General features: G+C 41.1%; 1 protein-coding gene across 1 annotated transcript; it reads left to right on the forward strand.

Moving 5' to 3' along the window:
* Positions 1–27,884: 27,884 nt before the first annotated feature.
* FOXB1 (forkhead box B1) lies at positions 27,885–31,086 on the forward strand. Its single transcript, XM_043920738.1, has 2 exons — positions 27,885–28,299; positions 28,579–31,086. Exon 2 carries the CDS (start codon positions 28,629–28,631, stop codon positions 29,604–29,606), a length of 978 nt encoding a protein of 325 aa, XP_043776673.1. The 5' UTR covers positions 27,885–28,299; positions 28,579–28,628; the 3' UTR covers positions 29,607–31,086.
* The last annotated feature ends 41,003 nt before the right edge of the window (positions 31,087–72,089 follow it).

The raw sequence follows: 72,089 nt of genomic DNA on the forward strand, positions 1-72,089 counted from the left end.
TATTAAGTAATTTTTTCACAGGTACCCCTGCTGTGATACCAGCTGATCAGGTTTAATAACAACCAGCATTTCTACTAATTTTGCAAGAAAGATATGCTGGGGATAATTTCCTCTTCTAGAGTGAGTGTAAATAATCTATTTTGCAGCAAGCTTACAATGACACCATGTAGCATAACCACCAGGAATCAACTCAGAAATATAATTTTTAGAACTGTAGTATTTGCAGATTAAAGGACCAATGTTAACTTCAGTCAATAAAGAAAATAAACTTGATTAGCAGAATGCATTAATACCAATCAGCTTTGCAGATATTAATATGTTCCCTGCTATATCCCAAGGTGTCTGTCTGTCTCTCTCTCTTTCTCAAGAGAACCCCAAAGGAAAACACTTTTCATTCTAATTGTATTATTTTAATATTCATCTTGTAAACAATGCAATGTTTTTGCATGAAGGTAAAAATTCAGGTTGCTTTTTAAATAAGTCCCCAAGGAACTGGGGAATTAGAAAATCTAGTTTATTTTCTAATTGATAATGGAGAACACCAAAGGAATCACAGGCATTATGACATTTTATTGTTAAATATACAGTTATATAAAAGGGGCAGACTCTGCGGTTATTCCTGTAAGTAATGTACAAACACTGAAATGCACTTATAACATGGCATAAACTAAATACACTGTAAATAAAATGAAACTAAAAATATACAATTTTTCAAAGTTCAGCCCTTAGTATAGATATTTAATTATATTATTTTGACAGTTTAGAAGCAAAAATCAGGCCAGGAAGGCATAGGTAGTTCAACAGCCCAAAACATGGTAGCGACCAGCAAAATTCAAAAAAGAATAAAGACCCAACACAGTATTATAAGGAATCTAACCAGCCCTTCCTAAAACTGCTTGGAATTTCATAATCATGGTCATTGTCTCTGCTGATGATGCCATGCTTAATTATCAGGTTATAAAAAAATACAACATAATAGAGGAATACATAATACAATAGAATTACCAAGTTATGATGTCAACAAATGTATAAGTTATATAAGATATAATAGCTATTTTAGGAAAACTTACTCTTATTTACTGCTAATGAAATATATATGGAAAAGTTTTTCTCTCTGGTAAATGAGAATGAAAGTAATTATTTCCACCAAGTACTTAACACATAAGAGGAAGGAAATATTTGAACACATTTAATTTAATATCTTTCTCATTCCTCAAACTCTTGACTCTTAAGTTAGTCTTCAAAAGCTCTGCAAAACATAAAACCTCAATGTATTACAAAGGATTAGGCTAATTCAAGAAAAGAAAATCACAAATGTTTACAGCCTATTTAGAGAGTTTACAAGAATAGAATTTTACCCCTAAGAGGTATTGAATGTTCTCTACTGAAGTGGGAAGAATACATTCTGATACTAGTCACATACAGATATTCATATTCTCATTGTATGCTAAATTTTGATATTGATAAAAGACTAATCAATATTTTATATGAAATCACTGACGGTTTATCATTTAAAAATTTTTAAGTGATCAAATACTATCAATGGCCTTATAAATGGTCACTTGTACAATTCTTAAACTCCAACTGATAACTAAAGAGAAAAATGTAATAAAAGTTTAAGTGAGCAGGAAGACAGGACATTTTCTTCAAGCATCTCAATACTATGTATTTCCTTACAATAACTTTATAAATCTTGATTTTTAAAACATGATTTTGTATTGCAAGAAATGAGATTCTATAAGAAAAATAAAAGACTGATATTCTTCTTGCTCCAAGAATATTGAAAATTGGAGACTCTCAGTTGATCTTCAACTTAAGGAGACTTTGTAACTTTTCAAAATGGAAAAACAAAACCTTTTAATTACCTCCCTAGAAAAGGGGATATTCTACTCAACGAAACTCTTTCTTTCACAATAAATTTTATTCTAAGGACAGACTTCAATTTTCCCCATGAAAAAATTACTGCTGTGAGAACTGTCTTCCCACTCTAAACAACTAGATATCCTTGCAAAAAATCATTGTTTCAGGAAGAAGAAGACTATGGTCTTTGAGCAACAGAAAACAAATGAGGAGTATTCTTCCAGCATACTGTCTAAAAGCAGTTTCTAGGCCACAACACAAGGAGAAAGAATCTAAACAACGTCCAGCAGCATTCTTGCACTAAGGTAACACAAACTGGAGTTTGGGAAAACATCTAGGTTATTTTAGATATCTAGATTTCACAGGCTAGATCACTGGAAATCTGCAAAGGAGTTTGTCTCCTGGAGACTTTAGCTGAGTAAAGGTATATTCAGGAAGACAGGAGAAGAATTACTGGGAATCAGTAAGCAGAACAATTACTGGGGCTCACTCAGAGTTAGGAATTATTTCCTTTCTCACTAAGAAAGTGGAGGAACCCTGTAATACATAGAGCATCAAGTTGAGCTCTCTGAAGTGTCACACCTTAGTAGTGGGACTAAAAGAGCCCTACAGTAAATAAAAGTTGCTCTGAACCAGTCATAATAAGGCTTAAAATCAAGACTGAGAAGGACCAAACTGATTCAAATAACTTCATTCTGTCCAATACTCTTTCAAATGTCTTTCAGCACTCAACAACTTAAAATTTGCAATGACTGGCATCCTATCAAAAATTACCTGACATTAAAAAAAGAACCATAATCAGAATAAAAATTATTCAATAAAAACAGATCCAGGGAGGATAGAAATGATTAATTACAATATAAAAGCTAAAAACAACACCTCAAATGAAACTTCTAAACATGAGAAACATAACATCAGAAATGAAAAGGTACTAATATATTATTAATGGTACACTAGACACTACAGAAAAAATAATCAGGAACTTAAATGTATTAATCCAAAATGAGGTTAAGGGGAAAAAAATGACTGATAAAAATCAGTGATCTGTGAGACAATATCATATAAATATAAAACTAGAGTTTCAGAAGGAAGCAGGGTCAGGAATTAAAAAAAATATTTGCTGAATAATGGTGAAAATTTTTCCACATGTGACTAAAATATAAACTCATAAATCCAAAGAACTCAATGAAGTCCAATCAGAATAAACACACACATATAAAAGCATAACATAGCACACAAAATTCCAATTACTGAAACCAGTGATGAAATCTTAAAAGCAACCAGAGAGAAAATAAAAGAACCCATAGAGGAGCAAAAATGAGAACTATCATAGACTTATAAGAAATCATGCAAATTAGAAGACAATGGAACAAAAATTTTAATACACTGAAAGAAAAAAAAACTTGATACTCTAGAATTCTATACCTACTGAAAACATCACTCAAAATTTAAGTTAAAATAAGTATTTTCTTGGACAAAAATGAATTGAGAGAATTTGCCACCAGCAGACCTGCACTATAACAAATGCTAAAGGAAGTTCTTCAAGAAGGAGGAAAATTATTCCAGATAGACACAAAGTAATGAAGAGTAATGAGGTATACATTCAGGTAAGCATAAGATGTTTGTTCTCATTTTTCAATCTCCTTGACAATAATTGCCTGTTTTAAGCAAAAACAATAACAATGCAGGATTCAGGGCACATATAGAAATAAAATGTATTATAACATTAGTACAAAATACAAGAGGAAGAAAATAGAAGTATATTGTTCGTTTTACATGTGAAATAATACAATGCTTGCCAGTATACTTTGATAAATTGAAATCCTATATTTCACAAGCAAGCACACACAAAAAAGATGTAAATAAAGAAATAGTATAGACAGTAAGCTAATAGTAGAGATAAGATGGAATCATAAAAACATTAAAAAAGAAAAAAATAAAAGGGCTTCCCTGATAGCTCAGTTGGTAAAGAATCTGCATGCAATGCAGGAGACCCCGGTTCGATTCCTGGGTCGGGAAGATCTGCTGGTGAAGGAAAAGGCTACCCACTCCAGTATTCTTGGGCTTCCCTTGTGGCTCAGATGGTTAAGAATCCACCTGCAATCTGGGAAACCTGGGTTCAAGCCCTAGTTTGGGAAGATCCCCTGGAGAAGGGAATGGCATAAAAACATTAAAAAAGAAGGCAATAAAGAGGGAGAAAAGGAATAATGAGCACATGGAACAAAGAAAAACAAAACACAACCAAAAAAGCAAAGAGCAAGACAGTAACTTTCTGCCCAGCCATATAAATATAAATGTAAATGGCCTAAACACTCCAATTAAAAGGCAGCAATTGTGAAATTAGATTAAAATGCAAGACAATTATATACTGTCTACAAGAAATCCACTTTAAATATAATGATGCAAATAGCTTAAAAAGCAAAAGGTTGGGAAAAGGTACCGCACTAATTCTAATCGGAATAAAGCTAATGTGGCTATATTAACATCAAATAACATAGATTTCAAACAAGGAATAAGCAAGGGATAAAAATGGACATTTCATAGATGAAAAGATTAACTAATCAAGAATGTACAATACTAATATATCAACATATGCAAGTAAAACAGAAATCCAAAATACATGAAACCAAAGACTAAAAATACTAAAAGTAAAAATAGACAAATCCACAATTTTAGTTAGAGACTTCAATACTCCTCTCTCAATAGCCCATAGAATGAGTAAACAGAAAACCACAGTAAGAATACAAAAGACTTGAAGCACACTCTCTGTCAGCTTGACCTAATGGACACTAATGGAACACTCCATTCAATAACAGAATTTCAAGTATACTTGGAACATTCACCAGAATAAATCATATACCATGCTATTAAAAAGTCTCAGTAAATGTGGGGAATTCCAGGGGCACTCCAGTGGTTAGGACTTGGTGCTTCCTCAGCTGAGAGCTCAGATTCAATCCCTAAAAAAGGAACTAAGATCTCACAAGCAGTGTGGCATGGACCAAAAAAAAAAAAAGTCTCAGACATGTAATAGTATTAAAAGCATATAAAGTATTGTTTCTGACAACTAAACTAGAAATCAGTTTTTGAATCTTGAAATACCCAAATAATTAAAAATTAAATAACACCCTTCTAAATAACACATGAATCAAAGAAGAAATCATAAGGAAAGTGAAAATATTTTGAACTGAATGAAAATGAAAATATATCAAGGTTACAGATGAAGCTAAAGCAATCTTCAAAGTATACTGATAGCATTAAATACCTATATTAGGGGAAAAGAGGGCCTTAGTTTAATAATATAAGTTTCCACCTTCAATTAAAAAAAGAAAATATTTTTAAATGAATTAAATATACTAGAAGCTGGAGGAAGGAAATAATGAAATCAGAACAGAAATCAGTTAAATAGAAAACAGAGAAACAACAGAGATCAATGAAACCAGAAGCTGATTCTTTGAAACTATCAATAAAATTGATAAACCTCTAACCAGACTGATCAAGAAAAAAAGTGAGAGACGACTAAAATAATAAGGAAATATTGTTGCTGTTGTTCAGTCGCTCAGTTGTGTCCAACTCTTTGAGACCACATAGACTGCAGCATGCCAGACTTCCCTGTCCTTCACCATCTCCTGGAGTTTGCTCAAAGAATATTATGACTAGCTTTATAGTAACAAATTAATCAATTCAGGTGAAATGGCAAATTTCTTTAAAGACACAAACTATCAAAGCCCCCTTATAGATTAACCTCAATAGTATGGTATCCAATAAAGACACTTTAATTTTAGATAGCAACTGTTCCACACACACACAAAACCCTCCAGACCCAGATGGCTTCTCTGGTGAATTCTACCAAGCATTTAAGGAAGAAATAATATTAATTCTATGCAGACTCATCCATAAAATATAAGAGAAGGGACTGTATCCCAGATCATTTTAGGAGACCATCATTACTCTGATCCTCAAGCCAGAAAAAAAAAGGTAAGAAAGCTACAAATTCCTTCATCAAATTGAATCTAGTGAGTATATTCACCATACTGACAGGAAAATTGTATGATCATCTCATAGATGCAAAGAATTTGATACAGTTTGCTATTTACTCAAATTATTTTTAAAAATAATTTTTATTTATTTATTTAATTTTGCTGCAATGGCTCTCTGTTACCACACACGGACTTTATCTAATTACAGCAACTGGAGGCTACTCTCTAGTTGCAGTGTGCAGGCTTCTCATTGTAGTGGCTTCTCTTGTTGCAGAGCACAAGCTCTAGGGCACATGGGCTCAGTAGTTGCAGCTCCCAGGTTCCAGAGCACAGGCTCGATAGTTGTGCCACACAGGCTTACTTGCTCTGAGGCACATGGAATCCTCCTGGATAAGGGATCAAACCCATGTTGCCTTCATTGGCAGGCTGATTTTTTTTTACCACTGAGCTACTGGGGAAGCCCTCCACTCATGATTTTTTTTAAAGTCTCAGAAGACTAGAAATAGAAGGGAACTTCTTTAATGTCATAAAAAGCATCAATGAAAAACCTACAACAAGTATCATACCTAATGGTGAAAAGCTGAGTCTTTTCCTCATAAGATTAGGAACAAAATGAGGATGTTCACTCTCACATTTCAACATTTTACTGGGGGTCCTAGATGGTGCAATAAGGAAAGAAAATGAAATAAAAATCATAGTGATTGGAAAGGAGGAAATAAAACTGCCTTAATTCATAGATGACATGATGGTAGACATAGAAAAATCTAAGAAATCTATATAAAAGCAACCAGAAATAATGTATGAGTTTAGCAAGACTGAAGATTACATGGTAAATATAGATCTGTTATTGTCTATCTATACACTATCAACAAACAATTGGAAATTTAAGTATCACTTAGAATAAAAAAGAAAAATTTCTTAGCAATAAATTTATTAAAATATGCAAGACACTGTTCACTGAAAGCTACCAAATGTTGTCAAGTAAAGTTAAAGAAGATGTAAAAAATACAGTGAGACACCACATTTCTAGATTGGAAAATTTAATACTGTTAAGATGTTAAGTCTCCCTCAAACTGTTATTTCAATAAAATCTCATTTAAAGTCCTAGCAGATCATTGTAGATTTTGACAGACTGATTCTAAAAATTTATTTGGAAACATAAAGGATCTAGGAAAGCCAAAACAATTTTGAAAAAGAAAAATGATATTTGAAGGCCTGACACCTCAAGATTATTGTAAAACTATAGTAATCAAAACAATGTGGGAGTTCTGTGATCTAGATATGTGGAAAGGAAAAGGAAGCCCAGAAATAAACACTGACAAGGGAGCCTTCTCCAAAGTCAATTTAATGGAGACAGGATAGTCTTTTCAATACATGATGCCAGAACAACTGGATATCCATGTGCAAAAAAAAAAAAATGAAATAAAATAAAATCAGTCTAGATACAGACACTAAATCTTTCACTAAATTCATTTCACAAAATGAATCATGAACCTATGTAAAATGAAAAGCTACAAAACTTATAGAAGATAACACAGGAAAAGATCTAGGTGACCTTAGGTTTAGCAGATTACATTTTTAGATACAACACCAAAAGTATGATCCATGAAAGAAAAATTGGTAAGATGGATTTTAAAATTAAAAACTTCTACTCTAGACAACATGATCCTCTACATAGAAAACCCTAAAGACGCTACCAGAAAATTACTAGAGCTAATCAATGAATATAGTAAAGTTGCAGGATATAAAATTAACACACAGAAATCCCTTGCATTCCTATTTACTAACAATGAGAAAACAGAAAGAGAAATTAAGGAAACAATACCATTTACCATTGCAACAAAAAGAATAAAATACTTAGGAGTATATCTACCTAAAGAAACGAAAGACCTATATATAGAAAACTATAAAACACTGATGAAAGAAACCAAAGAGGACACAAACAGATGGAGAAACATACCGTGTTCATGGATTGGAAGAATCAATATTGTGAAAATGAGTATACTATCCAAAGCAATCTATAGATTCAATGCAATCCCTATCAATCTACACATGGTATTTTTCACAGAACTAGAACAAATAATTTCACAATTTGTATGGCAATACAAAAAACCTCAAATAGCCAAAGCAATCTTGAGAAAGAATAATAGAACTGGAGGAATCAACCTGCCTGACTTCAGACTCTGCTACAAAGCCACAGTCATCAAGACAGCGTGGTACTGGCACAAAGACAGAAATATCGATCAATGGAACACAATAGAAAGCCTAAAGATAAATCCATGTACCTATGGACACCTTATCTTCAACAAAGGCAGCAAGGATATACAATGGAAAAAAGACAACCTGTTTAACAAGTAGTGCTGGGAAAACTGGTCAACCACTTGTAAAAGAATGCAACTAGAACACTTTCTAATACCATACACAAAAATAAACTCAAAATGGATTAAAGATCTAAATGTAAGACCAGAAACTATAAAACACTCTCTGACATAAGTCACAGCAGGATCCTCTATGACCCACCTCTCAGAATATTGGAAATAAAAGCAAAAATAAACAAATGGGACCTAATGAAACTTAAAAGCTTTTGCACAACAAAGGAAACTATAAGCAAGGTGAAAAGACAGCCTTCAGAATGGGAGAGAATAATAGCAAACAAAGCAACAAAGGATTAATCTCAAAAATATACAAGAAACTCCTGCAGCTCCATTCCAGAAAAATAAATGACCCAATCAAAAAATGGGCCAAAGAACTAAACAGACATTTCTCCAAAGAAGACATACAGATGGCTAACAAACACATGAAAAGATGCTCAACATCACTCATTATCAGAGAAATGCAAATCAAAACCACAACAAGCTACTATTACACGCCAGTCAGTATGGCTGCTATTCAAATGTCTACAAGCAATAAATGCTGGAGAGGGTGTGGAGAAACGGGAACCCTCTTACACTGTTGGTGGGAATGCAAACTAGTACAGCCACTATGGAGAACAGTGTGGAGATTCCTTAAAAAACTGGAAATAGAATTGCCATATGACCCAGCAATCCCACTCCTGGGCATACACACCAAGGAAACCAGGTCTGAAAAAAGACACATATACACCAATGTTCATCGCAGTACTGTTTATAATAGCCAGGACATGGAAGCAACCTAGATGCCCATCAGCAGACGAATGGATAAGGAAGCTATGATACACATACACCATGGACTATTACTCAGCCATTAAAAAGAATTCATTTGAATCAGTTCTAATGAGATGGATGAAACTGGAGCCCATTATACAGAGTGAAGTAAGCCAGAAAGATAAACACCAATACAGTATACTAACACATATATATGGAATTTAAAAAGATGGTAACAATAACCCTATATGCAAAACAGAAAAAGAGACACAGATGTACAGAACAGACTTTTGGACTCTGTGGGAGAAGGTGAGGGTGGGATGTTCTGAGAGAATAGCATTGAAACAAGTATACTATCAAGGATGAAACAGATTGCCAGCCCAGGTTGGATGCATGAGACAAGTGCTCAAGGCTGGTGCACTGGGAAGACCCAGAGGGATGGGATGGGATGGGGAGGGAGGCAGGAGGGGGGATCGGGATGTGGAACACTTGTAAATCCATGGCTGATTCATGTCAATGTATGGCAAAAACCACTACAATATTGTAAAGTAATTAGCCTCCAACTAATAAAAATAAATGAAAAAAAAAAAAAAAAAAACTTCTGCACTGTGAAAGATCCTGTTAAAATAAAGGCAAAAAACTGGAACCAACTCAAATATTCACTTACAGAAGAATGGATAACAAAATTGTAGTATATCTGTACAATGAAATATGACTCAGCAATAAGAACGAATAAACTCCATATACATGCAATAACACAGATGATCCCTAACCATTAAATGAAACAAATGAAGCCAGACACAAGAGACCCCACATTTCCTGATATTATTTATATGAAATTCTAAAAAGGCAAAGCTGGGTGGCTCCCCTGTTGGCTCAGTGGTGAAGAATCCGCCTGTCAAAGCAGGAGACATGGGTTGGATCCCTGGTCCGGGAAGATCTCACATGCCTTGGGGCAACTATGCCTGGCACCACAGCTACTGAGACAATGCTCTAGAGCCTGGGAGCCACAAACACTGAGGCTGAGTGTTACAACCACTGAAGCCCAGGCACCACAGAGCCTGTGCTCGCAACAAGAGAAAACACTGCAAGGAAAAGCCCATGCAAACATGCAATGCAATTCGAGAGTCGCCCCTGCTCTCCATAACCAGAGAAAGACTGTGCGCAGCAGTGAGGACCCAGCACAGCCAAAAATAAATAAAAATTTTAAAAAGGCAAAGCTATAGTAACGGAAAGCAAATCAATGGTTGCCAAGGCTTGGGAGAGAGAATTGGCTGCAAAGAAGCACAAGGAAATTCTGGAGGTGTTGGAAATACTTTATATGTTGATTGACTCATATTTGTCAAAGTTCACTGAACTATACACTTTTAAATGGGTGAATTTTATGATAATTACGTCATATAGAAGCTGACTATTATTGCATACTTCTGCAAATGATATTCCCCCCAAATACCACCACCATCAACAGATAATGCTGTGTTGCAATTACTTACAAAGTCCAGGATTTCATTTGAAGTTTTGATGTCACTTGGAGAAGCCAGTTGTCATTCAACTGCCCAAAACAGACAGTCGATCATATGTCAGGTACAATTTTAGGTTTGGGAAAATGAGAATATGAATAAAATGCAGTTTTATCTTTAGCAATCTTGCAGGCTAAAAATAAAACTATCATTTTTAACATTTATGATGTACATATTTTACACTAAATGCTATTTGTATATATTAACTTATTTAATTCTTTCACAATCCTATGGTGTAGGTTGCATTATTAATTCCTTTTCACATAAAGGAAACTGAGGAACAGAGAGGTCAAGTAAATTGCTCAGCTAGTAAACACAAAACTGGAATTTGAACCCAAAGAGACTAACACTAAGGTGTGTTGTCCAATACAGTAGCCACTAGCCACAAGTGGTTCCTGAGCACTAGGAATGTGGTTAGTCTGAACTGAGATACTTTGTTAAGCATAAAATAAAACCTGGATTCCAAAGACTTAGTATAAAAAAAGTAGAATATTATGTTAATAATTTTTATATAAGATTAATCTCACACAAATTATATTTGCTATAATAGGTTAAAATAAAATACATTAGTGAATTAAGTTTACCTGTCTCTTTTTGCTTTTTAAAATGTGGCTACTAGAACATTCAAACTTACATATGTGGTTTACATTATATTTCTATTGACCAGCACTGCTCTAGATTCTGAGAATGTAACTATTCTACTCTTTTGGTGACAGGCAGACTTAAAAGTAATTATAAGCTGATATATGGGTGACAAAACAGAGGTGTGGACAAAGTATTATAGGAGCACAAGATGAAAACCATCAATTGTGATCAGGGATAAAGAACCTGGTGATGAAGTCCCAGAGGAAGAATACAAACCGGGCACAGATAACAAGGGACAGGTCAACTCAGTCACCATGTCTTACACTTCTATAACATTTTACATTTCACAAAGTGATTTCATATAAATGAATGCATTTCTTGTACAAGACACATGGATGCATGCACATGCACTCACTCACACAGACACACACAGTGAAATAGGCAGGGCCAATACTATTGTCCCTGTTTTACAAGCAGAAACTGAGTCTGAGAGATGAAGTCACTTGCCAAAGCTTACTCTGCTGGTAAGTATCAGAATTGGGATTTTAAGCCAAGTCTTTTGAGCCCAAGATCAGGGAATTACTTACCACACCATCGTTGCCACCAGGTAGCCTGGAAATACTTTCAAAGAAAAAGGGCAAAATGATATGGGAGATAGGATGGAGGTGGTGGTATACCTGAGCCAGCTTTTACCAGTTCACCAAAGCTGGGTATGCTCATCTCCTCCCAACTATTATCAAGTCATGGCTTGATATCAGTCATGGTGGGAGTCTTTGCACTATAGAAATTGGCAAATACTACAAATGAAGATTTTTCCCCACCAAGACTCAGCTTCTTAGCACATCAATGAATGGACCATAAAAGGTATACTGAATGGCTACAGTGACAAGAATCTGTTAAAGCTCTAGCTCTGTCTCTGACTGGGTGAGCTTAGGCAAATCATATAACTTCTCTGGGTCCTACCATTTTCAACAATGAACAGGAACACTCCAACTTCAATTATAAAGTAGAAGTCAGATCTCAAACTCTGGAAGCAGAGAGTTTCCCATCGCACCTAACATTGGGGAACCTCTTGGTTTCCTAAGCTCTCTCCCAACAGGTGAAAGGAGAATCTACCCCTGAGGCATTTGTCTGTCAGAGCTTATCTACAGATATTGACTTTATAAAATTAGAAAATGCTTGCTCCTTGGAAGAAGAGCTGTGATAAAACTATACAGCACATTAAAAAGCAGAGACATCACTTTGCGGACAAAGGTCCATCTAGTCACAGTTATGGGTTTTCTGGTAGTCATGTACGTATGTGAGAGTTGGACCATAAAGAAGACTGAGCACTGAAGAATTGATGCTTTTGAATTGTGGTGTTGGATAAGACTCTTGAGAGTCCCTCAGACAGCAAGGAGATCAAACCAGTCAATTTTATAGGAAATCAACCCTGAATATTCATCAGAAGGACTGAGGCTGAAGCTGAAATTCCAATACTTTGGCCATTTAAAGCAAACAGCCGACTCATTGGAAAAGATCCTGATGCTAGGAGAGACTGAGGGCAGAAAAGGGCGATGGGGGATGAAACGGTTAGATAGCATCACTGACTCAATGGACATGAGTTTGAACAAAGTCTGGGAGATAGTGAGGGATAGGGAACCCTGGAGTGCAGCAGTCCATGGGGTTGCAAAGAGTCAGACATGACTTACCAACTGAACAACAACAACAACATTGACTTCATTCAAAATTAAAAGGGCTTTCCTAGTAGCTCAGTAGTAAAGAATCTGCCTGCCAATGCCGGAGACGTGGGTTCAATCCCTTATCAGGCAAGATCCCACATGCCACAAAGCAACTAAGCCCCGTGCCATAACTATTGAGCCTGTGCTCTAGAGCCAGGGAGCTACAACTAGGAGAGCCCACATGCCACAACTACTTAGGCCCGTGTGCCTAGAGTCCATGCTCCGTAAGAGAAGTCACTGCAGTGAGACGCCCTCACAATGCAATAGAGTAGCCCCTGCTCTCCACAACTAGAGAAAAGCCCACACAGCAATGAAAACCCAGCACAGCCAAAAATTAAAAAAAATAAAAAATAAAATTATCTTTAAAGAAAACACACAAAATTAAAACTAGGGAAGCCAGCACAATATTATAAAACATTTATCCTCCAATTATTAGTAAAAGTAAATTTTAAAAAATGTTAGCAAAACCTAAAAAAATTAAAACTGGCAATAATTTTATATTATTTATTAACTCACTTAATAATAATAAAGTCATTACATGATAGCATAAATAACACATTTTATTTTAAAAACAGCCATTCTTTCTAAACCGCCCCCCACAAAAATGAGAAGACTGCTAGTGTTTTACATGTTTTGCAAATGTGCTTAATGTCTAGCTTAAAAGAAGACAACAGGATTCTCATGTCTGTTTCTATATTTAATCCATTTCAAAAATCATGTTATGGTGCTTCTGAAAAACTCCACTGTACACGAGTGAAAAGACAAGAGTAGAAAAGGTAAATAACATCTTGCTTTCCTGTGAAGATTGTCTGAACCTCATTGAAACCCATATACAGCTCTCAGAGAACTCTAGGGCCTCAGAACTACACTTTCAGAACTGATGGCCTAATACAAAGCACTCAGTGGCTATCAGCCACTTTCACTCACAGTTTTCATTCCTCTACAGGTTATTGTGAGGGACAAATGAAAGGATCTATTTTTTAAAAGACTTCAAAATCATGAAGAATTTACAACATGAAAAATATTCCAATCTCAGAAGTTGGTGCCTAATCTTAAGTATGTATCTTCTTTCATCAATTTAAGTTCCCAGTGAAGGGACTACCCTGGTAGTTCAGTGGCTAAGACTCCACACTCCCAATGCAGGGGGCCCATGTTTGATCCCTGGTCAGGGAACTAGGTCCCACATGCCTCAACTGAAGACCCTCTATGGCCCTGAAGAAGGCTGAAGATCTCATGTGCCACAGCTAAGACCCACTATAGCCAAATAAATAAAAATTTAAAAAAGAAAGAAATATTTATAGTGAAATAAATTTATCAGAGCTGACCTACAATGGAATTAGTCCTCAGAAATGCTTATGGAAGGAAGGATGAATGGATGAATGGATGGAAAGATGGAAAGAAGGAAGGAAGGAAGGAAGGAAAGAAGGACCTCTAATATGTCTTAAAAGCTTAGGGATATGCTGATAGAAACATTACTTTAGGTTCTCATCCTAAGACTGGTAGGCTCTAGAAGCCCTGAAAAGTATTCCAAGTGTGTAATTACCAAAGCTATAGTGTCCACCAAGGAAAGAACTGAAATTCCTTGGGACCCAAAGCCCAAGAGCTACCCAAGTGGCCCTTCATGAGTAAAGGACCAATGTGAGTTGCTCCTCTTAGGAGAAATAGAAGGAATAAGCAAGACTTTCACCATGAAAGCTACTGTGGGTCTCATGACAAGAGGAAATGTATATTCAGATTCTTTTCCATTATAGGTTATTGCAAGATATTGAACATACTTCAGTTTAAAAATCAAATTATTATGACTTTTTAAAAAAAAAGTATACTGGTCAATCTGCCTGCAATGCAAGAGACCTGAGTTCAATCCCTAGGTTCGGAAGATCTCTGGAGAAGGGGATCTTCCCTGGAGAATCCCAGTATTCTTGCCTGGCAAATTCCATGAACAGAGGAGCCTAGCAGGCTATATTCCATGGGGTTCCAAAGAGTCCAACACAAATGAGCGACTAACAGATACGCACACATTGGTCATGACCCCTTCACAACTTAACTCAAACAGGCCTAAGACAAAAGAAAAAGTATTGATTCACAAAAAGTTGAAGGCTCACTTGAAGACAGAGGATTTCATCTCTTTTTTCTTTTCCTCTTCCTCTAGCCCTTCCTCCTTCTTGTCTTCTCTTTCCCTCTCCACTCCCACTCTATCTCTCTCTTGTCTATCCTTTCATTCCACAAATTCTGCTTCTGTTTTTGTCTCAGAAGTTCCTACAGTTTCTAACTGCAAGAAGTCCCAAGAGAAAGTTCTCTCCCAGCAGTCCAAACAGAGTCTCAGTTTGCACCTTATTTGCCCGCCTTGTGTTTCTATATCCATCCTTACAGTAGGACAGAGCACTGAATTTAATTGACTTGTCAGTAATCTAAGACAATTTCTAACTGCCTTAGGCTTATTGTTTTGAACTTCACTGGGCATTTTATTACAATGTATAGAATGTCTGCATATAGATTATTATATATCAATCCATCCAAGGTATCTATCCAAGGTCAATGACAGGTATGTAGGCAGCACTAATCTGCACAAACATGATTAGGAAAGTTTGTTAGAAGGGTGTTGACCTGGTCACCCTGTGGTCTAGCAGGATAGAGGCCAACAAAATACTTTGTGTACACAAGTCATATTGTGCCTTGGAAAAAGACCTATTTCCTGTTTCATTAAATTTATTATGTTGGACAATCCTAAGATGTTTACTAAAGCCTGGCCTCTGCAATTTATTAGAACCATGGGGAATAGAAACACTCTCTTGCAAACTGAAGTATCACAATGGCATTTAACAGCCTTGTTTGACAGCATCAGAGTTTATCATGTCTGGCTCATTTTGAAAATTATTTCACATTAAATGCATTACCTTTTAAAGCGAGAATGGAGAGGGGAAGAATAATCTTCTAATAAGAGAAAATTAAAACTCAGCTAATCAGGGAGAAAATATTTCTAATCCAGCTCTATAAATTTGGCAAAAAAGATTAAAAAAAAAAAAAAAGCAAACAGACCAGCTGGAAGGCAATAAAGCATACATCTATGTCTGATCCACAGCACTGCCAGCTGCTGCTTCAAGGGTCTGGCAAAACTAGCTCTTGTACAATAAGTCTACTTCTTTTATTCCTAGAGACATACAGCTTTTTTTGAACTTGGATAGTGATTTTATAGAGTGCTGTTTTATTTACTCTCAATTAATCATGCTCAACTGTAAACAAAGTGTCTGTTTTAGTTCTGCTGACAATTATCCACTTGTCAACATCTCCCTCAAGTACCTTCAGCATCTGGCTACCTCAGGAAACCTCTACATTAAGATGAATGTTTGTCTCTGTAAACTCAGGAATTCATTGGTTTCTTTAGCCCGTCAGCAGTCAGGATTATATTCTAACAAATGTCACACAGGCAGCTTGATGAAGATATATATAATCAGCCAATAAAGGGTTTCTCAGGATTTCCTTTCATTCACTGTGTTTGCTTTGGCAAAAAGAAGAAAATGATTACAGCTTGGGGATCTCGGGGGGCGGGGGTAGAGCTGGGTCTGTGACTTTGGATACTGTTGTAAACCACCAGGCACAAGATGACAGCTCAGAAGTTGCTGAAAAATCTGTCCCTCCATTAGTAATATTCCATTAGATCAACAGAATCAAACTGTGTTATAATTGCGTGTAATTTATGTAAGGGGGGCATATGAGCTTTGCTGCAGTTTCACTGGGGTTTGGAAGGGGCATGACTTGATCCTCTTCGCAAATAACCCTTTTACCTTAGGACACCTTTTTTTTTTTTTTTGGTTTACTTAAAATGTGTAGGAAACATAGGGGAAAGTTACTGCCAAAAGCATTAGTATTTTCCCAACAATAACCTGTTTTAAAGGCAAATATTCTATTTGGTGGATTTTGTGGGATAATTAATAGTGTGTCCCCTGGAGCACCCCTTGGAGAAAGGAGCCCCAGGAAAATTAAACTCAACATTCATGCTGTATCCATTCTGTTCTTTCACCCATGAGAGAGGAGAGAAGTCACAGACACCCCTGGGGTGGGGGGCCAGCAGAGAGAGGGAGGAAGCTAAGGACTCCCACAGACCAGTCCTCTGGGAGAACCAGTGGGTTATTTACCTACATTTTACAACTGGGAGATTAATTTGCACTCACCTCCAAACGGAAGAGATTCAAATCACTTAGCATCTTTCCTTGAAGTTGTATTCCTGGGTGAGGAGTGGTGGTGAGCCTGTAAGAATGTGGCCCACCAAGAGAAACCTGGCGTCCAGTTCAGCCCAGCCAGAGAACAGATCGATAGAAAGTGGCCGAGAGCCGACGTTAAGTCCAGAAAAATTGACCTCCTTGGCGAGGCCAACAGTTCCAGGATGGCGGGACTCACTCGGCGAGGGCCTGAGATTGCTATGGAACCAGCTAAGGTAGATGGGGGAGAAACGGGTGGCAGGATGGGGACCTGCTGGGGAGGGGAAGTTAGTAAAAGGGTTTGCCTCGCTCCTTTCTGACAAAAGCTGATCAATCTAACTGCATGTAATTGATTTTAATGAGTGGGGGAGTTTCCTTCACATTAACGATTGCCCGGAGTCATCACCCTGCGCGGGCTGCGACTCCCGGCGCAGACTCGGTCTCTCCTCCACCGCCAGCCAGTCTCGACCTGGGCGCCTGCCACGCCGCCTAGCTTTGGGACCCTAAATAGTAGAGAGGTCGGGAACCCGGATCCTGGCCGGACCCCCGCCCGGTTTCACCTGGTAATTTATGCACAATTAATTGAGATATCTTTTATACTCGATGTGTTGCAAAATTAATGCCTAATTTATGTAATTAGTCAATTAACTCTAATTCCAGCATATGTTCCCAATGCCCAGAAGGTGTTCTGTTTCCCAGGTACTTATTTTGATGTCATAAAATGCAACTAATTAATTTTACATGCATATTAATTTGGGATCTCTTTAGCAGTTCCCTTTGTGCAAGTAATTTTAATATTTGTCTTTCTAACCTTTGGGGGCAGGATGGGTGGGGAGGTGCAGGTGAGCATAAACGGCACATGGGTGCGAACCCAGACGATGCCTAGCCTGAGGGGTGGCCCGGGTTGAGGGCAGGGTGCTCAAGAAGAGGCCTCAGGCAGCCACGGGTGTGGGTGCTGTGCTTTGCAGGCCTGTAGGGGGCGTCGCGGGAGTTGCCATCACAAAGTGCATTTTGCTCAAGCCTTTGGGAAACAGCGCGCCTTAGGGGCCGGAGGCTGAGAAGCCTGGGAGCGCTGACCGTGGTCACCAGGACACTTCCTGTGTCCCTGGAAAATTGGCTCCGTGGCCAGTCCACCCGCACTCTCCGGAGCCGGTGAAAGGCTTTTTTCTTTTGCTTGAGTAAGAAGACTCCTATTTCTAAGGCAGTCCCGGAGGCAAAAAGCGAATAAGTTGCTCTGCGGTGGCGGCCCTTCCCTCCCAGACATCCAGGCTGCTGTCCGAGTGTGGGGAGCCGGAGAACCTGCTCTCCCCGAAGCTGCCAGATGCAGGGAGAGAGGAACCGCGCCTCCATCCCGGACTGTGCAAGCAGCCATCTGTCCTCTTCTGACCCGGAGCGAAGATCAAGCGGGGCGAAAGTTTACTGTCCAAGTTATTGGGTGGCACAGTAAGACTTTTATCCTTTTTGGACAAATTAACGAGCAATTTAATTAATAAAATCAGAGAGTAGTGTAAGTGCTATGATAATGAAGTTAAATGAGTGCACAATAAAATATTCACTAATCCAGCGCATTGCCAAATACCCCCTTAATTCTGCTTAACACTAAAAGGGTTTTGAGCACCATAATGAGATTCCTCTGTCTGCTAATTAATTGACACGCTCCTGAATATTCATATGAGCCAGCACCAATACGTTCCTAATTGCACCGTGGAATAGATCTCAGAGGAAAGTAAATCGCCATAGACTTAATTAAAATAATGTATTCCAGATCTAGGACGGGAAAAGATGAGACATTTGCCTTCGAGCGCGCTAAGAAAGTGGCACCTGGTTGGTGGAGGGGAGAGATATCAAACGTAGGCGCCCGGCCTGAAATAAGCGGCGTGGGACGCGCTGGGAGGGAGTTCGACTTCTGAAAACAGCAGCTATACTGCGTCCAAACCCGGCGGCTCGGAGGCGCTGGCTCCCAGGAGCGTCCGTGTTCCTGCCCTGCCAGAGGAAGAGGCTGATGAAGTAGAGTCTAGTACCCCGACCCGGATCAGCGCCCTTTCTTTTCTCCCTGCTGTCTGTCCCTTAGGCTTGTCCGCAAAGTGGTCTACAAAGGCGCGTCGGGGAAGGTTGTCTGTAGCGAAATTGGCGGAAACTTTTCCTTGAGGTTGTCGAAGCCACAGCAGACCCAGCTCTCCCAACCTAAATAGCGATCTAAGAGAAGTCCTTGGCACTTATCTTTGGGGGAGGGCGATAGCTCGGGGGAGGATACCGAATCTTGTGGACGCTGTCCTTTCTCCCGGCTCCTATTCCCACAGAAAGCGCCGCCGTCCCCAAACCGCGTGGCTGAGTTCCTGGGCACATTGTCCCTTCCTTGTCGAGTCCAGTGCGAGGGCCCAACCCAGCCGAGATTTCCTCGGCAGGTAGGAGGGACTCTACTCTCAGCTGGACGGCAGAGCCATTTTTAACCAGAGCCACACAAGTGAAATTCCTTGGAAAGAGGAGATTCCCTCCACCCTCCGTCTTCTTGGGGAGAAAAAAAAAAAAATCACCACAGGTTAGAAACTAAAAAGAGTTTATTTGAAGACATACAAATGCATATTTATTATACACATGTAGGCATTAACAATGTAAATTACACCGCCAGCAGTTGCTGGTTGTTTATTCATTAGATCTTTAGAAAATCTACATTGCCTCCAGACAGTGCGATGATAATGTGAAATACACAAGCAGTTTACATAACCAACTTTGACGCGGAGCTCTGTGCTCCGCGACTCACTCATCAACAGGTCGCGGGGATCCGGACGCGAAGGAAAACCTAAGTGCTAATCGTTATCAAAGATGTGGGGAACCTAGGAAGCCCGCGGCTCCCTCTGTCCTTTTGGAAAGGGTAACAAATGTGGAGAAAAAAGAAAGATCTGATCCACTCTCTACGGTTCTCTATTTTACCCTATTTATGTACAGTTTTTGTTTTTGTTTTTGTTTTTTGCAATTAAAGAAAAATAAATGAAGAATGGACAGAACTGAAGACCGACTTCCCCCAAACTTTGGGTATTCGGGAGAACCAGCTAAAGACTTTGAACCCCAAATGCTGGGGGCGGCGGTGAAGTGAGAGGTTTTCTTAACTGTCTGCACGGGAAGAAAAGGCAGCCTACTTTAGTTAAAGGAAGCCATCCACTCCACCAATCAAATCACTATGGCCACCATAAACAAATGGTTGTCACTCCGAAGAAAATCACCTGCATATCAGCCTTTTGGAATTAAATCCTTCCAATTCAGGATTCACCCAAAAGATGGAGAGGGGGAGGTACTTTAAGAGATAAATAGCAATGCAGATTTACTGCTTATTTTAAATATATTTTTCTTAGTAAAAATATTAAATATGGGGGAGTGAGGGGTTGTTTACTAGGGTGGCTGGGGGGATGGGTTGGGGGGGCGTGAATGATGTCAACCACAGCTGTAAGAGCGGAAGTTTCCTAAAAGCCACTCGAATGCTATGATCGGTCAAGTTAATGATTTACCCCCCTCTCCGCAGTCCATCACTTATGGTGGCCCACCACTCACCGCTGAGGTGTTTGGGTCATGCGTGAGGGTGAGGGTGTTTGAATGCTTTGTTACCCTTATCCCTTCTTTCCTTTCTTTTGGTTGTGCCGGCAGGGTACATGAGGAAATGCCCTGCGGATCCCAGACACTGTGCAGTGCTGGGAAGGCAGCTAGTTTGTTTGCAGACCTAAAATCTGATATTCCTACTGCTGTGGAAATTGAAACCTGAGTTTGATAAAGAAGGGATGAGGGTAGAAAGGGAGAGGAAAGAGGGAAGGAAAGAGATGAAGAGATAGAGGAACGCTGAGGGCGGTGCATCCATTTCTGCGGCGTTGGTAAACTCAGGGCAACCGGGTATCCCCTACAGCTAGTCTGTTCACAGCGACCCACCAGGAGTAAGCAAAGTGAGAGCCCAGAGCAGAGTCGGTGCTGATGAGAAGGGCATACGGCAGAGGGTGGGCACCCAGCGCTGGGACTCGAGAAGCAAAGTCCTGGTCCCAGGTGAGACCCGCCTAAGCGGAAGGACCCCGCCGCCCAGGGACCCCGCCGCCCAGGGGAGGCGAGCTCCTGGCCGCCGCTGCTGGCCCCGCCAGGGCCCGCCTCCCAGCCATTCTTAGTTGGGGGAGGCCAGTAAGGATCAGCCGCTTTCTTTCTTTGGTGTCTTTCTTTTTCAAACCCGCTTTGTGGGTGGCAGCTCAGCGGGGGACGAATGGAGACCAAAGGGAAAAAAAGCCCAAACGAGGTGTGTGCGTTGGGGGGGTGGTGAGTTGGGGGGGGGAAGGGGGTGGGGAAAGAGAGAAAGAAATCGAATAGTTTTAACCATCCCAGGAACACAGTGAGTTATTATACATAAAGGCTGTTGTGGACTTCAGCGAGACCTGCTTCTGCCATTAAGAAAACACATACTGCACATGTCTACCGGGTTAAGCTCTCCTCCTCCTCTCTGAACAAACAAAGCAGAAGCCCAGGGTTTTAAGCCTGGAGACCTACAGGTTATCCGGTTTCAAAACAAATTAAAACGGGCGAATGCACCAACAACTATTATGGATGCAAGATATTTTTCATTTCAGAGCTCTGCAGTTCCCCCTCTCCACAGAATTGATTTTATTCAAATTTCTGAGCAAAGGACATTTAACCTACTGTACAGGATTTAACTTAATATTCTCTTGCAATCACTATCTTAATTTTTCCAGAAAATGCAGTCAAAGGAAACGAAACACTCTTCCCACTTATTGGAAGCTTTGAAACACCTCATAAAGCTAAAAACCTTTCCAATTCGCATTCCCTAAATCCTTCTCCCAAAATAACATTTAAAAAGTGGCTGCCTAACCAGAGATACTGTCCTCCCCCCACCCCTGCCCAAATCTGAGCAAACAAGTAATTCTTGACAAAGAAAATTAATATGAAAAGTATAGGGTGATTTTCTCCCCCTCCCCCCTTAAAAAAAAAAAGACCCTTTGCTCCACCCCGCTATTAAACAAAACACAATACCTTTTTCTGGGTGGTACTGCACAGAAGTTGATTCAGTTTTGACAATGTTGTTTAGCTATCATTTGCTATTTTGAATGAATGGGAGCAATCCCCCCTTTTACAACATTTGTTTCCTATTATGGAGAGGTGCAGCAGTTGAGGGCAGACATGTGAAAGTGGCTGTTTGATTCTCTTTTTCATCCCCCTGACCCTGCTTTTGTCCCTCCTCACCCTGGGAATGTCACGCCTCGCTACTTCACTTTGAGATGCTCGAGAAAGTGGCTTTGTTATTCCCTTTTAGACATACACGAAATTGTTCTCATTCCCCCCGCTGTAAAAGATACTTCACATCGGGCCTCGGTTCACAAGTGCAATGCAATTTGGCTTAGTCCAACCTTTGTTCTGCTTGTACAAATGAGCGAACAGTGCACACATTATACAGTTGATCTACTGCTGTCTTAACCCCAGAGTTAGGGGCTGGGAGAAAAGCAAGTTAATCCCTTCAATACCAAGGTGGTTTTAGCAATATTTCCTCCAATAATAATAATAATAGATTTGAATTGCTGCTTCTACTTCACACAGTGCAGGGCAAAACTTCTGGGGAGTGTTTAGTAACAACAAAAATCCTTCCACCAACTGTTGGCAAATAACTTTGGGACAAGCACATATGTAGGTTTGGTAATGCCCAATTTAAAGCGATGCAATTATTAGTACAAAGAAAGGACTGGATTTGGAAAGTTGGGCTTTAAAGCCTTGAAATCTCAGAGCAAACCACTTCCAGCAAAGACCAAATGGTATTTAGCAAACAGAATCCAGAGAGGGCATTATGGGGAGCCGGCAAGAGTTGTTTTCAGGGGCATTGAAACTGCCTATTTACTATGGGTGGGGTTGGCACTTCTTGGGGATGGATGCCAAGCAGACCAGCCTCTATCTCTGGCTACTGTTTTTTCCTGCTTGAGATGGAGGGAAAACTGAGCCTTCCACACTCTCCAAGCTGGAGCAGCTCCTGGGGAAATAATTCTATAATGTGTGAGGTGTTGCCTTTCCCTTTCTCACAACCCCAAGGAAAAGAGATTTTAACTTCAGGTGCCCCAGACATAGCCAGAGGCCATATCCACAGCCAAGCAGCAGAGACTGGGGAGGAGACACCTCTGAATATCACCACCCCCCGCACCCACCCACACCCTCCTGGTTTGGATGGGAGTAAAGAGTGATCAGGAGGTGGAGGCTCTTGCCTCCCTCAGAATCCAGCAAGATTGGGGGGGGGGGTGTAATTGATTTTAGGCAGTATGCTCCTCATCAAAAGTTTCTCCTCAATCTCTCTGATGTGAATTAAGGTCCAAACCCTGTGTAGGCCAGTCACCAACCAATGAAATGCATGGATCCAAAGTTCCCTGTGAGAGGTTCCTTCCTTCTGGTTTGAAAAATACTGTGCTACTCGGGCTGCCTGGTGCTTGGGGTGGCATTGGGGAGCACTGGTGAAGAGGGTGCCAAGTCCTGCTGCTGCCGGTTGGCCCTTGGCACCAGAGTGCCATGTGTCCCCTCCTCCACCTCTCTTCCTCGAATACTCTGATTTCCCACCAGACTTCATCAAGCTGGCCTGGCAGGATGAGCCCAGGCTCCTGGAAGCATGGGACAGCCACGGCCAATAGGTTTCCCTGATGCAGCGCTCAACTGGGTGTGGGTCTCTGGTGGGGCCCAAGGACCTGCAAGACCCTGCTGTCCAGTGCTGCCAGGCTGAGAGAACTTCCTGAGCAGGGTCCCTCTGGTCCCCAGATCCCCAAGGTTAGAGCCAGGCTGTGCCATGCCGGGCTGCTGGAGCTACAGGTGCACCTATTCTGAGGACAGTCTCCGGGGCACTCAGGAGGACGATTTTTTAAATTTTTTTTTTTTACAAAAATTGACCAATGACAGGCTGAGGGAGTTTGTGTTAGTGCTGAATACCCCAGGAACAAAATCCTTTTTAAAGGAAAGCTAAGTCATTTCATGCCATCAAAGTACAGATTTGGTGAAGACTGGCAAAGCAGCACAGTGCCTTAGCGTGGGTTCTCAGAGAGCCCAGAGGACTTGGGCACCTGCGGGAGGCAGCCTGAAAAGTTGGGGCGGGTCAGAGGAAGCACAAGCCCTCGACCTTCACCCCCACTTCTTAGCACTTTTACTGCCCATTTTACAGAGATGCTGGAAAAAGTGGAGAGAGGGAGAAAAAGTAAAGTGAAGAGAACTGAGGGACAAGAGTGCGTTAGAAAGAGGAAAGGAGGGGGGATAGGGGAGAGGGAGGGGAGGACTCCCAGAGTGAAAGGAGGAGGAGAAGAAGGGGGAAGGCTTAGCCAAAGCGCTCCAGGCAGCACAGAGTTCACTTTCCAAGTCGGGAAGGCGGGTATTGTTTTTGGCGCCTAGGAAACCCTCGGAAGCTGCCGGGTACTCTCCTCCACCTCCCGTTGGTGTTTGGTAAATATTAACAAACCAGGGCGCGTTACTTTCTGGAGTGTGGATGGAGCCGCTGGCATGGGCTCTGTATAGTTTTCCTCTCCTCAAACCCCCGCCCCCAAACCCCAGCCCCACCGTTCACGCACACACACCTGCTTGACAACAGAAGGAATCAAAATCAATATTGTATTTGTCACCCCTCTGTCTCCTTTTTACTCCCTCAGTAGCCCGGGTGCCACTGAAGCGAATTGTGGATTTATGGAGGGAAATTAGCATAAATTATTACGAAATCTGTAGCCGTGTGTGGTCCAGCTTGTGAGAAAAGAGGCTATTGCGAACTCTCCAAGCAGAAAGGTGGTCGGTGGTGGGCTCCGGAGGTGATGAATGGCTATTGCACGAAAGAGATTTCCAGTTGGTTTGCACATGGGTATAATTGACTTATGTGTATTTTATACAGTTTTCCCAACAACTCCCTAAGCCTCCAGGTCGGATGTGCTCCCTCCCCAAAGCTTCTGTTTGCTTTGGGTTCTATACAATAGACTGATGCACTTTTCAAGATTTCTGGAAAGTGCTCCTTCCCTCTCTTCTTCATAATACCAGTCTTAAAACACTCTTTAAAGAGCATGCAAATCTGTCCCTTCCCCTGGGCTTCAGGAGGAAATTAAGGTTCAATTTTACAGCAAAGTACACTTTTTAAATGTGCTTCTCACAACTCCTCACTCCTCACAGAAGACAAACTTGTGCCATTAGGTGCAATTTCTTTAATTAGCCCCGAGCATGGGTAATGTGCCTCACTTCCCATTTTCACTGGAGCCAAACTTTGAGGATCCCTACTTATATCCTCCCATGTCCCCAACTTGGTGGTTACAACTTTCCCAGGGAGACAGACAGAGATTTATTCCAACTTGGATTTTTTTTTTTCACCCAAACGTTTTTACTCTTAGAATTTAGTTAATCTTCTGTTTACTCGGAGCAATGATTTCAACAGCCAAACAAAGACCCTTTGCAAGGCAACAAAATGCCAATTGTTAAAACAAAAACATTCCCTTTCCCCATCCCCCACCCTTAATACGCGGGAACTACTGGGGAGGGGGTGTGTGTGTGTGTGTATGCGCGCGCGCGTGCGCGCATACACACACACACACACACACACACACACACACACACACAGTAGAAAAGAATCGAAAAGAATTTTCCTGGCTGTCGCAGGGTGAACAGAGATCTTTCACATCCCAAATCCAACCCTTCTTAAAACACTATCAGCGTGTGTGTGTATGTGTGTGTGTGTGTGTGTGTGTACATATTTTCTTAGAGGATCCTAAAAATTCTTAGGCGCTTCGATGCTAGTACCTCTCCCTCCCAGAAGGGCTTCTGCCTTGCCCTCCTTGTACCTCGGATTCCAGTTGCCTTCTGAAGCAGGAAAACTGGATCAAAGCCTTTCAGTCTGGAAAATACAAGCCCTCACTACTAGTTATCAGTGGGTCCCTCAAGCTCCTAAGCTTCCTAGGCTCCTATCTCAGGACCCTGTAGCCTACCCTGGCCTCGTCAAGAAACCCCCCAAATGCTGCACCTCCTTAGAAGCTGAAGCGTGCTGCAATTCCGGCAAGTACCACTGCCTCCAGCCCAACCTCCGCAGAGGCTCCTTTGGGTCCAACTGGTTTATCTGTAGAGGGTTTGTCAGCCTTTCTCCAGTAATGCCCCAGAGACAGGTCAGCATCCCTCCCCCACCCCTGAGCACCCACCTTCTCCTCTTGGTTATTTTTTCTGAATTAAGAAGGTGACATTATTCTTTTCTTCAAGCACTTCTGTTAATATTGAAAAACGTGTGCTTGCATCTCAAGCAAGGCAGCCTAGACGCGAGGGCCATTTCAATATTAATGAAATTGTTTAATCTCCTAAATTCACCGTGTTTAAGTTACGTTTTGGTGAGTTATTGACCACCTCCGAAACTATGGTTAATGGAGGGTGTGTGTGTGTGTATGCGTGTCCTCATGTACAGTGCACACACGTGCATGCATGTTTAAAGATCTTTTTTATGTTAACCCCAAACAGCTACACTAATAATGCTCTAGTATCATTAAGTGTCAAAATGTCACACCCAGAAATCTCCTACCACCACCTCATCCTCCTCCTGCCAAAAGAAAAGTTCTTACATTTCCAGACTGAAGATGATTTATTGTGGGCTACAGGTACTGAGTTTTTAAAAACGAGATAGTAGAAATTTCTTTTGAAAACCATAAAGGTTAGAGAATGTGCAGAAACCAGTGGGAATGCCTACCATCTACATTTGTAGACAGCGTGCAAGTGGGTAGGGTTAACTCACTATTTCATAGCAGTTTGTTGATGATGGTGACAACGATGATAATGATAATAATAATTCATTGAATCTCCAGAGATGAATCCAAACTGAAGGAAACCAGTTACCCACACTAGGCAGGGTGATCCTAGGCACATCCCCATCCCCTCTTCTCTCCAAAAAAGGAAAATCCTTTGGTTCTTTGCAAATCTAGAAGGTACTGCAGTTTTAGTGGGGCCGCAGGCAGCTTTTGCAGTGCCCTCTAAACCCTATATAACTTTTTTCTATGTAAAAAAGGGGGGGTGGGGAGAAAGTTTTGGCTGTAAAATGCAAACTTTCAGCCCACCCCTTCCTCCCGTTTTAAACCACCTGCTGAAAGCGAGAGACAACTGTGTCAACCAAACTCAGGCTCTCCCCAGGTGCCCACACCGTCTTCCCCAACAGCCCCAGAGCCTCCATCCTGTGTCTAACCAGATTCCTGGAGGGCTTACAAAGTGAAGACCTTGCTTATTTGCCCAGATACACTATTTTAATTTTTTTAATTTGGCCAATACACTTAGATTCAAAATGGGCTCTTACACGTGGCTGTCCCATAGTAGTTTTTGGTGTTGTTGTATTTTAAAACCCTCGCTTAAAGCTACACACCCACTGTGCCGCGTCAAGGAAGCAGCCTTGGAAGGCCAAATCAAACTTTGACCTGCCTCTCGGAGGACTAGGGGAAGGTGTAATTTCATTACAATAACGCGCGTAACCATTCCCGGGTAATGCCAAGCGCAGGGAAAGGGTCTCCTTCAGGGGAAAGCCGTGCCTGAAGTTAGCCAACAATACAAACCCGATACACTGCAAAGGAAACAAAATACCCCAATAGCCAAGCAATTTCCATGTCAAATACCATCTGCGCAGCAGCTAGGTCTGTGAATGTGAGTGGTCGCCTGTAGCCTGTATCCCTGCTCCCGCCGCTACCACCCCATACCTTCACACCGCGCACCCTGGCCGGCGCGTCCTGCTCCCACCGGTGGCAGAGGCTCTTCCCCCTCGCCCAGTCTTGAGCTGGAAGTGATTCCTATTGGCCAAGGTGTCCATGTAAATAGGTGTGAAAGAAACCAGAGCTGGCCAGGCTCTCTCCCTCTCGCTCAGTCCCCTCCCTCTGCATCCCCCGCTCCCCCTCCTCTTCCTCCTCCTCCCAAGGCGATTGTCATATGATAGCTAAGAAGTGGCACATTAATGAAGCACCGCTACAGGGGTCTTTTCTGCTCCTGTCACCGCTTAAAACTATCAGATGGTTCGAGGGAGGACATGGAGGCAGCCACCTAGCTCAGCGGAGCTGCGGAGCCCAGAGCAGCGCCCTCCGGAGCCCCGAGGCCGCTGCTGCCAGCGTCCGCGCCGGAACTCCGCAGCCGAGCTCGGCCGCCCGCGGAGCGCACGGCCAGAAGCGCCAGGGACCAGGCGGCGCGGGGCGCTGCGGGGCTGAGCTGCTGAGCTCAGAGACGTACGGAGCCCAGCCGAACCCGGACACTGCGCCCTGGCTGCGCGCCGGGAGGGACAAGGCGAGCAGCAGCCCCATCCCGGATGCGGACGCGCAACTTGAGGCAACTTTAAGGTGAGCGGCTCACGGTTGCATCTCTACCCCCAGTTCCCGCTCCAGGTCCGGGCTTACTTCCAGGCTCCCCTCACGCCGCTCGCCGGCTTCCCTTCCCGCGCCCCCTGGCTGCGTCCCACTCGACACATAAAGTTGCTGGCTAAAGAGCTTAGGCGCTGGCTGATCTAGCGCCAAAGCCCCCTACTTGCGCCACCCCCGAAGCCTGTTCTTGGCCTGGTTGACCTCGTCTGTGCATCCACGTCCTCCTCCCTCCCCCGCTTATCTTTCCCCCCTTCCCAGATCCGAGCAGGCCCGCGCGGACCCAGAGCTAGGAGGGGGCAAAGAAGAAGATGCCTCGGCCGGGCCGCAACACGTATAGCGACCAGAAGCCGCCCTACTCATACATATCGCTAACCGCCATGGCCATCCAGAGCTCGCCAGAGAAGATGCTGCCGTTGAGCGAAATCTACAAGTTCATCATGGACCGCTTCCCCTACTACCGGGAGAACACGCAGCGCTGGCAGAACAGCCTGCGCCACAACCTCTCCTTCAACGACTGCTTCATTAAGATCCCGCGGCGGCCAGACCAGCCTGGCAAGGGCAGCTTCTGGGCGCTGCACCCCAGCTGCGGGGACATGTTCGAGAACGGCAGCTTCCTGAGGCGCCGCAAGCGCTTCAAGGTGCTCAAGTCGGACCACCTGGCGCCCAGCAAGCCCGCTGACGCCGCGCAGTACCTGCAGCAGCAGGCCAAGCTGCGCCTGAGCGCGCTGGCCGCCTCGGGCACGCACCTGCCGCAGATGCCCACGGCCGCCTACAACCTGGGCGGCGTAGCGCAGCCCTCAGGCTTCAAGCATCCCTTCGCCATCGAGAATATCATCGCACGCGAGTACAAGATGCCTGGGGGGCTGGCCTTCTCCGCCATGCAGCCGGTGCCCGCCGCCTACCCGCTCCCCAATCAGTTGACTACCATGGGCAGCTCGCTGGGCACCGGCTGGCCACACGTGTACGGTTCCGCGGGCATGATCGATTCAGCCACCCCCATCTCCATGGCAAGTGGCGATTACAGCGCCTACGGCGTGCCACTGAAGCCTCTGTGCCACGCAGCGGGCCAGACACTGCCCGCCATCCCCGTGCCCATCAAGCCCACACCGGCCGCAGTGCCTGCCCTGCCCGCGCTGCCTGCGCCCATCCCCACCTTGCTCTCGAACTCGCCGCCCTCGCTGAGCCCCACGTCCTCTCAAACAGCCACCAGCCAAAGCAGCCCCGCTACTCCCAGCGAAACGCTCACCAGCCCGGCCTCCGCCTTGCACTCAGTGGCGGTGCACTGACCCGCAGAGGCCGGCGCCCCCTCTTCTTCCCCTCCCCGCCAGCTCACTCGCCTCCCCCGGCTCCCAGTCCTGCCCGCCTCGACCTGGGACACCCTAATTTGTCCATTTCACCTTCGGCCAACCCTCTCTTCCCCGTGAGAACTTTTGTTTTGGACCCAGGAAACGAAACACAAACTTGCAGTTGGGCCAGGAGGCGCGCGTGGGAGTTGTCCTCGCCCCCAGGAGGGAAAGGCAGGGAACGCCTGAGCCAAGTCGTCCCATGCCCGGGGCCCCGAAACCCTCTCCCACAGAAGAGGCAGGGGAGTTCCTGCCTCCTGCCGCCTCGGAGAGGAGCGCGTCTTCGCTCTGCCCGGATCCGCGAGGCTCTGGACACGGCACCGTTAGCTCCAAGCCCAGAGAAACCGTCTCCGGGGTTTCCTGGAACATATCTCCCCTGATGGCTGCAACCACCCAGCGGAGAGCCAGATCTCTATTTACCGTCTTGGAAATCTGCCGCGAAAAGGGACCACTAACTTCCTACCCTACTCGCCTCCGCCCATCCGGCAGGGGCTGGGCGGACCACAGCTTCCCTGAGAAGCGGCCCTGCCTCCACGGCTTCTGCGGGGTTTTTTTTGTTTTGGATTTTGTTTTCTGCTAGAGGCTCCTGGTGCTGGGAGTTTAGGGGAGAGGCTACCAAGCTGAGAAGGAGACGTTTGTCCTCAACACAAACAAAATAAAAGTAAAAGTAACCTTGTATGTTTACAAAGCGCCCGGTAAAACGTAAACAGTGAACTTGAATCCGTATTGCTTTGGCGGGCGAGCGGGCAAAGCCCACTTTACAAGTACCTGTTGTAATGTGAATGTTTACTCTGCATTTCTGGCCAGGTTTAGGGGAGGGAAGGGGTGGGTATGGGAAAGTTAATTAGGATGTTAACTTTCCGATTACTTAGAGACCTTTTTAACTATTTATTTTATTGCTGGAAGGAAAAAAGAAAGAAAATGAAATAAGTCCAAACTAAGAAACCATCAAGGGCAACCCTAGAAGAACTTAGATAAGCTGACTGGTAACATGAAGGAGGTGTCACCGGATAGGTCTCCCAAGGACAAGTCTTTCTGTTTGCTACAGGAACTTTTCCAAGAAGCTCAAGGGCTGCAAAGAGATGTAAATGATTGTGAATAGGAATGATTATACACTGTGTAAAATGCACTTTTGTTTGCTATATTCCTTTAGAATCTTAGGTAATTTGCTGGAAAACAAACTGTTGTTCTGGTGTGACCTGCTTAAGTTAAAAAAAAAAAAAGTTGTAGTGTCATCAGAACTGTACCATTTTTACCTTTCATTTTTTCTCCCTCCCTGTACAGAATTAGCATGGCGTTTTAAATATTGATGTTCTTGTTCCCAGCATGCCTGTTTTAAGACAAAGAATTTTAAAAAGGTGTCTACATTAAATTATGAACCTAGTCCAAATAATATTTTCTCATTAAAATATGTAAATTCAAATTTTACTTGTGTGTGTTTTTGAAGAGTTGCTACAAACAATAACTCTACCCAAGATAGATGTAGTGCTTCTCTAAGCATGCTTTCTGCAATTCATTGTCTGAGTAGTTTGTCTTTTTCATAACTTACTTTTAAAACAAACCTCCTCTTATGCACTTGCAGACTAGGGGAGAAATTATTCAGAGGGACTCTTGAAGACATTTGCCCAGAGAGAGAGATGAAATAATCTATTCCCTAGTATAGATCAGGTGCACATGTGCAGTGCTGAAGGAGAAACTGTTAGTGAAAAAAAAAATAGTACTTTATATTTGTCTATCTTAAAACATGCATTTTACAAAATAGACAGTAGTTGTATGAATATAAGGCTTCTATAGAAACCAGGTAGAGGTGATATGGAGATACAGAACTTGAAAGCAAACTTGCTTACTCAATATTTATATTCTGATACACCTATTTGCAGTGACCCTTCATTTCCTTGGTCCTTTAAATTATTGTAGTCGTTGAAATTTTCTTTTTCAGAAGTTACTTAAAAGTCCACCTAGCTTGTCAAGAAACCTGTTCACTTTTAACTGAGTAGATTTCTCTTTAATCCTTCATCTGGGAAAATAATGCTTGCTGCATTTATTTTAAAGAAATGAAGGAAGTTAAATGCCTGCCTGTAAGTATTTGCTTTTCTTCAGATTTTTGCAGAGAATTAAAGTTTGCCAAGAATGTATGGCTCGAGGCCAATTAAAACTTTATTGAAGGGGTCACCATATTTCCAGAGTGAGGTGTGTATTCAACTAATGAAGTTACAAGACAAAGACAAACTTAAATGGTGATTAACACTTTACTGTGTAAAATGATTAAACAAGAGACCTTGTGCAACACAGAGAAACCTCAGAAATCATCATGACTATACTCCACTAGGAGAACCCTTAGCACCTGCGACCTTTATATATTCAGAGGGTTATCTGAAAAAAAAAATTAGGATTAATGCAAAGGATAATTAATCCTGTTGTGACTTTTTTTTTTTTTAAAGGAAGGATCCCACACACAGCCAAAAAAAAAAAAAAAAGGTGGAAAATAAATGAATCATTGGACTGATTAAAATGCATGAAGCCACTAAAGCTCGTCAGACAGGGGACAACTAAACTCATTCATCAAGCCCAATTCACAATTATATCAACACGATCAGCTAAAGAAAGCCTGGAAAACTTATCCACCCTGGGCCAGGAAACTCTTGAAACTTTGTTCCCAAGCAGAAATCATCTACAGTTAAAAAAAAATGAAATACCATTTTCACTATTTCCTGCAAAATAAAATTAAAGGCCATCTCTGGAATATTCTAATCTCCTGGAATTCACTAACACTGCATTTGAACTGAGAATGAAGGGAGCATAAAGGGCTAACATGGGCCTCAAACGTTTTATAAATTTTCAGCTTACATAGATAAAATGCTCTTCCTAGTAGCAGCAATAGAATTTAGAGGCAAGTGATGTGTACATACACACATTTAATAAATAGAGGCAAATAAGATGCAGGTCCTATTTCTGATTTTTAGCAAAGGACTGATTTCAAGTCAGCATTTGAAAATGTGCTTTTCAGCTGTTAAGTTCGTCATGGTGTATTGCAAAGAATGAAATAACTTCGGCATTGTGAGTCCTCCTTTCACCACTGCAGGCATCTTTTCTCAGACGAAGTTGAATGAGTAAAGTAAAAAATCCATTGATGATATTTTGACCATCAGGAATCCAAAGGCAGCCCAAACACACACGCCTCCACCCCACTTCAACTCCAGCTTTGAGACTTGCACCCAGTTCAGCTGAAGTACCCCACAAATAAGGAAGTTTATAACTTCCATACCTTCAATGGCTCTCTTTGTCATGTTAAATCTTTTCACCTGGCTCAAGTCCAAAGTCAATACACGCAGCTTTAAAATAAAACTGGAAGAGACAACCCCGTACAGTAAGGCGTATATGTTAGGGATCTCACCCTGAGAATGGAGTTAAGCTATATTATTTCCTAGTTTGTAAATTTGGACAATATTGATTTTTTTTAATTTAGGTTTTTGATTTGAAAACTGGACTCTTCTGTTACTTTTGGTGTTTAACATGCTTCTGTGCTCAACTGTGTTTTTAAGTGGCTTTCTCTGTGATTTGGGGAAATGCTTACACAATGGATGAGTTTTGTGTGTGTGTAAGAGAGAGAGAGAGAGAGAGAAGCTGTTGAAGTTCTCACTGTTCCTATTGCCTGGGCTGGGGGTTTTGAGAAGCCTGAAGACTAGCGGGAGTGGTGCTAGTAAATGATCCTTGGAATGGCTTAAATATTACAGCAGCGAGCTTAATTCCTTTAAAATAGATGAGAACATTGAGTGTCTTGGAAGCATAAATCTGGCCAGGTGCTCAAGTGGTAGGTGGGAAGGAGAAAGAATCCAAGGGAAGTGCTTCTAACAGAAGGTTTTACATTAGTTTATGCCAGATTGGGGGGTGGTTCAGGGAGGGTTTATACTTTTGCAGATGGAAACTCCCTTTGTAAAAAGATATCCATTTAAGTAACAACAGGATCAGAATCTGTTCTCCAATTCTTAATATAAATGTCAATTAATTTTTTTCTCCTAAAGCCACATATACACAGAGACACCCAAACAAAAACAAAACAAAAACAATCCAACCCACCAGCTGTGAAGCCTCAAAAGGGATGCATTTGTTTCGTTTAAACTAACAACAAATTATCTAATTAATATGTTTCAATTACAGCATGAAAGGCACAGCCCTTGGACCCCCCGCCGTGGGGGCACAATAGCCCCAGAGCCCACTCTAGGAATTTACAATAACTTCACATCTGTTTCTTTATTTCCCACTTTTTGAATCTAAAACTCCTCTCAAGATCACTTCAAACCACGGCCTGAGTTATGAAATATGTCCCGGTGTTAAAGGGGGATGAAACTTTGCTTCATTTGCAAGCAAAAAAGTGAAAGCCCATTGAAGAGCATTAAACAAATATATTAGAATTCTGTCACTTTATGCAATTGAGTAGATCAAATGAAGGGTCCCGGCCACTTCATTCACTCTCATTCACTCGAATAGAAAATGCAAAGAATAGCAACCCGAGACTGGGCCACCGATGTAGATTTAGCTCCTTTTTACTGGGAGACAAAAAGGCTGAATTTTCACAAACACATTGCTGACTCGGGGACTAGGAAACCGGCACTGGAACCCCTTTGGAATTTAAATTCATTTTATCTTCCTCTCTCTTTGCGGGGATCTGTTTGCACTACAGTGCAAGATGCAGCAGGCATCCTCTGGCTTCTGAAAAATGGGGGAGGGGAAGACCATGAGTGGGGGGTCATTATGTGGGCCTCAGGAGTCTCAAGGAGCTCCTGGTGGTCAACTGACACTCGGGTCTAAGATAATAACTTTGATTTAAACAAATCTTTATCTACACCATTATAAACATCAGTATATCTATCACACACATCTCCTAGCCTCTTAGCTCCCTGCTTGGCACGGATTATATAAATAGCTTGTTTTCAAAGTGCAGAATCACATCTGGGTCATCCAGTTTTCTTCTTTCAACTAATATCTGGTCAGTGGTGTCACAACAGACTTGAAAGCTCAGCTTTCAACCTCACCTGCTCAGTACTGTTCTTTCTCTGTCTCTCCCACATATGTACGTGCATACATACACGCTTTCTGATAGCTACCCTATCTGAGCACGGTGACTGTAAATTTGTTAAGTAAAAATCAAGAGATGAGATATTCTTTGGTTAGATTTTTCAAGTTAGATCTTCTTACATTTTCATATCCCATTCCTGGGTGGGGTGAGGTGGGGAAAAGCCACATGTGTCTCTGTTAACTGAGATAATCTTGTGGAGATACTTCTGTCCTGAATCTTCAATGGCTGATATTTTTGTTTTGATGAACTTTATAGATTATGTTGTCAACACCTTAGAAAGCTTACAGTGGCTGTTTGAGCTGCTTCCAGAGACAGAGCAGGGAAAAATAAAGCAGCAGATTTCTCAGCTTTTGAGATGTGACTACAGAGGAATGAACCAGTTTTCCTAAAACTTGTAGTCTAAATAAGTTCTGATCTGAAGGAGGAAGTATAGGGAGGGCTTTTTATTGGATTTTTTTAATGTGTCTGGCACTTTTTCCTGATACATCCAAACCTTGAACGCTTTTCATTTTAGCTTAGAGATTTGTTAGGTCATATTCGACACTATTTTTCATTTAATTTGTGGGACTGCTGTCTGGAGCAGGGGACAGGAGGTAGCCCAGACCTACAGCTACATAAAAGATACTGAAGAAGTAGCTGGCTGTTTCATAACCATAAGCTATCAAACTCACCATAAGTGATAATAAGCAATAAACTGATCAGAATGGTAAAATAAGAAAGGTATCAGGAAACATCCATGAAAAAATTATAATTGGCTAAATAAAACCTTCCTTAGAAGACTTTCCTCCCAGAAATTTTCAAGAATATACGGACAAAAGGTTCTTTGGAGGCAGCCTCCTTTTGCCTGTGTCTGCAAATAACCAACGTCATATCAGTTGCAAGCTTTTGAAGGAACAAACTCAGAGCATTAATTAGAGCAGGTGAAGCTCACAGATAAAAAGCATTCTTTAAATATCTGTTGTTTGGATACACTGTGATTCTGATTCATGTTTTGCAGCCTGTATATTTTTATTTACTCAAATAATTTCTTCCCCAGAGTGTTCTCTGTTGACTGGGCTTACTAAAGTACACTATAAGTGCAGAAAGAACTGTTGGTTTGCAGAAATGAGTGTTTCCAAACTGCTTTTACTACTGATTTCTCTCCCCTCCTTTCTGAAATACAATGCATTGGTCCATGATTCCAGCACACAGGAGCATATAGAGAAACTGTTCAATAGAGGATCTTAATTTTGTGCCACTTAGAGGAAGCTTAGTATTTATGAAGTAGTATCTAGAGTGTTTTACATTAATTAGAGCAGCTCCTTGGAGAGACATTACAGCCAAGAATGGTTTCACACAACAGGAAAACACCGAGCGTCCAACTCCCCCGCTAGATTTGCCATAGCAAAAGACAGAGCTGCAAGGATCTGCTCACTCGGAAATGTCAACATATACATTATTTATTTACATATGTTTGACAGACAGACTGGAGGTCTATCTATAACTGTTTCAATAAATCGATCATTGAAAAGTTCCCTATCACCCTGGTTGCTGTGATATTTTATGTCAGCTACAAAACAGCCACAACAATAAGCTGAAATAATGGTCTGTCTCAAGATTCCTGATGTGATTTCATATTGGATGAAAAAAACTGACAAATGACTATCCAACACTCCATGTTCAATGGATGAGTCAGTCTGCATCTTATATTTCTGTGACTTCCTGGAAGATGTTAAGAGTTCTCATCCTCGTGTGTGTGTGTGTGTGTGTGTGTGTGTGTGTGTGTGTGTGTGTGTGTGTGTGTGTGTGTGTTGGTGGGGAGGGAGACAGCAGGGTAGAGTAAGGAACAACAGACAAGGATGAAATCTGATGACTATCTGATTAGTCCAGACGTTATATATGCCATGATTCCTGTCCCTAACACAGAGGAAATAACCGGCTGCATGAATGGGAGTTATGAGTGCAGTCTCCTTAGTTTAAGTCAAAATGCTTTGCCTTTGTTCCAGGTGTCAGTAAGTGAGAGCACTGACTGTACATTTCAGCTGTGATACTAAGTTTGTACAATTTAAACCTTTGAAATGCATTTGCAATACTTTGGATGCTATTAGCTTTAATAAAAGGCAAACTCCTCCCACAAAATAAGAAAATGAAAATGATTAACTTTGACGTAGAAATATAAACACCAATTTGATTAATTATATTGCTAATTATTCTTTGCTTTGGAGCCAAACATTATCCAATTCTTAAAATGACAGATGCTGAATAAATCACATAAAATAATCACTTGGAATCTAACTGCACCGAGAAATGGTGGTACTTATGAAGAGATTTATATTGATTTCTCAGTGTATATTTGCTTTTGTTCTATTTCATTTAGAAATTTAGACTTTACTGTAAAAATATTACAACTCTGCAATACAAGTGTTTTTTCTATATGTTCCTATTCATATATTAAAATAACCAGTTTCTCTTCTCAATATTTTCCATAATGATAACCAGTATATATAGCTCTGTATATCTCACTTTTCCTCGTGTTTTCATAACATGAGAATATATAATATTCATAATCATCAGTTTTAATGGTTGTATAGCCTGCCAACTAAATGAATTCTCCTGATCGGGGCATTTTGAATGTTTTTAGTTTGCTTTTTTGTTTGTCTGTCTGTTTGATTTGCTAGTTTTACAAAGACCGTTGCAGTGAGTCTTTTATACCTAACTATGATGTAAAATATATTAACATTGACATGTGGAATTTCCTAACAGCTCCTTGCAAATTCAATAATGTGATTTAATTTAGGATTCTGCTTCAGTTCTTACATTTCCATTGCTCTCTGCCCTCGACCCAGAGCAATACTGCTGGACTTAGAATCACGAAGACACTGAAAGAATCATGAAGACACTGAATGTTAGAGTTGGAAAGTCCAGAGAGATTCCCAGGTAAGTCGGTTATTTTATTCGTTTGATGATTCCCACTGATACATTCTTTTATCTACATCCAAATAATTTTACAATATCAAAACCAAGTTCTGAAAGTAAAAAAAAAAAATTCAGTCCTACCACCAATGCCAGATCAACTCAACAAAAAATTAGAAATCACAGAAGTACTGACATTATCAAAATGAAGGTTTTATCTGATAACGTAAGCTCACCTCATTGTAAGGCAGTTTAGAAAGCATGACAAGCTGTAGCTCTTGAAGCGGGGCTGAGGGATACTTTGAGTAACTAAAAGGAATGGTCACTGTTTAGTCCCAGGTCTGAGGAGAAAGGGATCCACCCTCAAGTCTGAACCATTCCATAACTCTGTGATACCCTCTAGACATTGTAAACAAGTGGTCCTCCAGCAGACTGCCAGGAGGCTACAGCAGCAGTCCCCAACCTCTTTGGCATCAGGAACCAGTTTCATGGAAGACCATTTTCCACAGACTGGGGTGGAGGAGATGGTTTTGGAATGATTCAAGTGCATTACATTTACTGTGCACTTTAATTTCTATTATCACGTCAGTACCACCTCAAATCATCAGGATTAGATCCCAGAGGTTGGGGACTCCTGGTTTAGAGGGTCCAGGCTCACAGCAGGTGTTACTATATCATTTTTTCAGCAGCTATGAGATGCTAATTCTCAAGGTGGGAAATGGCAGGAAGGGTCCCCTGGGGTGGTGATGGCCAAGGAATCTGAGCTTCTGGTTTTGTCTTGTTAATGCAGCATTTCATTTCAACCTTTCTTATAAGACACTTTCATGTCTATTTCCCCACTCTGGGTTCTCCAGCTCTTATTTGTTTTTAGTCAAGTGGCTTCATGCTCTGTGAGACATGACACAGGTGCCGATGGGGTGCTTGTCAGTTGAAGAACATCCAGGCAGCCTGGAGTGGACCCGGGCAGAAAAACAAGCAGAGAGTGCCATAACTCGTGACTAAGGTGGAGATCACCTCTTGAACTGGAATCAACGCTTTTTGGTGGGAAAAAACCATGGAACCAAATGAATTTGTTCACAATTACTTGTCTGTAGTTCCCAAACCATGCCAATTATGCCAGCTACCATCCCCTGAGTGGATCACTCCTACCTTCAGCTTGGCTCACTTAACAATAAGAGGAGACACATTGTTAACACAATTGTCCCTCCTCTTAACACAAGAGAAGGGACAGAGGAAGGCTGGAAGGAAGAGAAGCTGGATGAAAATCTGATGATTCTGCTAGCACGGACCTTTCAAAGGGTCCCCCAACACTTCTCCTTTTAATTTAGTTCCAGCCAATTCAACTCAGTGTCATTTAATCCAATTCGACAAATATCACTAAGCATCACATGTATAAACAAGATCTTTCCAGAAGATTATTTTGCTCAGAAGACCTTAATTTGAGTCCTACTTGTACCTAAATAGTTCTGAGAAAGTCTCCTGAGCTCTCTCTCAGTTACCCTTCTCTCGGAAGAGAATAAGGTGGCCTCAAAGGCTTGTTTCAATGATCAAGTAGAGCAAAACAGATGAAAGCACTTTGAAGGGCCATGCAAACTTCAGTTACCATTATTGTTAATGATGGGTAAATAGTTAAGTAAAAATCGTTATTAAAAATTGTCCTGAGAACCCACAGAACGGGAGAAAACATCTGCAAACAAAGCAACTGACAAGGGATTAATCTCTAAAATATACGAAAAGCTCATGCAGCTCAACATAAAACAAAACAATAAAAAATGGGTGTAAGATCTAAATAGACATTTCTCCAAAGAAGACATACAGATAGTTAAAAGCATATGAAAAGATGCTTGATATTACTCATTACTAGAGAAATGAAATAAAAACTACAATGTGGTGTCACCTCACACTGATCAGAACAGCCATCATCAAAATATCTACAAGCAAAAAATACTAGAGAGGGTGTGAAGAAAAGGGAACCCTCTTACAATGTTGGTGGGAACATATATTGACACAGAGCCACTGTGGAGAACACAGTATGAGGTTTCTTTAAAAAACTAAAAACGGACCTACCATATGACCCTGGAGTTCCATTCCTGGACATATACCCAGAGAAAACGTAATTTGAAACAACACATGCATCCCAGTGTTCAGTTCAGCACTATTTAACAGTAACCAGGACATGGAAGCAATCTAAGTACCCATTGCCAGAGCAATGAATAAAGATGTTGTGGTACACAAACACAATGGAATGTTATTCAGCCAAAAACAGAACAAAATAATGCCATTTGCTACAACTGTTTTATACATGGTAGTGTGTATATATGTCAATCCTACTCTCTCAGTTCATCTCACCCTCCCCTTCCCCTGTATCCACAAGTTGATTCTCTATATCTGTATCTCTACTCCTGCCCTACAAACAAGCACATCTGTACCATCTTTCTAGACTCTATACATGTGTTAATAGATGATATTTATTTTTCTCTTTCTGACTTACTGAAGTCTAGGTCCATCCACATCACTACAAATGACCCAATTTCATTCCTTTTTATGGCCAAGTATTATTCCATTGTAACAGGTTTTTACTATGTCCATTTTACATAAAATATTGAAGCATGGGGCATTTAACTAACTTGTCTAAGGTTACTCAGCTAGGAAACAATATCAATACACAAGGGACTCTCAATAAAAGCTGCTTTAAAATAAGGATACTTTTGTTACTGCAGGCAGCAGAACACACACAAGCCCTCAGACCCAAGGGCTATAGCAAGTTCATTAAGGTCTGCAGAGAGAAAAGGGGGGTTACCTTCCACTGGCTTTAAGCCGACTAGCTCAGACACAAGATGGATTTTTGCAGCTGCCAATCTAATTATTCTTTTGTCACTTCTCTTACTCCTCCCAGGTTTACTATGAGTTATGACTCACTAAATTGCATTTTCTTCCTAAGCAAACTTCTATTTAACTTATGAGGGGCTGGGAGTGGGTGAGGGGTAAGGCTGGGGGAGAGATCACCTTCAGTAGAACCAACAAACCAAAAACAACCCTTGGACGTCCGTGGTGGTGCAGTGGATAAGAATCTGCTTGCCAATGCAGGAGACACAGTTTGACCCCTGGATGGGAAGATTCCACATGCTGGGGAGCAACTAAGCCCAAGGACCACAACTACTGAGCCTGTGCTCTAAAGTCTGAGAGTCACAACTATAGAGCCCACACGCCTCAAACTACTGAAGCTCGCTGTGTACAGCCTGTCCTCTGCAACAAGAGAAGTCACTGCAATGAGAAGCCCAAGCGCTGCAACAAAGAGTGGCCCCAGCTCACTGCAACTAGATAACACCTGCGTGCAGCAACGAAGACCCAGAGCAGCTTAAAAAAAAAAAAAAACCCTCTATGCTAACTCACAACAACTTTTGCTTTCAATCTCAGTCAGATCAGACACCAAAAAGTCACAGTGGAACACTGCCACGTGCCTCTCCTCAGCCCCTTAAAAAAAATGGACTTCAACATATAACGAACCAACCTGGATTCATCCACAAAATCAATTGTGGATGCCACAATTCAGATCTTCTGGAAATAAGAGCAACTGATCCAATACAAACTCTAAGCAAGAATGTATTCTTATAGTTAGAAGAAAACTGCCAACCTATGTGTCTTTTTCTTCCCTTGCAGTCTATGTCAGATCGAAACATAACTCAGAAGGGGTTTAGTAATTTCAGTGTGATTTTAGAAAGAATGGGATAAAAGGAAGGAAAGGAGCAAGAGAGGGAAGGAGGGGAAGGGAAGAAATAAGACCAATTTAACTTTCTCAGTAAATATGATTTTATTTATTGCTGATGGAACCAAATAATGAAGGGATCATTTTGTGAGCTTTTAATGCTCAAACTTTAGTGATACTTTCTAAAACTATGCTTGGGTAGTCACATATCTTTTACAATCTAACTACCAGGGGCCTAGTGTTTATACACTTGTAAACAACCTTTTTAAGAAGATTGTATGTCTTGGTCTTGGCATCCAACTCTGTAGCCGCCTCTGACTACCAGCTTCAGTTACAACTGCCTCCTAGGAAAGACATTTAGGTAATGGGCTCTGTGCTGGCTGTGTGTTAGGAGTCTCTCAGCCTTGTCCTAACTGAGTTGTGTTTGCTGGATGTTATTGGGCTGAGAACATTGGTAAAGTTCACTCAAGCTTCTTGGTCACCTCATCCTGGTTTGGTGGTTCACCTTGTTAATTAAGGTAATAGTGTCATATATCCTGTGTTTCTGGCCTCTGCTCTGCATAATCCCCCTCTTCCCCAACTACAAGAGGTCCTGGGGCTACTACTCCAATGACCATGCTTTATCCTAGAGTTATTCCAGCCCATCTCATTTTTTTTTTTTAATTGGGATATTGTTGCTTTTCATGTTGTATTAGTTTCTGCTGTACAATGAAGTGAATTAGCTATATGTATATATATATCCCCTTCCTCTTGGGCTCCCTCCCACCCCACCCAATCCCACCGTTGTAGGTCATCACAGAGCCCTGAGCTGAGCCCTGAGCCAGCAGGTTCCCACTAGCTATCTGTTTTATACATATGTTAATCCCAGTCTCCCAAATCATTCCCACTCTGTGTCCACTGGTCCATTTTCTACATCTGCTCTCTATTCCTGCCCTGCAAACAAGGTCATCTATATTTTTCTTCTAGATTCCACATATATACATGAATAAACAGTATTTGTTTTTCTCCTGATTTATTTCACACTCTCTGACAGATTCTGGGTAGGTCTATTCATATCTCTACAAATGACCCAATATCATTCCTTTTTATGGCTAAGTAATATTCCATTGCATAGCCACCTAAATGTTCAGTGACAGATGAATGGATAAAGATGTGGTACACCCAACCTCATCTCTAAAGATGGATCTAATCACAAAGGTCAGGGTCCTTTTTGCAACTTTCTCCCTTCTTCTGTTCTATTTCCATCTGACTTTTGAAATGGCCATCCATGCAGGGCTTAGCCAGTCAACTGCCAGTCCTCTGGGATTGATGTCTGTGCCATATTCCTTGGCACAGGGCACAGAGATGGCAAAGGAAAAGGGACACGGGTAGAAGATGTTTTTAGGTGCTAAAGTCTTTGCCTGTGTGAATCACAATAAACTATGGAAAATTCTTAAACAGATGGGAATACTAGACCACCTTACCTGCCTCCTGAGAAACCTATGCAGGACAAGAGGCAACACAACTGGACATGGAACAATGGACTAGTTCAAAACTGAGAAAGGCTGTATATTGTCACCGTGCTTATTTAACTAATATGCAGAATGAATATCATACAAAATGCCAGGCAGGATGAATCACAAGCTGGAATCAAGATTGCCAGGAGAAATAGCGACAACTTCAGATATGCAAATGAGATCACTTTAATGGCAGAAAGCGGAGAGGAACTAAAGAGCCTCTTGATAAAGGTGAAAGAGGAGAGTGAAAAAGCTGGCTTAAAACTCAACACTCAAAAAACGAAGATCATGGTATCCAGTCCCATCGCTTCATGGCAAATAGATGGGGAAGCAATAGAAACAGTGACAGACTTTATTTTCTAAGACTCCAAAATCACTGCAGGTGGTGACTGCAGCCATGAAATTAAAAGACTTTTGCTCTTTGGAAGAAAAGCTATGACAAACCTAGACAGCATATTAAAAAGCAGAGACATTACTTTGCCAACAAAGGTCTATCTAGTCAAAGCTATGGTTTTTCCAGTAGTCATGTATGGATGTGAGAGTTGGACCATAAAGAAGGCTGAATGCCGAAGAACTTAAGCTTTTGAACTGTGGTGCTGGGGAAGACTCTTGAGAGTCCCTTACACAGTAAGGAGATCAAACCAGTCAATCCTAAAGGAAATCAACTCTGAATATTCATTGGAAGAACTGGTGATGAAGCTGAAGCTCCAGTACTTCAGCCACCTGATGTGAAGAGCCAACTTGTTGGAAAAGACCCTGATGCTGGGAAAAGATTGAGGGCAAGAGGAGAAGGGGGTGGCACAGGATGAGATGGCTAGATAGCATTACTGACTCAATAGACATGAGTTTGAACAAATTCCAGGAGATAGTAAAGGACACGGAAGCCTAGTCTACTGCAGTTCATGGGGTCTCAAAGAATCAGACATGACTTAGCAACTGAACAACAACAGCAATAACAACTGACTCCGCATCCAGTGCTCTTGCCAGTCTGCTCTGCTACCACTGAGAAATATGGCTTGTCTGTCAAAACACTACTTATTAATACGATACCATAGAGGCTACTATGACAAATAGATGAAGGTGATGGTGAAATGACTAAGAATAGAGAGAAAAGAGTGAACTTGAAAACTGCTTCCAATAAATTAGAGGGCATGGTGACTGACTAGAAGAGAGCGGGGGGAAACCTGGGAAGGAGAGTTAAGGATCAAAAGAGTTAATAGCAATTCAGTTAGTCAGGATTCCTTGGATTCTTCAGTAACAGAAACTCAGTTCAAGGTGATGATTCTAACCAAAGTCCCAGGAAGGAGTAAGATTGTTTCTTAGGGTCATTGGCCCATCCCTAGACCAGTCACTGTAGCTGAGAATATAGTACTCTGATTGGCTAATTATAGGTTGTGTCCCATCTCCAGGGCCCAGGGAGGCAGGTTCCTTATGCTTGACTTCTACAAAACGCTCTCTATACAACGATTAAATATTCAAGCCTGGTTAACTAGAAATAGAGTTCCACTGATGAAAATAGGGATGGCTGACAGCAAGTAACTTTGGGAAGAAACTGGTGAGTTTGGTTATGGATTTGCTAAGTTCACACCAGCTCCAACAAAGATGCAGCCCAATCGTGATTACAGTCATAACCTGAAATCACTCCCTCATTTCTTAAAAACACTTTAATCTTTTTGACTTTAAAATTAAAAGTGAATTCCGATGATTTGGACAATTTTGGACCATCCCTTGGTATCAAATTCTAGTGAAAGAGGACAAAAAAAAAAAAAAAGACTAAACTTATAGAACCTATAAACAAAGTAGGGAAATATTTTTTTTGTGAATGTGCAAATTACTGGACATGTAATGTCATTTTCATCTCCCTTTCATAAATTTGATGGTTTTAAAGCATTCCAAGCTAAAATGGGGGTTGGCAAGCTGTAATCCATGAGCCAAATCTTGCATGCCACCTGGTTTTGTATAACCCATGAACTAAAAATGGTTTGTATATTTTAAACACTTGGGAAAAAAATCAAAAGATTACTAATGTTTCATGACATATGAAAATTATATAAAATCAGTGCCTATTTTAGTACCTATTTATAAAGCTGTATTGGAATACAGCCATAGTCATTCACTGACACATTGTCTATGGCTACTTTTACACTACTATAAGAGAATTAGGTCTCAACAGAGACCACATGACTTGCAAAACCTCAAATATTTATTATCTGGCTCTTTACAAAAACCATGTCAACTTTAGGCCTAAAACTGGGAGTGCCAATTGGCCACTGAGGTTTTTGCTATCACACCTACCTTTAATTGAGTGGTAAATGAGCCACAAATCTGGCAAAAGATCATGATGAAATCTAGATTTTCATCAATAATCCATTTGATTGTGAATTTGGGGGCAATTAATAAACTTATTCAAAGCTGGTTACAGAACTTGGGTGAAACAGTAAAAGTCTGTCACAGTAAAACTAAAAAGTAAGTCTGTCACAATTCTTAGTACGTGCTTATATTTTCTGGTTGCTCACAGGATCACCTCATATTTTCACAGGCAGTGTAGTTTTTACAAAGTATTATCAGATATACAATTGCTTTGATCCAAATGGAACATAATATATAGTCAGCATGTGGTAAGGCCTGACTTCTCCTGGATATAACATTTGTTAGGGGTTAGGTAATTAAAAGAGAAGGCAATAGCACCCCACTCCAGTACTCTTGCCTGGTAAATCCCATGGATGGAGGAGCCTGGTAGGCTGCAGTCCATGGGGTCACTAAGAGTCGGACATGACTGAGCGACTTCACTTTTCACTTTTCACTTTCATGCATTGGAGAAGGAACTGGCAACCCACCCCAGTGTTCTTGCCTGGAGAATCCCAGGGGCAGGGGAACCTCGTGGGCTGCCATCTACGGGGTCGCACAGAGTCGGACACGACTGAAGCGACTTGGCAGCGGCAGCAGCAGCAGGTAATTAAAATCTTTTCTAATAAGGTAGTAAACAAACGAATCCTTTAAGAACCATGTTATTAATACTTGCTATACCATATAAGCACATTCCAGGTGGAATGGAGAGTAGCTGGTTGACTCCCAGAATCTCTCTCCTCTCTCCAAAACCTCCAGTTGCAGTTTGAGAATGCATGAGGTCCTAAGAAACCTGCTTCTACCAAGTAACCTACACTAAGCCAACCCAGGCATTCTCAGGCACAGTGACTGGTCAGAGATGGGCATGTGATCTTAGTTGGTCCGATCAGAGCGATCCTCAGAATTTTGATGGAATGGATTCCCCAAGACAGTCATTTGTTCCTCCTGGAATTTAATAAAAAGAGGCTGGAAGTTGCTAAGTACCATCTCAGGCACTGCAGAAGGAAGAGCAGAGAGACAGAAAGAATCAGTTTTCTAGACATTATTGAGTCACTCCATAGAGCACAGCCTGATGCTGTCCTACCCTGGACCTTTGAAGTGTCATGAATCAGTTAGCTCCCTTTAGTATTACAGTCTGTTTGAATCAGGTTTTCGTTTACTTGTGACTAAAATATACCAAGGTGGCACAGTGGTAATCTGCCTGCTAATGCAAGAGATGCAGGAGACATGTGTACTATCCTTGGATCAGGAAGATCCCCTGGAGCTGGAAATGGCATCCTACTTCAGTATTCTTGCCTGGACAATTCCACGGACAAAGGAGCCTGGCAGGCTATAGGCCATAGGGTTGCAAATAGTCGGACACAACCGAACATGAGCATGAAAATAATAAATTATACCAAGTAACAAATATTCGTTCATTCCTCCATTTACTCATTCATTTATTCATAAAACATATATTTTTTCTGTTATCAAACATTGTCTTTTCTAAACAACCACACCCTAATCCTCAATTCTCCTATACCAACTGTATATTCTACAAGGCTTTCAGCCAGAGATTCCCCTCTCTGGGTTCAGGGACCTCAACTACATAATGTGCTCAGTCACTCAGTCATGTCTGACTCTTTGTGACCCCATGGACTATAGCCTGCCAGGCTCCTCCATCCATGGGATTCTCCAGGCAAGAATACTGGAGTGTTGCCATTTCCTTCTCCAAGGGATCTTCCCGACCCAGGGATTGAACCTTTGTCTCTTGCATTGGCAGGCAGATTCTTTACCACTGAGCCACCTGGGAAGCTCGTGTGTATCCTACTGCTGCTGCTGCTGCCAAGTCGCTTCAGTCGTGTCCGACTCTGAGGGACCCCATAGACGGCAGCCCACCAGGCTCTGCCGTCCCTGGGATTCTCCAGGCAAGAACACTGGAGTGGGTTGCCATTTCCTTCTCTGATGCATGAAAGTGAAAAGGGAAAGTGAAGTCGCTCAGTCGTGTCTGACTTCTAGCGACCCCATGGACTGCAGCCTACCAGGCTCCTCCATCCATGGGATTCTCCAGGCAAGAGTACTGGAGTGGGTTGCCATTGCCTTCTCCAAGGGATCTTCCTGACCCAGGGATTGAACCTGTGTCTCTTGCATTGGCAGGCAGATTCTTTACCAATGAGCCACCTGGGAAGCTCATGTATATCCTGCAATCCAATTCAATTTCTGACACTAGCTGCCCAGAGTTAGTGTAGGCCCCAGAGATCAAGGATTCAATCCCATAAGACTTTCCCCATGACAGACACCAGCTGGAAAGGGAGCCCCCAGGCTCTCTGCACTTCAGCTTGGCTGATTGCAAATTCAGGGGCTCCCACAGCAATGCACTTTGTGTTCACCTATTTGCTAGAACAATTCATCAGTTTATTATAAAGGATAAAACTCAGCAGAACCAAATGTAAGAGATGCATAGGGCAATGTATTTGGAGTGGGGAGTGGGGCACAGACTTCCCATGCCCTCGATGAGTGCCCCACCCTGTCAGCACATCAGTCTTTTCACCAAGCTAGAAACTCCCTGAACCCCATCATTTAGAGGTTTTAATGGAGGCCTTATGACATAGGCATGACTGATTAAAACTGGCCATTGGTCACTGAATTCAATCTCCAGCCCCGCTCACCGAGGTAGGGCTGAAAGTTCTAACCCTGTTAACCACTTGGTAGGTTTTTCCAGTGAAAAGCCCCCATCCAGAAGCTCCCTAGGACTCCTCCATGAGTCATCTCTTAGCATATAAGAGACAATAAATTCCAAGGGTTTTAGGAGCTTTGTGCCAGGAACTTGGGACCAAAGCCAAGTATTTATTATTTTATCATACCACAGTTACATATACTTGTCAGATACTATGATCAGCTCTGGAAGACAGTCAATGTGTACCTTTAAGGATCTCCTTGGATCAGGAGGTGAAGTGAGGGTGGGGCACCAGTGCAGATACACGGAACTTAAAGCAATGAGTTATAAACAGGGTCTGTCAGAATAACAGGTATTCTAGATATTTTTAGTCATCTTCCAGTCACTTCATAGTGACTAGACTAATACAGGAAAGACATTATCCCTGATCTAGGTTACACCTTGTTATCGTTTTCCTCAGATGATTCTCAAACTGTTATTAATTAATAATAAGTTAATCACAGCAAATTAGTCCAATAAAAGATTTTTCCCTTGAGGCCCTAGTGATTTCCCTTCCATGCTCAACTTATCACACTATTTACATTACAGATATTGAGACAAGGCTGAATTTTATTTTCCCAATGCATCCAGGGATTTCTTTATAGGTACATTATTACCTTTAAAAAAATCCGAGGTTTCCTCCATGCATTTTTCCTTTTACTAGAATATGCAGCCTTTGACTTCCAGGAAATCTTTAGCTCTGTCATTCCAAGAAGGCTCCCTCTCTTTTTTTTGATGGATTGTTATTTTTTAGTATTTATTTGGTTTTGCTGGGCCCAAGTTGCATGGTGGAGGATCTTCAACTTTGTTGCAGCATGCAAGGTCTTGAGTTGTAAGCATACAAACTCTTAGTTGCAGCATGAGGGATCTAATTCACTGACAGGGATCAAACCTGGGCCCTCTCTTATGGGAGTATGGAGTCTTAGCAAGTGGACCATGAGGGAAGTCCCTCCAAGAAGGCTCTTGAACTCAAACTTGTCAACAGTCTCTGGGAGGTGTGGGGTTTCTAGAGATGCCAGTTCCCACTCTCTTGGCTGGGGTGACTTACATGCCAACCCAGAAAGCACTCAAATGTCAGGGCACATGTCTCAGTTGAGTGGCTGACTAGGATATACAGGACACAAAAGAGACTGGCATAATATAATTTCCATAATGACAGTGACAAAGAACATGTGCCTTAGTTTAAGGAATCTGGGAGTCAGATGGATGCAAATGTATTTACTGACTGTGTCACCAGGGCCCAACTACCAAGCACATTGGTGCCTCAGTTTCCCTGAAAAAGAGGGGTCAGGGTTTCCTCTTGGCTGAGATGTACACAGTAAATGAGCTAAGTCTGTATGGTGGTTGGTCCATGGTTGGTACCTTGTAAATGACTGTCATAATAAACACCATCTTATAGTATTTTTGGTTACTGTTTTGAAAAAATAATTTTTAGTATTTCTTTCTTTAAAAGTTGTTTTATTATTCTTATGGCTTTTTTTGGGGGCGGGGGGGGGCATGCACATGGCATGTGGAATCTTAAGTTCCCCAACTAGGGATCAAATCTGTGCCCACTACATTGGCAGCACAGAGTCTTAACCACTGGACCACCAGGAAAGTCCCTATTTTGAATTTTTGAAAGCACAATATATGTTCAGCAACCCTACACTTTCTGAATGCTAGACCAATGCTCTGCTTGACCACCTACTATGTGCAAGCCTCGCAGGGCAGACAAGTCATGCCAAGACGTAACTTCTCACCTCATGAAACTTACTTCTAGGCTGGGCCATGAAACACTGATATCAGAACAAAGAATGAATTTGAGAGTTTGACACAGCAATAGGAAAAGTTTAAAAATAAAATCCAGGATGAATTACCACACACATTAAACCACGTGTTACATAACCAAGAAGAAAGAGCAGTGACAAGTCAAAAGACTTCAGGCGATTTTAGTTTTCATCCCAATTTGGAACTTAGAAAATTCTTCCTTTTTTTAAGTTAAAAAAAAGAGCTATTTGGATTTACTGACACCATGTTCCCTAATGATTGGTCTTTCTGATTCCAAAGTTCTATCAACACTCTGATGTTATGTCTCAGGGATGAAAAATCAAGAGGAGATGCTTCGCACAAAACAAACCTCAGATGTCCTAGAACAACCCTTCTCTTCCAAATTCGATTCTTATTTTCAGTTCCAAAAACAACACACAAGGCCTCAGAAGGTATAGACTACCTCATGTTTATGCATGTGACCCTGGAGAAGTGAGGATTCAGATGCCTTTGATTAACACACTGGCTGAAGAGAACATCTCCCCAAAGTTACTTACAGAAGAACCATTTCTCCCTGCCCCCACCTCACCTCAAACCTACAGAAATCTCCATCCTGCATCAATTTACAACGGAGCACTTGACACGACTTTATTGGTATATCTTTCTTATGCATTTGACCAATCAAAATGATAATTTAGACAAACTGGGGATGGCAGAGTGCATTATCCAGCCATATCTCATTATTATGCAAAAAATCAGATATTCACAGCAACTGTCTCATCTATTTATTGTTTGGTTACTCATCTGGAAATTTTAATACTTTCTTCAGGGGCAGGGACTGGCAATAAAAAAATAGACCTATATATCAAACCTTTAACTTCCAGCTATCATTGTGTGCCATAATACAGATGGAGTGGCTATCAGCAAGCTTTACTGTGTTGGTTTATTTCCTTCAACAGAGAACGTGGATTTAAATGGGATAAAGTAACAAAGTCGACTTAAGGCTGGAGGGCCCCTTGGAATCTTCCAGTTACTTTGCAAGTGCAGATAACTGGCTTTAGTCTGCCTCCCAAGGAACTGGTGCCTAGGACTGCCAACAGCTGTCTCAAAGATGATAAAAGTGAGTGTGAGAAGGAATGGGAGGTGTTCAGGGTAAGAGATGAGGGCACCGCATCTCAGAAAGGCTGTCCCCCATCACTTTTCATATGGCATTGTTTCTATGGGCCACATTCCCCTTCTCACAAACAGAAATGCCAGCACTATTTTTAATTACTTTACAATCAACAACATTTAATATTCATCACAAGTATGATGTATGTGAAGTATGCCATGGTATTACCTCATTTTATAGTTGGGGAATTGAGGCACAGAGGTGTTACATAATTTTCCCAGCTAGTAGGCAATGAAAGCAGGATTTAAATGCAGGCAGCTTGGTTCCAGAATTTGTGTTCTGCATACCAACTGCACAGAAGCGTAATAGCTCTCTGCTTCTGCTTTTCACTGTTTACACAGGAAGAGTAAATTCGTGGGGAACAAACCGTAATCTGCCTCCAAGAGAATTATATGAACTATTGTTTAAAGATCAGATTCTGAAACCTTGATCAACTGATTTAGCAACTTGCATTTTTAAACAAGTTCCCTAGATTCTTAATCACATAAAAGTTCAAGAATCATCAGAATAGATTTTCTGGACTAGGAGTCAGAGGGTAATCTGGATTTGGACCCCAATTCTACTGTTGATGAGCTTTATAACTTTGGAGAAATCATCTGTGCTTTCTCAGCCTAGGTTTCCTCATCTGTATAATGAGGACAAAATATATCTGTCCTACACACTAGGCAGACATCCTGGAATGTGAAGTCAAGTGGGCCTTAGGAAGCATCACTATGAACAAAGCTAGTGGAGGTGATGGAATTCCAGTTGAGCTATTTCAAATACTGAAATACGATGCTGTGAAAGTGCTGCACTCAATATGCCAGCAAATCTGGAAAACTCAGCAGTGGCCACAGGACTGGAAAAGGTCAGTTTTCATTCCAGTCCCAAAGAAAGGCAATGCCAAAGAATGCTCAAACTACCACACAATAGTACTCATCTCACACGCTAGTAAAGTAATGCTTAAAATTCTCCAAGCCAGGCTTCAGCAATACTTCCAGATGTTCAAGCTGGTTTTAGAAAAGGCAGAGGAACCAGAGATCGAATTACCAACATCCGCTGGATCATCGAAAAGCAAGAGAGTTCCAGAAAACATCTATTTCTGCTTTATTGACTATGCTGAAGCCTTCGACTGTGTGGATCACAATAAACTGTGGAAAATTCTGAAAGAGATGGGAATACCAGACCACCTGACCTGCCTCTTGAGAAACCTGTATGCAGGTCAGGAAGCAACAGTTAGAACTGGACATGGAACAACAGACTGGTTCCAAATAGGAAAAGGAGTACGTCAAGGCTGTATATTGTCACCCTGCTTATTTAGCTTATATACAGAGTACATCATGAGAAACGCTGGGCTGGAGGAAGCACAAGCTGGAAGCAAGATTGCCAGGAGAAATATCAAGAACCTCAGATATGCAGATGATACCACCCTTATGGCAGAGAGTGAAGAGGAACTAAAAAGCCTCTTGATGAAAGTGAAGGAGGAGAGTGAAAAAGTTGGCTTAAAGCTCAACATTCAGAAAACTAAGATCAGGGCATCCGGTCCCATTACTTCTTGGCAAATAGATGGGGAAACAGTGGAAACAGTGACAGACTTTATTTTTGGGGGCTCCAAAATCACTGCAGATGGTGATTGCAGCCATGAAATTAAAAGATGCTTACTCCTTGGAGGAAAGTCATGACCAACCTAGATAGCATATTAAAAAGCAGAGACATTACTTTGCCAACAAAGGTCCGTCTAGTCAAGGCTATGGTTTTTCCAGTGGTTATGTATGAATGTGAGAGTTGGAGTGTGAAGAAAGCTGAGCACCAAAAAATTGATGCTTTTGAACTGTGGTGTTGGAGAAGACTCTTGCGAGTCCCTTGGACTGCAAGGAGATCCAACCAGTCCATCCTAAAGGAGATCAGTCCTGGGTGTTCACTGGAAGGGCTGATGCTGAAGCTGAAACTCCAATACTTTGGCCACCTGATGTGAAGAGCTGACTCATTGGAAAAGACCTTGATGCTGGGAAAGATTGAGGGCAGGAGGAGAAGGGGACGACAGAGGATGAGATGCTTAGATGGCATCACCGACTCGATGTACACGGGTTTGAGTAAACTCCAGGAGTCATGGGGTCGCAAAGAGTCAGACACAACTGAGTGACCGAACTGAACTGAACTGAACACACTAGGCAAAGTTGTCTTCAAAGTTGAAGAATGAGATGAGAAAAGGCATGTGAAAGAAGTCAATAACATGAAAAGATTTCCAAATATGAGCTATTAATATTACTGGTTTCTCATGACTTCATGTGTGGAAGATTTTTGTTCAAGCTAAAATTATAGGCTCTTTGTCAAGGGATAGGTGATGCAGCTATATTTCTTTTCTACTCATAGTAACTTGTTCCATGTCAAGCATATTGTAGCTACCAAAACACACTGACTTCATTCAATACATTTTTAAAATATGTAAGCAGGTACACAGAATCAACACTCTTTACTGTTTGCAATTCTAGTGACCAACATTTGTGCACTGTGCCCTCGGGCTCCTCAGAATATTTTTATGTACATTATCACATTTGATTCTCATGAGTCTTGTAGGAAAGAGAGCAGTTAATGGTAGTAGCTGCGTTGTACTGGAAAAGATGAAGCTCAGGTTCAATAATTTGCCCAAGGTCATCCAGTTAGTAACCAAATGACAATTTCCATAGTTCACTGTGATACCACACAACACAATGAAATGAGTGGCTGTTGGAACAACTGTACCAAAAAAGATGGAAAGTGTCAAATTTTAGAAAAGGGAGAGCTGCTACCCACAAGGAATATTATCAGGAGAAAAAATGTTGGTGGTAGGGGGGAAAGATGTTTAATTTGCATAAGGAACAGCCTGATTTCCAACAGGTAGGAAACTTGGCCCACTTGGCAGGAACAAGGCCCAAAAAGCAGTAAGCTTATCTGGAAAACTATGAAATACACCCCGTGCTGACTTATGAATAGTGTCCATTTTCTTCATATTTAAAGAATCAGTACAACTCTGGAAAAACCAAGATTCTACAAAAAGAATAAGAGGAAAACACTGTTTATTTTGTAGTCACATGGTTGCCAATCTAAGAGAGAGGACATGGGATCATATCCTGGTTTTAACATCTTCCACTTTTCTCAATTATTATTTTTAAGGATTTTTTTTTAATGTGGACCATTTTTTAAGTATTTATTGAATTTGATACAATATTGCTTCTGTTGTATGTTTTAGTTTTTTGGTCACGAGGCACATGGGATCTTAACTCCTCGACAAGGAATCAAACCTGTAGCCCCTGCTTTGGAAGGTGAAGTCTCAACCACTGGACCACCAGGGAAGTCCTTAACATCTTCCAGTTTTGAAAGGCATTCCTTTTGGACTCAGTTAGACTCTGTTCACCATCAAATAGTTTTCCAAAGGCAATTATGAATAAGTTTCATCTGCTGGATTGGTCCAAATGCATTTCACATTATAATACTCTTAAATTTTCTAGACCTACCATTAAGCAACATTAATTAAGACTTTGTGGTATTGGCATAAAGACAGAGACCAGAAACAGAGCCACACATATACAGTCAACATATTTTATACACACGTCCAGGTAATTGAATGGTTAAAAAAGTCTTTTCCATAAATGAAGCTTGAACAAACTGAACATTTATATGAAAAAAAATCTCAGCCTTTATCTACATCATTCAAAAAATTTGACTCAGGTTGGATCATAGACCTAATGTAAAGCCAAAAGTATGAAACCTTTGGAAAGGATAAAAAAAATAGGAAAATAAATCTTTGTGACCTTGAGTTAGCCAAAGATTTCTTAAAGAATATCATAAAAGAAAAAACTGATACACTGGAATTTTTTTAAAGGAATACAAGATATATATCTGATAAAGGACTTGTATCAAACATATGTAAAGAACTTTTACAACTCAATAATAAGACTAAAAATAATAAGCAAAGATTTGAACAGACATTTCACCAAATGAGAAATATGGATGTTAAATAAGCAATTGGAAAGGTGTGTGCTCAAAAATACTACTTATTAGGAAAATGCAAATTAAAAAACACCTACTAGAATGACTAAATTTTAGAACTCAACAATGCCAAGTGTTGACAAGGATGTAGGATTAGTGGAGCTCACATACATTTTTGATAGAAATACAAAAAAGGACAATCACTTTGGGAAATAGTTTGGTAGTTCTTTATAAACATACCCTTTCCACATCCCAGCAATTCCACTTCTAGGGATTTACCAAGAGAAAAAAAATACTCTGCATAAAGTCCTATACATGAGTATTTATAACATTTATAAATAAGTATTTATCTTATTTACAATGGCCCCAAACTGGAAACAATCCAAATGTTCTTCAATTGGTAAATGGATAAACAAACAGGTATGTCCAAACAACAAAACACTTCTCAGCAATAAAAAAATGAGCTATTGATATGTGTAACAACTTGAATGAATCTCATAAGCACTATTCTAAGTAAAGAAACCAGATACAAAGATTAGTTTTTATTTATATGAATTACCATTTATATGATTTTCTGGGAAAAGCAAAAATATAGGAACAGAAATCAGATCAGTGGTTGCCACGGGCTGGCAGTGAGGACAGGAATTGACTCCAAAGACTTCTTGTGTGAGGAACGTTTGGGCATGATGGAGCTATTTTATATCTTGATTACTGTGGTAGTGTTTATTCAATTGCATACATTTATCAAGTCACCATATTGTATACTTAAAAGTGGGGAATTTTACTATGTAAGTTATATTTAACTGAAGCTGACTCCTCCAAAGAAAGTCCTTCCAATGGCTCCCCATTTCCCTTGGAGTAACTGGCTGTAAGCCAATAGCCCCTCTGTGAGCTGACCCTCTCCTCTTTAGACTTCATCTGCTTCCACTCTGCCTCTTGCTCCTCTGCTCCAGCTATAATAGCCTCCTGGCCATTAGCCTTCTACAAACACGCCAGGCCCATGCCCTTTCTAAGGTACTCCACTAATTCCCTCCACCTCCTCTAAGTCTGTGGTTAAACGTCACTATCTCAGAGAGACTTAGTCTCTCAACTAATGTTGTTTGAATGAGTTTCTCATATGTTTAAATGAGTTTTCTCATATGTAAGTGGGTGAAGCTGAATCAAAAAATCTGTGAGTTTTCCAGCCTAACATTCTACAGTGCTGACATTTAGCATTTAGGATGCAAAACTCCCCATAGATGATAATAGGATTATATAATATACAAGGGAATATTACTCAGACATAAAAAAGAATGAAACAATGTCATTCACAGCAACATGAATGGACCTAGAGAATATCCTACTAAGTGAAGTAAGACAGAGAAAGACAAATATCATGTAATATCACTTATCTATGGAATCTAATAAAAATGAAACAAATGAACTTCTTTACAAAACAGAAACAGACTCATGGATCTCAAAATCAAATGTATAGTTACTGAAGGGGAAGCATGGGGGGAAGTGATAAATTAGGAGACTGGGATTGACATACACATAGTACTATATATAAAATGGGGGCTTCCCAGGCAGCACTAGTGGTAAAGAAGCTGCCTGCCAATAAGGAGACTTAAGAGAAGTGGATTCAACCCCTGGGTGGGGAAGATCCTCTGGAGAAGGGCATGGCGACCCACTCCAGTACTCTTGCTTGGAGAATCCCATGGACAGAGGAGCCTGGTGGGCTACAATCCGGATATAGGGTTGCAGAGAGTCAGACACCACTGAAGCGACTCAGTATGGCACATATATAGAATAGATAACTAATAAGGATCTACTATATAGTACAGGGAACTCTACTCAATATTCTGTAATAACCTCGATGGGAAAAGAATCTGAAAAATAATATATATATATATATATTCATAAAACTGATTCACTTTGCTGTACAGTAGAAACTAATACAACATTGTAAATCAAATATTCTCCAATAAAAACTTTTTACAAAAAATAAAAATAAAAAAGAAAAGAAGAGAGAGTAAAAAGGCATTAAATGACAGGTAAGCAGAACAGAGTCCTGGAGTGTTCTGATGGGGAAAGGTCATTTTCAGTTGTCAGAATTGAGAGGTTTAATAGAGGAAAGTGAGAGTGTTAGTCACTCAGTTATATCTGACTCTTTGTTACCCCATGGACTGTGGTCTCTGTCCATGAAATTCTCCAGGCAAGGATACTGGAGGGGGTAGCCATTCCCTTCTCCAGGTAATAGAGGAAATGACCCCTAAAGATTGAGTAGGATTTCTTTCCTTGAAAACAATTACCTGGACAACCGGAAATATTGTTCTAGCTTCTCTATAGAGTAACATTGAGGCTCTACTTAGTTTGTACAGTTTGAACATATTTGAACATAGCACTTCAGAATGCTTTGAGAACATTCTAGAAAACTGCCACACCATTAAGGATTCAGGATTTCTTCTCCATGTCCATGGTGCCATTTTCTTACTCACTAGCCTTCTGGCGTTATTAGCAATTAATTGGCTAAGGTATACGTTCCATCAATGCCATGCCAGACATTAGGAAAATTAATAAGATCTCTCCCTTGTAATATATCTGTTGATGTATCTTTTATACTATATTATATTCTGATCTCCTGGAGGGCAGGGTTTTGAGTCTCCCTCAGCTTTGAATCCACCACAATGAAGCATGGTAGGCTCGAAGAATGCATATTCCTCAGAATTTTGAGCATTCTGCTTGTATTAATGTGTACATCAGGGAAGAACAATTAGCAAGGTCATTAATCATGACTCTATTTAATTGTAAAAACTAATTGCCTGTTAAGGTAAGGCAAGCCTTATTTCCTTAATCAGAGGGGTTACAAGCTGAACATGTTGGAGAAATTTGAGATGCTGATGTGAAAGACAAAATGGATGAAGTTCAAACACAAAGCCAAAATCCCAAGGTCTTCTCATTTATTCTTGTTTATCCATGGTCTTTAATCAAGGTAGAATCTTTTACCTAGACAAGCTTTACACGGGAAATACAGACAGGATGTTAGGCTGTGGTTTGGATTACCCTCTTTCTAAACAGACTTTTATTCTTGCTATGGACTGGATGTCTCTCTCCCTGTCTTATACACACACACATACACACACACACATGTTGAAGCTCTAACCTCCAATGCATATGAATTTGGAGATGGGGCCTTTAAGGAAGTATTTAAGTTTATAAGAGGCCGCCGTAAGAGTAGGAACCTGGGACTTCCGTGGTGGTCTAGTGACTAAGACTCCACACTCCCAATGTAGGGGCCCTGGGTTCGATCCCTAGTCAGAGGGCTAGATCGCACATGCTAAAACTAAAAGTTTGCATGCTACAACTAAAAGATTCTGGTGAAACCTGATCTGATAGTATTAGTGGCCTTATAAGAAGAAAGACCAGAGAGTTTGCTCTTTCAGCCCCTGTCCCCATGCACATACCCTAAAGAAAAGCCAAGTGAGCTCACTGTAAGAAGACAGCTATCTACAGGCCAGGAGGAGAGGTCTCACCAGAAACTGAATTGGCTGGCACTGTGCTCATGGACTTCTAATGTCCAGAACCGTGAAAAGATAAATGTCTATGGCGTAATTCACCCTGCCTGTGATATTTGTCATAGCAGCACAAGCAGACCAAGGCAATTCTCTCAGCACTACAGTACACTTGGTTACAAATAAATCTAATCCTAAATTCTCTGCTCCATGGATTTAGAATCTCCTCTGTCCCAAGGTTTTCCAGAAATATCTCTTTCCCAAACTGACCTGCTCTCTCCAAACACTTTCTCCCTGCTACACTTCAACTAGCACATGAATTTGAAATTCATGAAATTCATGAATGACAAATACCACGGGCAGGGTGACTTAAGCCATAGACATTAATTTTTTCACGGTTCTGGACATTAGAAGTCCACGAGCACAGTGCCAGTCAATTCAGTCTCTGGTGAGACCTCTCCTCCTGGCCTGTAGACAGCTGTCTTCTTAGAGTGAGCTCACTTGGCCTTTCTTTAGGGCATGTGCATGGGGACAAGGGGAGAAAGAGCAACCTCTCTGGTCTTTCTTCTTATAAGGTCACTAATCCTACCGGATCAGGTTTCCACTCTTTTCATTTTCCATAGTCAACTTCAACTTAGGTTTGAAAATTGTATTTTCAAGCAATTTTTGTATGATGGAACATTTTCAAATAATCCAGTGAAGAGTATAGGCATTACCTTTGTGCGTGTGTTTCTTTTTTAAGATTTATTTATTTTATTTGTATTATTCTGGCTGCCCTGGATCTACCCTGCTGCGCTCGGGCATTCTCTAGTTGAGGCAAGTGGGAGCTATTCATGTTGTCGTGCTCAGGCGTCTCGTGGTGGTGGCTCCTCTTGTTGTGGAGCACAGGCTCTAAGAACATACGCTTCAGGAGTTGTGGTGCCTGGACTCAGTAGTTGTGGTACGTGGGCTTAGTTGCTCTGTGGCATGTTGATCTTCCTGGCAGGGATCAAACCCATGTCTCCTGTACTGGCAGATGGATTCTTAACCACTAGACCACCAACGAAGTCCCTGTACATGTGTTTCTAAGGAGAGTGGGATCCAACAAAAAGCATTCAAAAACTCACATTTCTAAACATTACTTAATATACTCAGTCTTTGGAGATATTTAGGGTATTGTTATAGAAGAGTTTTTGGCACTGTAAAGAATGAATCGAAATTCTTCAGTTCATTATACTGAACATTACATGACTAATTCTCATCTCTACATTCATTCAAAGCAGCTCAGAAAGTTATAAGTATAATGTCACCCACCTCCTCAACTCCAGGACGCCCCAGGCATTTTGGTTCTGGATGTTTGCCTTGTATCACAAGGCAAGTGCCATTTAGAGTCTCAGTGCTCTGAATCAGGAGCTGGCAGTGGACTCCAGTCTATCCTGAAGGCTGGACTTGCAGTTTTAAGACAGTGTGATTTGCACTGTGTTCCTCTTTTACTTTGGAAGCCAAGGCAATTCAATACAGTATGGGGGAAAGATAAAAGTTTTAGAGTTAGATAGAATTAGAGTTTCAATTTTGTGGCTTACTTTTCTTTGGTCAGCTTTCTTGAAAAATGGAAATACTGATGCTTATGTTTGCTGTGGTCTTAACAATGACAATGCTAAGACGTGTCTCTGAACATTCTGGTGTCATTGCATCAGTCAGAGCTTGTCAGAAGAGTGAATCCTTATAAGAGGTGGAGGATACAGTATTAATGATGCATTGTAGGAGCACATGGGGAAGTCTATGCAAGGTGTGGCCTCTATGTCTGGTCTGAGTTTGATACCTTCAATTGTTTGGCAACTGGGAAGAAAGACTTGACAATGAAGTATAGAACAAGACAAAAACTCAGGAAGATACACTGGAATCTGCATCTCTCTCTCCAGGCCTCTGTCCTCAATGACATTGATGACCTGTAGGAGAAGCCTCTTATGTTTTGAAACAGACAAATTTGCACACTTTAACTGGTCTAAGACTTAGGAGAGTTGAGAAGAAATCTGCTGGAAGCTATGGGAGCTATGGGGGCTTCCCTGATGGCTCAGTGGTAAAGAATCTGCCTACAGTGCAAGAGACCCAGGTTTGATCCCTGCGTGGGGAAGATCCCCTGGAGGAGAACATGGCAACCCACTCCAGTATTCTTGCCTGAAGAATCCCAGGGACAGAGGAGCCTGGCTGCAGTCCATGGGGTCGCAGAGTCAGACACGACTAAGCGACTGAGCAGCAGCAGCAGCAGCATGGGAGCTATGGGCCAGGTGCAACCCGCACCCACGAGGTGAGCTGACGGATCACTGCCAACCTATCGTGCTACTGCCATGCCTGACATCCTGAACCAAACTTCAAAGCCTAAAGGTTAATTCTCCTGGGAGAACTACCTCCAGTTTAGCAAAACTGACATAGTACCAAGTCACTTAAGTAAGGACCCCCATAATTTTTTAGAGAAGTAGAAGCGGATTTATTATAAAAAGCCCTATGGTTAGATCTGTGTATACTTTGGGAAGAAAGAAAGAGAAAATAAGAAACATAAATATCTTTGGCTCTACTGGTTTGTAAATAGTATATTGCTTATTCCAAGCAGCATCTTGGTCACTTTCCTGATGCTCCTGAGATATCTGGTAGAAGATTAAAAATCTTGAATTTCCAGTAACTAACTGCTATTCCTTTTGGACAAATGAGCTAAGGATCTTTCAGAAAAATTCCTGAACCAAACCTATTCCTATTTGGATATAGCATAAATTAGACTATATAAACTTAGTTTCACACAGTGAAAACTGTAGACTACACAACAAATTGTCAAGAGTGCATTATACTTATTCAACAAACGTTAGCTGAACAACAGGAAAAAAGGACAAAGTATTCCTGCTTCCTTCCAGTTATTAACACATGACTATCTTCAAATTCTAAATTTGTCAATTAATACAAATTATATTTATTTGGGTGCTTCCCTGGTAGCTCAGCTGGTAAAGAATCCACCTGCAATGCAGGAGACCCTGGTTCAATTCCTAGTTGGGAAGATTCCCTGGAAAAGGGATAGGCTACCCACTCCAGTATTCTTGGGCTCAGATGGTAAAGAATACTCCTGCAATGCCGGAGACCTGGGGTTGATACCTGGGTTGGTAAGATTCCCTGGAGAAGGAAATGGCAGCTCACTCCAGTATTTTTGCCTGGAGAATTCCATGGGCAGAGGTGCCCGGCAGGTTACAGTCCATGGGGTTGCAAACAGGTGGACATGACTGAGCCACTTTCACTGTATTTATCTGGGGTTTTATTCCTGATGAAAAAAATGCTCAGTGTAAAATATGCAATACATAAATTGTTCCTTCATATGATAACTGGTTATGAAAGATATTGTTGGAAATCCAACAGACTGATTCCCGTAGAAAGATGGGCATAAAGACAACATATGAAAGTTGCTCATTTGTGTCCAACTCCTTGCGACCCTATGGAGACTATATAGTCCATGGAATTCTCCAGGCCAGAATACTAGAGTGGGTAGCCTTTCCCTTCTCCAGGGATCTTCCCAACCCAGGGATTAAACTCAGGTCTCCCGCATTGCAGGTAAATTCTTTACCAGCTGAGTCACCAAGGAAGCCCAAAGACAACATAATTAAAATTTATTTATAAATCACTAGTATACAATCTCTAATGGCCTCTCAATATGCTTTATAATGTCACTTTCAAAACTTAAAAATACATTTATATTTGTTTAATTATTTGAAGGAGTAATGCATTTAAAAATTGGTTACAATAAAATTATAAAGAAATGCCATGTCCTCCCCTAGCACCTCAGGTTCTCCTTGCTTCCCCCTTGTTATTGGCTTCTTGTGCATCCTTTCAGTCACTCTTATGCATACACAAGCAAATACAAACAAATATACCTGCTTCATCCCCAAGCTTTTTACACAAATGGGAGAAGAGTCTACACACATTTTCCATCTTTCTTTTTTTGTTTTTGTTTGACACATCTTAAGAGCTCTTTCCATATCAGCGCATATAGAATTTCCCCTTCCTTTCATTTAGCTGCTTACTATTACATCGTACGTACATATAGTAATTTACACTTTCAATTTTTATCTTCTATTTCCCATTCTCTTGGAGCTAGATTTTGGATTCTCCCTCCGTACCTTCTGGAAATAGCTGCCATCCGGCAACTGGCATTTCTTCAAAGGGAAGCAACACAAATGATGCCGACTTCGGCATCTGAGCAGTTCTGGTATTTTCTCTATTGCATGGAGCCAAAAGACACATGTGCTCTCGTCAGCAAGCTGCCTCCTTTCCCCTCAGCCAAATCTGGATGTCAGGGAACATGACTGACAGACCAGGCTTCATACACAGAGTCTGAGCTTTAAGCTTGTGAGCCATGGCGCCCAGTTGTAAACAGGTGAGCCAACGCCCCGACCCGAGCACATTCACTCCATTTGCCTGTATGCCTGGACCTGGACCTGCCCTGAGGAGTTCCTCTCCATGGTAAACCTCCCTCCATGTCCTCAATGCAATCCTGAATCCATATGCTTGGTTTGGGTCTTCCTAATTACGTCCATTGATGTTGAAAAACCACTGAGACCAAGAAAGAGACCAAAGGGACTGTGGGCACTTGTAGCTGCCAAACAGGCAGGTTTTTGTACCCTGGCCACTGGGGAGATGCAGAAAGGCCAGATGGTATGTTGCAGCATATGTTCCCTAAGAGGACAGCATGAACACGCTCTGCATGTGGAAAGCCCGGGGCAGAAAATGCCACCCAGGAAGCCGTGAGAAAACACAAAGCGATCAAAGCGTGAATCCTGGAGTCACTCCAGGGGAGTGGGCAGCCCCAGGTGGCCACCTCCTGGTCACCTCTGTAGCCTGAGTGTGCCTCCCTGGGGGCAAGGGTCTCTCCTGCAGAGTTAGTGCTCTTGCTATCTGGGTACACCCTCTTCTGGAAGGCAACCACACACTTACCTTCTGCGTTGGACAAGTCATTTCTGAGGAATCCATGGGTCAGAAAGGACTGACACTTCCCTTTCAGCTTTTATGTAAGTCAGTAAAAGCATCTGAGTGATTAAGACTTCATTTCAGGCCTTCTGAATGGGTTATCTAGACAGCAATTTGATTTCTAAACTGAGATGAATGTGTGCGTGTATGTATTTTGCAACTTCACATGCCCATATGATTACAATGTTATGATAACTTATAATTTTTTTTATTCAACCAGCTTTGAAAGACTTCTATATTCATTGTGCAAACTTGGCAATAAAATCACTTTGCTCAGAGGGCCAAGATGCATTTACCTTACTGTACTAATTATAATAAGTCAGCACTTACTAATTACCTTGTTAAATACTTTATATGCGTCATCTCATTTAATTGCCATCAACAACCCCGTGACGTAGGTCCTACTAATATCTAAGTTTTGCAGATGAGGAAACTGAGAGATAAGCTAAGTGACTTGTCCAAGATCACACAGCACATAAAAAGGGGAACTGGGCTGTCTGACTCCAGAGTCACTGCAGTCATCACAAAAAATCAGTCTGCAGCCTCATTTTTGTCAGATTTTTTAACCAGTTGTGGGGCGTCCTAAATTTGCTGGGAGGATCAGAGGGAAGAAAAATTTCCCTTTGGGTTTAGTTATCTAGTGAAGTTGCTCAGTTATGTCCAGCTCTTTGCAACTCATGGAGTGTAGCCTACCAGGTTCCTCCATCCATGGGATTTTCCAGGCAAGAGTACTGGAGTGGGTTGCCATTTCCTTCTCCAGGGGATCTTCCCGACCCAGGGATTGAACCCAGGTCTCCCTCATTGTAGGCAGACGCTTTACCATCTGAGTCACCAGGGAAGCCCTCATTACAGAACTCTCTGCCTTTAAATTACATTCCACCCATTCATGTTAGCCATCCTCTTGTCCTTCTACCTTTTTGATCTAAAATGGAAAAGAGGAGTTAAGAGTTTCAGAATAACCTCCATTTCAAAAGTATATCTGTATGCAGGTAGGGGTCTTCAGGCTCTCTAGGAAGTCTTCCCAGCTCCACTGGGAAGAGTCCTGATTTCCTGCTCTGAACTTGGCTCCCTACCTAGACAAGCACATTCCACTGCATAACAGGGGTTCTGTCTGTGACTCTCTTCTCCCTGTGAGCTATTGGAGAGCAAGAACTGTGCAACATTCATCTTTGTATTCCCGACATCTGGCACATAACTGAGGCTCAGTAAAAAACTGAAAGTTATTGATCTTCCCAGCCTCAGGGTAGTGATGAGATAAATCTGCTAGCATTCTCCCTGTGGCTGCATATGCAAACGAAGTTCCCTAAGAGGCTGAGAGAGCCCTGCCAAATACTCCTAAATCCCTCTTTATAGGATTTGTTTGTTCTGGTTGGAAGGCAGGATTTCTCTGTGGGGCTTGGAACAGCCTGGTCCATATCAGGACTCCTTAATGGGCTCAGAACAATGGAATTTGGTGCCCCAAATAGCTCTGATGGCAGATTATAAAATCTGAGACCACTATAGCCTTCACTTTTCCTGTCTTTCTTCTATCATAGCTATAAAGTGAAGGTCAAGAGAGAGAGGTAATTCCATCACTAAATGTAATGATATAATAGTAAGGGCTAGGTTCTGTTGATAAAAATATCCTATATTTTTTATCTTTTTCATCAAAAAAAGGTTGGTTGTATCCTACAGATAGGCTGCTTCTGTACAAACTTCAGTTTAAATTCAGTGCAGCTCAGTTGCTCAGTCATGTCTGACTCTTTACAACCCCATGAACAGCAGCATGCCAGGCTGCCCTGTCCATCACCAACTTCCGAAGCTTAAATTAGGACCTGGTGAAAAATTTACAGGGACTTCTGGAACAAACCTGAAGTGAGAATTTCAAGATTATCTGATTGTTTTCCAGAGTGAGTATCTTTTCTTCAGGATCATTTATAAACTATCATTCTTAATCATCTTATCAGAAATGAGAATGATTTCAACATTGTTTACATATGTCATCAGGGAAGTCTTGCAGGAGTTTATCTATTCATAGAACTGCTAAGACAGAACCATCTTAGGGTGGACAGAATCTTAAGCTATTATCCCTTTCCCATTATAGATGCTCAACTTGAAAAACTTTCACACTCATGTTTTAAGACCCAACTGAAATGCCACCTCCCCTGAGGAGCCCTCCTTGATTCCACCAGACAGATCTGGATGACCTCTCCTTTGTGTCTCCAGAACAGCCTGCATGTTCACTTATGAGAACACTTAGTATATTACACTGTGATATGTTTGTCTCCCCAAGCGGACTATGAACTCTCTAGGTATTTTTATTGTTTCTCATTGTTTGAGTTAAAAAGTATTGCATGTTCATGATAAAAGAAGAAAAAGAAAAGCACCAGAAAGAGCAGGAATAAAAAATATAGAATAATAATAAATAGTTTTCTCTCCTAACTTAGATCCCTAATATATCCCAGAAGCAAACTCTTACAACAGCTTTATGCCTCTTTCCAATTTTATCTATGTAAGTACAAACATATATATGCAAATGTTCCTTTTCTTTTTTAAAAAGCACAAATACAGCATTTCTCAATCTCCATGATAGCCTGGCATCAGACAGAATGCTAGGAATACAGGAGATGCTCAACATGCATCAACTAAGTTGGGGATTAGCAAGGTTTCTGGTTTTAGACAGTCCTTTGGCTGTTTGATTGTTTCCCTTCCTCCCTCTTCCACTCCCCCACTAGCAGATATTAAGGAGGTAAAAGTCAAAGCAGTCAATTTTACTCCTAGAAGCAGAAGCTCAGTAGAAAGACAAGAGAAGATTAATATACACAGCTAAAATGCACATGAGTTTCAATTTCCTCTACAGCTTCATCCACTAATGCTCCCACATAATAGAGAACTAATTGTATCTTTGAAAACTAGACTCATAATATAGATTATTTACTGTACACTCTGTCATATAAAGATCACAAAGTAAAGAGTGCCCCTGGCTTAGCAGCACATATTAGTAAGGACATTCTTAATATGACTTCTATTATTTATACTTGAAGGACTGTGGTGCTATGCTTATTGATTCTGTCATTTCAGTTTTTTGCTTTGTTTTGCCTTTTTTTCCTCTACCTTAGTATCCCCAGAAGAATCATAACTTTTCACAGAGGCATCTAATTTCTTAACCTCGAAGCAGAAGAGAAACATTTTTCAAATTTTCCTCCAAGGGTAGGGGGTGGGTTCCTGAATGTATATACTTAGATGAATTAAACTCAGACCTTCTCTGGCTGGACGTGTGAGCTCCCCAGACAAAGATGAAGGTTAACGTAGTTTAAAGATGAAATATAGACCATCCTGAACAAAACCACTGTGTTGCAGTTTAATTAAAAGAATTCATTAAAGTGGTGCCCCATCCAGGGTAATTAGTATGCGTAATTTATGCGTTGCCTAATACACAAGGGCAGTAGCCTGAATAATAAACTCAAGTTAACCTTAAGTGGGAGAGATTGAATGGTCAGATGTTTATTTAGCTCAGGTTTGCTCACGAGTTAAGGTTAAAGAGGTGAAATTCAGTTACAGTTAATTAATTAATTTTTCAGATTTTCTTCATGAAAATCCTGCCTATCCAACTGGGTAAAAGTTTTGTCAAAGGCAGACAGCACTATTTTTATTCATCAGCTATTTTCTGACATGTCCTCTAGGAAGTTAACCATTTGAAAGAACAAATTTAAGGCAACTGCAAAAAGACAATAAGACTAAAAAAAAAAGTGTGAGCCAGTCTGGGGTCTGTGCCCTACAAAAGATAAAATCAGGTCATATTTAAAGAGGAAGTCCCTAACATTATCAAAATATTGGGCCTGATTAAGACAAGTGTGTCCAGTTCTTTTTCCAATAATGGGCCACGTGTTTAGGAATTCATATACGTATTTGAGCTTTGTGAATTTCTATTGACAGGAGTGGTGAGAGTCCAGGCCTGGTAGGTACATAACATGTCACATATATGAACCAGTGTTTAGGCAAGTTCTGCTTATTCCTTTTGTTAGAAATACTTCATCATGTCCCAATTCTGTGATGTAATTTTTGTGGAATTAAACTTGAAGAGTTCAAAATTATGCAATTAATTGTATTCAGCTTCAATTACAATGACTTATTAATCAAGTCCTTTGGCAAGACACCTGGCACCCCACCAGTGGTTGTGATGGTAAGTGACTAGGCTTGAGGAATCCATTGGTTCATGTGAGCAAGCTAATTAGGTGAATTGTTATTGATTGATTGCTTTATTTGGTGGCTGCATGTAGGTGGGAACTGTGAGGTTTAGGAGCTGGGATAAGTCAGGAAAGATCTAAATTAATTTGTTTTTTGGACTGGAAAGACCAAGGACTGTAATAAAATCAACAAAATCAATAAATCACCTGGTATTTACCAAGCACCAATTATGTGCAAGGCACTGGGCGTTTCTGGCTTCCATATTGAATCAGAGCATAAGACAAAGGTGTCCTCCCCACAACTCCCAGCCCTGACCTCCCAGGACTAATGGTCTAGTTGGATGTTAAGATAGAAGCATAAGTGAATATAAGCAGCCACAGTCAGCCACACACAATAGTTGGTTTTAGAAATTACGTGAAGACCAATAGTGGGCTTCCTTTACTTGAGAGCATTTCTCCCTTTGCAGAACTGCCTCTCCTCCATTCCATACTGTTCCTGTGGGCTGCCAACCACATCTGCCTGCCTGCCCACACAGGGGGCACGTGGCCCAAACTAGGTCCATCAGATCTTCTCCCATATAAATTCAGATTCTGAATGGAGAGAAAAAACACAAGGAAGAAAAAGAGGTGGCACTGAGCCATCCAATGACCCTGCCCAGGGACGGCCACGGTTCCTTTCCAGAAAGGAATTTATCAGTGCTTCCATCTTGTGACTTTGCCAGGGTCATGGCAAAATTCTACTTGCTCTTTGTCAGCCAGAGTTAGTTTCTGAGGCATGAAAGCAAAGACAAGGGACATTCCTGTGGTTCAGAGATGGAAGAGTTTATTTCTGGTTGGAGCAGTAGTGAGGAACAGTGTAGAGAGACAGTGCAATGCACAGGATTCTGGTCTGGCTTGCCAAACTAAGAATTGAAATATAATACAACATATGTATACTGAAGGATACACAACAAATATCCCCATCTAACAGATAGGGAAACTGAGGCTCGGGGGGCTGTATAACTTACCTAAAGTCACACTGCTAGCAAGAGGCTAAGTTGAGACTTAAACCTAGGACTTCCTGACTCCAAAGACTGTTCCTTCTTGCACACCAAGCAGTTCTCCAGGGTGTGGCTTTAGGCAAATCACTTTAGCTTCTATGTACTTTGGGTTCCTTAGTAGTAAAGCTTGGATGATAACAGCTGCTCTGTGTCCCCTGCTGGGCTGTTGTGAGGATCAAAGTGGAGAATGCCTGTGAAAGCACTTTGAAGCCTGTCACACTATCCAAATACTTGTAAAGGCTTCCTATTGTTCAGGGGAACCCCAACTAGGATGGGCCTGATTCTGAAAGGTGACAAGGAGGAGGCTGGTATAGGGTGATGGAACAGGGCACTGGGGGGAGAACTGGGGAAGTTTAGGGAGACAAAGAGTCCCAGGGGAGCTCAGGGTCAGCAGGTGCAAAGCAGCAGAGGATGATCTGCCAATCTGGGACTCTGAAGGCTGGGGCCTGGGGAGCTCAAAGTTTGAAATGGATGGTTTGAAGATCAATTAAAGGAAGTGATAATTTGAGATAGTGAGTAAACGAAAAATCTTATCTTCAAGAGGTTGAGCCATTTTCATATGCATCAGCTCATCAAATCTTCACCACAACCCCAGGAGGTCTGTGTCATCCCTGTTTCACAGCTGAGATTCTGAAGCCCAGCAAACTTAAGAAACCTGCCTAACGTCAGAGTAGAAAGGACAGAAACAGATTTTAAATCCTAGCATTATTGAGCTTGACGCACAATCTTTAGCTTCCTCTGATTCTCCCACCCACCTCCTCCCTTCTTTCCCTCCTTACCCACAACTCATGAGCTGGAAAGAAAATGTAGAGGTCCTAGTTTCACTGAATGAATATGCTGTATGACCTTCGATTAATCACTTAACTTCTTTGAATTTTAGATTCCCTTATTTGCACAATGACCTGGTTGAACTCTAAAATTCTCTAGAAGTGTTATCTTCCCCAAGGCTGTGTTTAAGAAAAACTCTGTCATTTGCACAAATCTCTACCCTTGAAGACCCAACCCCCAGTGCTCTTTGGTGGCCTCCTAAAACACAGGTGGTATAGTTTTGGGGGGCTGACTAAACCACCCAAAGGAAACTTCATTTCTTATAGCTTTTGTAATTATCATGTGATACACTGTAAGATCATGGTTTGCTCATCAAATCAGTACCTTAGTACAGGGTGATCCACCTGGGTTTCCCTCGAAGGAACAGAAAAGTCCCCTTGTCAATCTGATGTTCTTCATCTAGGAGAACACTGTCCTTCAAATTTTGCCATGTGCCCCTTGGCCCAGGTGCCCAGTTTTACTGAGAGACCAGATGATAGTAGCCCCAAGAATAACAATGGACAAATAGAAATGAACATAATTATCCAGAATTGGAAGTGATTACTGCACATGCAGTAACCAGAGCTTCTTAATAAGTGACTGTTGCATGGTCACCCTTGACAAAATCACAGCAGAGATACCATATCCCCATTCTAAAATTACAGAAAGCACCTAGCACTTTGAGAGCTTCACGTTAAGCAAGTCCACAAAGTTTAATTTTTGAGACAATAGGCTCGACCTCACTGAAACTGTTGTCTTCTGTTTTGTAATTTTCTATTCCTTTCACATAACCTTATTAACTGCATGCAAGTAGGAACACTGTTTTTTCTTCACTAAAATAGTGCCTGGCCCATAGGAGAGAATAGATATTCTTGAATAAATTCACTCATAAAATTTGTTAAAACAATTAGAGGCTTCCAAATTTTACATGGAGGTGGGGAGATAAGAAAAGCATCCTGTTTTTCCTGCTCAGTGGTTTAGACCAATGGCCACATCAGCATGCACACATATGGACTCTGGGTTTAGACTAACAGTTGATCGATCAGGTCTTTCTCTACCTGTCTGACTTTGCATAAATGACTGAATCTCGATGACTTTGTCTCCTTATGTAAAATGTAGACAACACATGGGATTGTTTTGACTTTGAAAGTACCTAACAAAATGCCTGGCTCCTTAATAATAGGTTCTAACTCCCTTGCTGTCCCTATTTGTACTGTCCAAGAAGGCAGCCCCTAGACACCTGTGGCTACTCAGCACTTGAAAGGCAGCTACTGTGATGATGAAATCAAAATTTAATTGAGTTTAATTTTCATTAACTTATATTTAAACATAAAAACTGAAGCAGTGTAAAAATTTTTCACAGTTGTAGCATAATGATAGGAATACAGTTCACTTTAATTATTGCATTGCAGAAAATACAGTATGTTGTGTACCTGGCACCAGCATCACTTCTTTTTGTTTTTTTAAAACTGCCTTTAAGTTTTTATTTTATATTGGAGTATAACTGAGTAACAATGCTGTGACAGTCTGAAGTCAGGGAGTCTGATTCCCCCAGCTCTGTTTTTCTTTCTCAAGATTGCTTTCGTTATTTGGGGTCTTTTGTGTGTCTCCATACAAATTTGAAGATTTTCTGCAGTTCTGTGAAAAATGCCATTGGTAACCTGATAGGGATTGGATAAATCTGTAGACTGCCTTGGGAAGTATAGTCATTTTGACAATATTGATTCTTCCAACACACAAACATTGTATATCTTTCCATATGTTTGTATCTTCTTCAATTTCTTTCATCAGCATCTTAGAGTTTTCAGGGTACATGTCTTTGTCTCCATTGGTAGGTTTATTCCTAGGTTTTTATTCTTTTTGATGTAATGGCAAATGGAATTGTTTCTTGAATTTCTCTTCCTGATCTTTCATTGTTAGTGTGTAGAAATGCAACAGAGTTCCATGTGTTAATTTGCAACCTGCAACTTTACCAAATTCACTGACGAGCTCTAGTAGTTTTACCAGGATCATTTCTAATGCTACACATAAACACTGTCATGGAATCACCCAGTGGCCATGCTGATTCATTCAAGTGATTTTTTTGTTGTTGTTTATGCACTAGTGTATCATTATAATGTGTTTATTTGAATGTAAAATGCAGACACTTAAAGTTATAGTGAAAACTATATAAATCATAATTGGTAATTCAATTGAAATCCTTACTTTATCTATAATTAAATCATTTCCACTTTAAAAAAGTAACTATGAACAAATTTTAAAATTGAAAATGGAACTTCCATTGCAAAATAAATGAGTCACTAGTATGAAATGTAGTGAGGGGAATATAGTCAATAATTACATAATATGTTCCTATGATAACATATTATTACAGACCCTTGATCAATTTGAAATGTAGAGAAATACTGAATCATTATGTTGTATGACAGAAACTAACATAATGTTGTAAGTCAATTAGACTTCAAAAACAAACTCATAGAAAAAGAGATCAAATTTGTGGTTACCAGACATGGGGGTGGGGGATGGCGGAAGAGAGAATCGGATGAAGGCGTTCAAAAGGTACAGACTTCCAGTTGTAAAAAAGTGCTAGGGATGAAATATACAACATGATAAATATAATTAACACTGCTATAGTTATAAATGAAAGTTGCTAAGAGAATAAATCCTAAGAGTTTTTGTCACAAGAAAAATTTTTTTTTGCCATTTTTTTAAATATCTATATGAGATAATGGATGTTCACTAAACTTACTGTGATAATCACTTCATGATATACATAAATCAAACCATTATCTGTACACTTTAACTTACACAGTGCTGTACCTAAACTACATCTCAATAAAACTGGAAGAAAAATAAATAAAA

This window comes from Cervus elaphus, chromosome 12 (assembly GCF_910594005.1).
Source record: "Cervus elaphus chromosome 12, mCerEla1.1, whole genome shotgun sequence".
NCBI classification, from domain to species: domain Eukaryota; kingdom Metazoa; phylum Chordata; class Mammalia; order Artiodactyla; family Cervidae; genus Cervus; species Cervus elaphus.

Bases quoted from the DNA above. Each gene is read 5' to 3' on its own strand.
- FOXB1 (XM_043920738.1), top strand. From the start codon at position 28,629: ATGCCTCGGCCGGGCCGCAACACGTATAGCGACCAGAAGCCGCCCTAC.